The 72,089-nt window shown below is 44.3% G+C and overlaps 2 pseudogenes; one reads left to right on the top strand and one right to left on the bottom strand.

The window, feature by feature from the left end:
• The first annotated feature begins 35,412 nt into the window (after positions 1 to 35,412).
• Positions 35,413 to 39,067, top strand: LOC149338204 (uncharacterized; annotated as a pseudogene).
• A 26,585-nt stretch (positions 39,068 to 65,652) lies between these two features.
• LOC149338203 (uncharacterized) lies at positions 65,653 to 67,496 on the bottom strand (annotated as a pseudogene).
• Between the last annotated feature and the right edge of the window lie 4,593 nt (positions 67,497 to 72,089).

Below are 72,089 nucleotides of genomic sequence, written 5' to 3'. Positions count from 1 at the left end.
TGTGTTGGTTTGTTGGCGAGATTAAATTTTTGTACATGTCCGCCTTCTTAACTACTTGAGTTTTGCTTGAATTTTAAGAGGCAGATTTCTTTTTATCATTGCTTTTTTTGGGGCGTATTAACATTGCTCTGTTGCTCTTGTGGTCAGCAATGAAAGGTCAATATGTATGGCTGTATATGTTGACATTCACTGTTTACAATTACATTATATTAATGAGAGGTGTCATTTCAATTTTGAACTATTAGCGGAAGAAATGCCTGCTTGAAAACAGATAGAGGGGTGCACATAATATTAAACTAGCATGGACGCAGAGATGTGCGTGACCACGAGCGTGGATGCGAGTGAGTGGTTTTGAGTGTGAGGGATATGAGTGCGAGTAGAGATGAGTGGTGAGCTGACATGAGTGATGAGTGGATGTGATTCGGTGTGAGTGGCTGTGAGTAGCCGGTGGAGGCGGCAGAGAAGTTTTTCACTTGTGTTTCGCTTCGAGGATGTCCGCTTAGGTTTTTTTCATGTTGTTGAGAGTAGAGCCAAGCAACTATTCACTTGTTAGTACACTCGAGACAGCATAACACATCATGACATGGTTCCGCTGGCGTGGGCAGGGAATAGCAATCTTATGTTACTGTTTGCTTACTCATGTTGAACATTCTTCGACAATATTTTTGAATGTTGAAAGATTGTAAGGAATTGTTTTAGAAATATTGCAGGCAATGGTCCTTCTGAATCTTCTGCTGTGTAGCAATATTTTTCTTTTAGAATATTTCCATCACTAGTGTAGAGCAGTTAAGACTACCGTAGAGAACCAATGGGGACGTTTGTGACGACAGCAAAACGTTAAAACAAAAATATTCAACCTGCCGACTTGAGATCTGCAGCTACATTTATTGCTATAGTGAAATCTTAGACTGTAAGAAAAAATTTTGTTCATAAACTGGTTCCCGTTCCAAAATACTTTTGTCAAGATTTCTTCGGTATAGACCCTTTGATAGAATTTTTCACTGTCACTAATAGAAAGGCAGAAGTCTCTTGTTACGCCTCCTATATCGGTTGAGACAATCTATGCAGAGCGGCAACTTGCTTCTGAAACCATGACTGCCCGCTTCTCCGCAATAAGTAGTGTATGGTGGGCCCTCGAGTGCTTCAGTGTATGGGCAGGTTTTTTCTGTGCCTGGGTGTGTGCATTGAAGAGCTCTGCTCTGGTACTAACCCAAGCAGCACAAATTGATTGGTCCAACAGTGGCAAAAGAGTGGCGGAAATTGGCATGAATATTGGTCCTACACTGGCATTTGAGCAATCCGAGACTTTTTCCAACAATGGCCCTTCATTCATGCCAAGATTGTGCCTATACTCAGCCAGTCTAGCTACCAGCATTGACCCAACATTCAGCCAGTCTATCCACAAATGGCCAACGTTCGTGCCAAGACTATGCCCATGTTCAGCCAATCTATTAATTATGGCCCGACATTCGTGCCAATACTATGCCCATATTCAGCCAATCTCACGCCAATAGTATGCCCACATTCAGTCGATCTGTCAATAATGGCCCGAAATTCGCGCCAATAGTATGCCCACATTCCGCCAGTATCAATAATAGCCCCAGGTTCGCTCCGACTTGTGCCCACTTTTCCACCCTTGATCTAACTTTCATAGGTTGCATATCAATTGCAAGGCCAGTGGGAAATTGTATGCGATCGGGGGTCCCACCTAGTTTTGTACCACATCTCTTGCTGGCCAGCAACAATGCAGACATATACCGCTTGTTTTCCACCAGCCGGAGCTTGTATGTGTAACATTTTACATATAAGCAGTCAGCAGACATACAAAAAAGAAAGAACGGATTCAAAGAACGAAATTTATTGCATCTACGGTGCCAGTACATCGTGAAATGCACTTTGCCGGAGCCGCTGAATCGATGAGTCATATCGGCACTAATCGTTGCACTCCTCTTGTAAGAGAACTTTTGCAGTGCCTTGAAACAAATTCCTCGCCAAGCTCTTGCACGATGACCTGGCTGTACATCGCAGCTGCAAAGAGGTGCATTATGTGATCATGAGTGTAAGTACAACCATCGCAGAAAAAAGACAAGAAATAAAATAACACATTGATCTTAGTGGCGCGCAGTGTGCGAGAAGGTACTCGCAACATATGTTGAAAGTATAATTTCTAAATGACTCTTAATATAAATCCCCACACTAACAGCAAAATGTTGAATTGAATTTAACAATTTTTTCCCACCGTATTGCTAATTTCTAATCCCAATTTGCCGTGTCACACCCTCAAATATATATTAAAATTCACAAAAAGAGATAAATATAGTGTTTAATACAAATCAATGTATTTTCATATTTCCTATCAAAATTATATGTCTATTGAGAGCTGGTTGTTTGCCTTTTTGTTCCAGCAAAGTATGGCACAAATTTTTTTTTTCGCTATGAAATATAATATTCCATGCAAAGACGGCTTGCACAGTTTTGCGAAATGCGCTGAACGCAAGAGACCGAATACACTTTTTTTTTAAGTAAGCAGATTATCGATGCCGCTTGGCGTGCATGTAACGGGGCAGACGGAAATCTTACTTGAAAACCACACGAAATCACTCTTCCGATAGTCCATGGGTGATTAATTCCAAGACAACATGGATGAAGTTCGCTGGGACCAGGAATTCCGCTTTTTCTGGTACGCCTGCAACTGGCCAAGACAAAGGCACCCGGCACGGGAATATTACACGCGGCCAGAAAACTGCTGCAGTGGAAGAATAAGCGCTTCTGGTACTCATCTTGCACAAACGATAGACGACCAATGTCGTAATGAATGCAACATGATCGGGCCACACAACACTCCGCCACGGTGATTGAAGAGACAGTCAACGCTCGGTAAATCCATTTTATCAAAGCTGAAAAATAATGTTCTCACCATTCTGTGCATGCCTTTGCGCTAGACATTTCGCTGTGAAAGATGGCATTCAGAAGTTGGCGCCAGTGCTTTGTCGATTTCTCTTTTCCTGCCGGAGAAAAAAAGGTCGGCGCTGATTCAAAGCGGCAATTACGCCAAGAACCATATTCATTTCCGAACACATTTCAATATAAAAGTATGGTGGTACTCACAAATAGAATCTTGCAGGCCAGGCTACTGAATTCCGTCATAATTGTCAAATCGTAACGGGTGTGGATTCTCGACAACGAACGGCGTCAGCTTGAGCGCGCATGCTTCGTCGGCACGCTGGTTCTGTGGCTTTTCGCCGCCTTGCTAGCTACAGGCGATACTCGTTGGGAGAGTGTTCGGGAAAGGAGGAGACGACGATGGGACAGGTTTCTTATATTTTTCGGAGAATTTGCTGCAGCAAGAGAAACGGCAGCTGGAAAAGGGGTAGAAGAAAATCTAGGGAGGGTGGATGAGCGGCGTTGCGCTTAGTTGGGCGCGAGGGGAAAACAGGTTAGAGAAGGTCAGTGTACCTAAAATCACAAAGAAAAAATAACTCCTAGCATGGGGAGGGCCAGCGCTCTTCCAACAAAGAGGCTCGGCCCGGCAAAAGGCGGCTGTATGGGACTTCAAAAAGGGGGTGGAGAGGGGAGGGGTGAAATGAGTGAAAGAATTCTGGAATGTCCGGAGGATGCGCCATAGGCAGTTGAGCACGTGAAAAGCGGCAAGGAAACGACAATGCGGAGATGCTGGAAGTGGAAACGTGGAGCTTGGGCATGAATTTCGTCAAAACGGCTCCAAACATTAGCGTAATCTCTGCGGCCGTGTGCCTCTTTGGTTGAAGCTGAGATAAATGTGTTACTATGATAATTCCGGAAATATAAAGCAATGAATAAAATTAGCGGGAACAATGCGTATCTTTGAGCGTTTCATATATGATACTTGTGGCGGACAAAGTAGGATGACATACGTCCAAGCAACACCATTCATCAATATAATCCAATGATTCGCTTCTAGAGCGACCAATACCCTACATTTTATACACACCAGTGTAGGCAGGTCGGTCTAAGCCATAGTCATGCGGCCCACCTGTGCGTGTCTGCGCTAGCTCGAAATGACGCGGCGCGATACTCAGCAATGCACCTGTTATGGCTCATTGGTATTAAGGATACGCGCAAAGAAATGGAAAAAAAGAACTAGTGGAAATGCGACCGCGAAAAAGTTCCGATCTTTAATTTGATAAACGTGATAATTTAAAGCAAAAACGTATGCTAGAGCCGTCGTTATAGAATACCCAAAGAGCACAGCAAAATAACAAAACAATTTGCGACATTAAAAAAACCTAGCCACCTTAGCTTCGCGGCTTCAGGAAGCAGAGCCGTTTGTTTGCTTATTTTTTTTTTTTAATTTAACATACATCTACATTTTCTTTCCCGTCTGCTGCTTCTTCACGCAGTAAATGTGCAGCAAGTTGTTCACTTCAACTGTTTATTTGCGATAAAACTAAAATCCCGTTTTACTCAGATTGTTTCTTCTCTCCAAATGCGCCACGCAATAATTTGTGACCTGGTGGAAAAAGCGATTTATTTGTTTTTGCTAGGGTGAGCATCCTGTGGGTGAGGCATTGTGTTCCGGATTGTGTCATACGATTCAGCGTTTCGTGCAGCGTAAACTTATTAGTTAAGTTGAGCCTATATCTTGAGACACGAATTTGAACCGGCAACCTATAATCGGGGGCTGTGGTATGCGAGGTATGCGAGAGATATGCGCGAGGCAGTACGTTAATTAGCGGTTATTATACCATTCCTCGAATCGAAATTTCATTTTCTTGATTGTGGCACCTCTTTCTCTCTTTCTTTTTTTCTTTGCATACCATAATTACAAAAGACGCCGCTTTTCAATATTCGTATACCTTCGTCAATGAATCTGACCTCTGCTCACTTTCGCGCGATCAATTACGCTTTTTATTGTAATTTCGCGTCAGAGCTCGGCGCTAGCGCTGTTGTTGGTCATAAAAAATAAATAAATAAACAAGTCCGAATATTGAAAAAAAACGGATTGAGAGAAATAACCGCAGATAATCACAGGGACATCCTTTGGTGTGTCGTGGAGCGGCACTGCCAATACAGGGAAAACAGCGGACAAGTAGGGCCATCGTTGCGGGTATAATGAGGCGGCACTGCCAATATGGGGACGACAGCGGACATTTAGGGCCATCGTTGGAGGTGTAACTAAGTGGCATTGCCAATATGGGGAAAACATCGGACAAGTAGGGCCATCGTTGGAGGTGTAACTAAGCGGCATTGCCAATATGGGGAAAACATCGGACAAGTAGGGCCAATGTTGAAAATGGCACATTGTGGCAGTGCCAATATGGGGACAATGAAGGCAACATTGGCCCTGTATAGGGCCACACATAGCCAACAGACTCCCAATATTGGGCCAACGGTTTGTGCTGCCTGGGAATCTTTTTATTAAATGGTGTCCGCACTTATCATCTAAGCGGCACGGGCCCAAGCACACGTGCGTGACATTGATTCGGGGACGTTGCGTGGTAAGTGACCACTGCCTTCAAGCACCGAAATTGTGAAAATTGGTCAGTGTGACCGAAAGAACTCTGAGCGGGTTACCAACTAATCTGTGCGACCCAGGCTATGCTAGGAAGGAGTAGACATCAGCGTAAGAGAATTGTTGTGGGTGTCAGTGGACGTGAGTGTGAGTGAGAGGTTGTGAGTGCAAGTGAGTGGTTCTGAGGATAAATGGTCATAAGTGTGAGTGAGTGGTTGAGAGTGTGAGTGACGCGAGTGCGAGTGGGAATGAGTTATGAGTGCGAGTGGACATAAGTGCAAATGTGAGTGAGTGGTAGTGAGTGCAAGCTGTCGTGTGGGTGCGTGTGAGTGAGTAGTTGCTAGGGGGAGTGGGCATAATTGCGAGTTTTAGTGAGGCAACGTGACTGCAAGTGGCCGTGAGTGAGTGTGATAGAGACTCCTCTCATGACGCCGAGGTATGGAGAGGGCACTTATTAAAAAAGTTGGAGGGCATAACCACATTAGGCAATATTACGCAATATTTTATGCAGTATTCTGCATACCGCTACTAATCCATGTAATTGACTATCCTCTTTTTAGCTCGGAGTATTGCCTTCGTAGCCAGCTTATAGACCAAGCTGATGTATGAAAATTTTTATATGTGGTAAGTGTTCTTGTGATTACTAGCAGTTATTTTTTCTGGCAGATGTGCCTTGCCTACAGCACGAAACAAATTGGGTGCACTTCATCGTGCCTGCTTCTGGGCGATAAAGAATGTTTGTTCTGTACTGCCCAGCTTTCCATATGTGTGTGGTGTTAGAACTCCTAAGCTCACCCATTGCAAGCTTGGGATTCTCAAAGGTGATAGCTGCCCTACACGGCTGGCGAGAGGATCCCTTTGGCTGTATGCTTCTCATAAAGCCAGTTCTTTTATCAATGTAAGAAAGGAATTTTAGGAGCCAGGGGCATACTTGTGGGCAATGGAAGGATTGCAGGACAGCGTATATGTCCTGTATGAATCTAGAGTGCACACACATGACGTTAGAAGTTGTTTGCACTGTGCCTTGTTTAGCTTTATTTTTAGTGAAATGAGGGCGGAGTATGATTCTTCAGCAGAAAATTTTTATTAAGGAATATTTGGCAGGCATCCTCCTCTAACTTCGCATAGCATATTGCCTTCATTTCATGCATCGGGACCGCTTTTGTGGCTTTATATGTGCCCATGGCCTTCCCTAATGCAGGCAATTTGAAATAACTTGCAGGCCCGCATGACATTCTGTAAGGGGGGCGACAAATTTTGAGTACTAAAAGAACAGGTTTGGTTTATGGGGCTTAACGTCCCAAAGCAACTCAGGCTATGAGAGATGCCATAGTGAAGGGTCTGGGTTTCTAAGTGGACACAGGCCACCAACCACCGCGGGTTCGAGCTTCGCGCGAGCCAAGGGCCCCGATCAGCCGTCACCACACACCACTGGGACACCGCTGCGGCGCACTCATCAACCTCCGCAGGGAGGAGAGCGATTCGCCGCAAAGAAATAAGCCTCCAAGTTCACCAAGGAGACGTTTATTCACGTCGTCCTTCAGCAGTACACACACACTCATTCGTCACCCCGTCCCGGGGGTGCGCGAGGAGCAAGGCTCCGCTGCGCGCACGAAGCGACTCGAGCAATGCGCGCCGCTAGCACGCCGCTGCAGGAGAATGTCCCCGCGGCAGTGCGGTGATGTCTCTCTCGTGTCGACCGTTGGGCCGGTTGCGAGAGAGAGTGGGCAATCAACGCAAGGTACGCCTGTCGGAGGTCGCTGGACCCCGCTGGACAGGCTCGAGCCGCAGCAGGTCAGAGGACACGTGCGGGCGAGCTCGAGTATACACACTGGTCCGAACGGCAAAGGCCGGCACGGACAAACAGTAGCGTACGCACCTTACGCTGTCTCGGAGGGATCTCTCTCTCTCTGGGCCCCGCTCGGACGGTCGCGCGGCGCGCGGCCGCCCAAAGCGGGTCCCGAATTCCCGCTAAAAGGCGCCAATGGCAAAGGCCCTTGGGGAGCCGGGGCGGAGCTGTGGCTAAATGACAGTGATTAGTCACCCAGCCGCCTCTCCACCGCCTGAGGCGGGAGCAAGGGAAAGAGGAGAAACAACGCGGGAGGCCGGCACAGCCGCGCAAAGGCGACGGCGGAAAGCCAGGATTCCCACAAGGGCTCGGGAAATTTCGACCACCTCGGCTTCTCTAAGATGCACTGACACCGCACAGTAGACAGACCTCTAGAATTTAGCCTCCATCTAAATTCAACCGCCATGGCCGGGTTCGAAATCGCGTCTTTTGTGTCAGCAGCCGAGCACCACAACCACTGAGTCCCCGCGACGCCTACTAGGCCGAAGGATATTAAAATAAAAATGTAGTACATACCAAAATTACAGGAACACTTAAAAAAACAGTAGTAAACGTAACAACCGGGAAATAAGGAAAACAGATACGCAATGAATGTTAGAGGTCAACAACCAAATTGTTTTAAAGGCTTCTAGCTCATTTTATCAGCGCGTAATGAAACAACGTGATAGAGTACAATGCGAGGTATGCTCACAAAAATATGAGAATGCTTTTATTTGAAGTATTCGTTTTCATATATACTTTTTTATTAATTTTGCATTGGATCATGCTTTTCTTACTACTAAAGACGTTTTGCTCCTGACTGGCAATCTGTTGAAGACAAGGGCATATTATGCTTATATATTTAACTGCTACAGTTTTCCCAACAAGTCTTTGTTGAGTGTGGAATGTAAGAATAATTTATTTCAATATTATTTGCGGAAGCCTTTCTTTCTCGTGGTGGCATACTTTGACTGATAATAATGATGGTAAAAAAAGGGAAAAAATCATTCATCTTTTGTACTTCCCCTGTTTGTTTTTTGGCACTGAGCATTGTTTAGGTTATATGCCGCATTGTGATTATTCTGGGTGTTTTTGCTTTTTATTCAACCTGCAAAACTATCTCCTGGAAAAAGAACTGCCTTCGAGCAGCTACCTAAACAATCGCGACATGTAAGGCATCTTTCTGCTTGTGCTAATAAAACACGTCATAAGTTTGTCTGGAATGCACCAAGCACAGCCGAATTCTGGACCGGTTGGTGAGGCATTATAGTCGAAGCGCGCAAATTTAGAGGATATAGAAACGACTATTTCTTAGTAACTGATATTTTATGAACCAGGCCCCAAGTACCCCGACCAGCAGATTTAGTAGCAGGAGAGATCATATGGTGCGCTTCCCAGGAAACTAAAAACCATACACATTCAGAATAACAAATGCCCTCTATATGAAGGGAGGTTGGAAAGCACACTTTTGAACAATCACTGTGCCACAGTATTCCTGGCAAGTGGTTTGTTCTCAAGCAGGGCGGTTCAATTCAGGGTATCATTGACGTCTCAAGAATTTTGCTAGTGAGAATTTTTTAGGATATTTCATTGACGGCAATGTTGCTTTACCTTGACATCTGCTATACATTTTGCAGTATATTGAAAGGTGTGCTACTTTTTGCGACAAATGATTTGCCCGTAGTAGAAAGTTCTAAAGCTAAGAGCACTGTTATAAATGTGGTCACTGTGCAACCAACAAACCTGGAAACATGTTTTGCAATATCGGCACACTTGTTGACATCATCTAGAAAGAGAGTGCCTAGGTAGAGTAACTTGTAGGGAGCTGCAAATACCACACTTGTAGCTCTTTATACCCCTCTGATTTTGCATAAGGCTAATGGACACAGCGCAACAGCGTCTTTTTTTTCTTTCCTCGTGGCAGTTAAAATCAATGGGCACACTCTATCATGTGAAATTTCAAGTTATCAGCACCTGCTGCGAGTGCGAGTACAATTCAGTATGAATGCAATTTCAGTGCAGGTTTAGAAGTCAGACCAAATTCATGTTTTATTTCTAGATTCCGCCAAATCTTTTAGCAAAGTGCCGCATAACGAGCTTCCTTTAAAACTTAAACTCATTGCTGTACCACCGCCGCTCATTGCTTGGATTGCAGCTTTTCTACAAAACAGAACGCAATTTGTGGAGATTGGCGGTAGTTCTTCTTCCTCGCTCCCTGTAACCTCTGGGGTCTCTCAGGGAAGTGTGCTCGGTCCCCAACTTTTTTTAATCTATGTAAAGGAACTACTTTCAAATGTTAAACCGGTTGTCAGGATTGCTCTGCTTGCGAATGACTGCATGATATATACTCCCGTATCTTCCGTTTCTCACCAGGAACATTTAGATAATGCTCTGCTTACTGTCGTTTCCTGGAGGGAAAAATTTGGCATGGAAATCAATACTCAAAGGACGGCGCTCTTGTGGATAACAAGGAAGAAACATCCGTGTTTCTTCAACTATCGCATTAATGGCGTTTCAGTTAAAGAAGTGCCAAGTTATAAATATCTTGGTATTGTATTGAACTCGCAACTAAAATAGGATGACCATACAGACCACATTAAATCATCAGCTTTACGTAAACATGGTTTTCTTCACCATGAAATTAAGGACGCACCTAGCAACTGGAAACTATTAGCCTACAATGCGCTTATAAGACCAAAACTCGAATATGCAACCATCGTTTTGGACCCCCATACAAAAAAAGACATAAGAGAATTAGAAAAAATACGAAGGCTCGCAGTACGTTTTGTATTTAACAAGTACAATAGAATTGAATTTTCATCCTCGTTAATGGCAGCAAATGATATTAAACCACTCCACGTCAAACACAAGACATCCCGCCTATCCTTCCTTCGCCAACTAATTCATGCAAACTAGGCATCTCCAGCCCTCTATGTGCAGTTTTCAGAAACGCTTAGAACTCGTCGTCATCATTATCACACTTGACCACCATACTTCGCGCATACTAACACTTTTCAATTTTCTTTTTTTCCCCCGAGAACTACAGACGAATGGAACGCCCTGCCCCTACAGGTGATATCGGCTGTTGATTTTGACAACGCCATTTGTGAGCTATTTTGGATTGTATATGTGCTACAGTAGACCATTTTATTATTGCGTGTTTTACGATGCAGCTGTATTGAGTGAATGTATTTTTCTGCCCTCCCTGCCCGGACACAAAAAAGGGCCTGCAGTATTGTGAAAATAAATAAATAAATAAATAAATAAATAAATAAATAAATAAATAAATAAATAAATAAATAAATAAATAAATAAATAAATAAATAAATAAATAAATAAATAAATAAATAAATAAATAAATAAATAAATAAAAGATGCTTTCTAAGCATCAATCTTTTTCATAACAGAGCCACCATGGTGTCTCATTACTATGGTGCTTGGCTCGTGACCCGAAAGACGTGGGTTCGATCCTCGCCATGACGCTCAAATTTAAAAAGAAACGAAATGCCAGAGGCCCGTGTACTGCGCGATCTCACTGCACGTTAAATAATCCCAGGTGGCCAAAATTTCCAGTCGCCTTCACTACAGCATCCTTCATAGATTGAGACGCTTTGGGACGTTCAACAGCCATAAAACGAACTCTTTGTGGTTAAAAGCTCTGAACATGTACTTGATTTTATTATGTGCCATCGCTAAAAGAGCCTTCAACCTTTCTCGATAGATGTCAGAAACTTGTATTATTCACTCCCGCATGTTCAGGACAGCATAGGCCGCTTCAATGTCGTGGCCCTCCAATACGAAGACGGAGTTTCTTGCACCGGATTCCTAGAACTGCTGCAATTTTACTTCAAAACAGCTTCATTGTCTGGAATGATGAGCCCTTCCTACAAAAAGAAGGAGGGTGCATTCGCTCCTATTTAGCACTTTTTCTAAGAAAAGCGCATTTCTATGTTAGTTTCCTGCTTTGTCCTTGTCCTTCCTGTGCTTTAGAATGTCATTCCAACGCATAATTTGCTCTTAACAACCTTTAGCGTCATTTCCTTATAGAGCCTGATAATGTGTTTTTTGTTGCTGATCTTTTGCTTAATTATTAGCTTTGATAGCTCTGCCAGTTTTATTTATGGAGTTAAAGGCGTTCATGCTTTCTGCTTCTTAACCAGGTGGTCGAAATTTCCGGAGCCCTTCACTACGGCGTCCCTCATACCCCGAGTTGTTCGGGACGTTAAACCCCAATAAACCAATCTTAATGAGGTCTTTTGTGTCGTGAAGGAACTACAGTGATATTTGTGAGATTATCAATCATTTCGATACGAGATCCTTGGATCAATATTAGTCCTTGGTTAAAGTGGAATAACAACTTTCTAGCAGGAACTTGAATTCATCAGTTTAAGACGCACCAGCTTTCTCCACTACATAGTTCTGGTGCCGGTTTGCTGTTTGCAGAAGGTATTCACGGCTCGTAGGCTATTTTATTCGGTAGTTCTACTCATAGCTCGCAGGTGTTGTTCTTGGAATCTATGCCATATTCCCTGGCAGTCTGTTTGCCTAGCTTTGCATTGAATGACCCGTCAGTACAGTACGCAGCATTTCTTACTGTACTCAGTGCTAAATCCATGTCATTAAAACTTTTCGGTTATCTTGTTATCATGACTCGATATAAGTGCATAGCCTATTGTGCCTTATATCTTGCCCATTAGTAGAAAATGTAGAGTGTACTGTAGCAAAAAAGCGGAGCATACATTCATCCGCCTTCGGCCATCGCAGCGCTCTTGGTGAGCTCTATTATAAAAGCGGATATACCGTACAATTGTTCCGTTGTGAATCTTCCTTCAAGTCAGAATAGACACGCTGACAACAATAACCTCAATTTACCTACAACACACAATGTATACGGACTTAGAAGCATAGCATTTGTCAGGGCTAAAGTTCGGAACGTCATTCCATTCAACATTAAGTCCATCTCGAGCACTGCACCTGCTGTAAAAAAGTACATGCTATAAGAGCAATACACCTCCCCTTACTGTTGAATTAATTATTTTTTGCATTATATTATTTATATGTTTTGTATGTTCAGCCTTGTTCAACTGCCTAGATTTCGAGCATGTTTGTAATGGATCCGAAACTAGCCACTGGCTAAGGTCCAGATCCATCATTCACCGTGAACTTTGTACATTTTTTCTGTGTAATAAACTCTTACTTACTTACTTACTTACTTACTTACTTACATTAAGCAGCTTTTTTAATCAAGTGTAGAATCACATTTGAGGGTTTCGGTATACTAGTGGTGTGTGCCACAACCATATACCGCTGTCATCAGCATTGAGCAGCATATGCTCAGATGGTTCCCAGACACTCGGTTAAACCTCAACCGGCCCCTCGGCGGCTAACCGGAGCGGTCTGCGATGGCAATACATGATGAAACTATGCTTAAACAGCAAGTGGCCAGTGGGAAGTTGAAAGTGCAGGAAAAGATACGAGATGTCGGCACCACACAGGACGTTGTTCATTTTATGAAATGCAATGGCACGATAGCTGTCTCGCTGCTCAAAGCACACCTGAACCTCACTCTGAGGAAAGGAGATGAAAGAAGGAATAGAGAAAGATGCTGTAGTGGAGGACTTCGGACCACATTTTGTCCACCTGGAGATTTTTAACGTTCACTGACACAGCACAGCACACCGACGCCTTTTGTGTTTTGCCTTCATCAAAGAGAACCAGGACTGCACACATGTCGCGCGGTTCTGTAGCTGTGTGCCTAACTAAACATCAAATGCTTGCAACTAAGTTTATTTGAAGCCTTTTCGGTCAGGTGTTCTCCTGCAGAGCTGCAGTCAGCATCAACTTGCGCAGTGTGATTATCAATGAGGGAAGAATGTAAGGAAAACAAAGCAAGCTTCCAATTAAAAGGAGGTGGTTACTTATGCTGGGTGATGTTTTGTAATGCTTACAGATTTTTATTTTATTAACTAAGAGACGTGGGTGTGCTTTGTGCAAGTGGATTGCACAGAAGGCCTGCATTATGTGTTGAAGTACAGAGCTCAAGACTTATACACTAAGCTAAAATTAACAAGTTGACTTTTTCTTTTTAATGGGGCAAGAATATATTGTGAAATCGAAGGCCTCAACATCGAAGGTGAGCCCAGTTGTTAAATTTTCTTAATTTGCAATGTGGTTTGAGGCACTGAACTTCTGAAGTGCACACTAAACACTCGTTCAGTTCGCTTTTCTACGTTGCGCATTTATAAAACGGAGTTGCTTGCATTTGTAATCCTGAAAGAAATACACATGCAGGTTGTTCATTTTGTGATGTAGAAGCAGTCGACCTGATTTCGTAAATACTATGCGCGGCAGCACGATCCTGCAATGGCTGCATTTTGCGAAAATACTTGCGCTTTCGAAAGCATGCAGGCAAAGCAGCCCTTCCGGTGCACGTAACTAGTCGCAAACGCGAAATTTGGTCGAACAACCGCGCAAAGGGTAATTGTGTTTAAGAAGTTCTAAAAACTATTATGGCTATTGCCAACAACAGGCTACAAACCTCAAATTGCAACTAGGCGCCTAAATCTGTTAGCTAAAATAAAAATAAAAAGTCAGTTAAAGTATACATCAGTTAACCAGCTTTCTACTTAAGACGATCCACCTGTCCTCTGGTGTCCGCCAACGGTGATAATACTGTGCCGTAAAAGCCTTTTTTTTTAACTAACTACTTTTGAAAATTCTTGATTCTTCGCTGAAACACTCGGTACGTGTTCATGAATTGATTCGGTTCTCTTTTAACTGAAGCCCGTTTTCGTTAACATATAGATTAGGAAATGATGGAGAGAGGAATAGCAGAAATTTCGTACGACAAGGTTAATAGCATCGCCGTTTCCCCTGTTGTAGGCTATGTGTTTGCGCGATTTACTGCGTCGGCATGACATCATCTTTAGAGTGAAACAAAGTAGCTTAGGATCGCTAATACACTCTGTGAGGGAGACCAAGCTTACATTGCCGAGAGCCACTTTGAGAACAAAGTAAATTATGCTAGGCTATGTATAGGTTGATAAACTTCTTGAGTTTGTCTATGGGTAGTTCACAATTAACCGAGTCCGGTCCTGATACAGTTAAGGTACTCTAGTTGTTATTCCGGTAAAATCACCGAATAAATTAATATGGCCCTATGGACAGTTACTTCTGATATCTTAGAGGTTGACATGCAGATTTGTTGTGAAAGTTTTTGAAAAAGGGGTTGTTCGCTGACATATTTCCACAGCAGCCGGGGCGCTCTCACGCTGTCGAACATTCCTGTCTACGCAGATAAAGATATTGGTACCACTACAGGTACCAATAAGCATAAAATTCTTACACTGCAAAAAAGGATCATGCGATACATCGGAAATCACCCATACCTCTTGCACACTGGTCACTTGTTCGCAACCAATAAAATAATCCCCGTGACGTCTTTGTACGACTTCAGAATTTTTGCGCACGTTTTGTTCTTCAAAGGGCCCATCTCAAGACTTTGCAAATGCAACCGCATCACTGTAGCGCCACGAACATATTCTTTCTACCAGAAGCATTGACAACTGGTGCATTCTTCGCTTTCGAACTAATTATAAACATCAGTCAATAAAACATAATCTCCCTTCCGTTCTAAACACGTACATATTTCCTACTAAGCCTATGATAAACCTGCTGAGGCGCCAATTTCTTAACACATTATGACGAAGTTTTAAACACTGCCTTGAATGTTTCTCACTTCAAAAATGTTGGTTTGTTATGTCGAATGTAGTTGTTGCTTTTGAAATTAAAGATGTGTAAGCCGGTTTTTCTTTTTTTATTATTTCCACTTATACATCCAGTATGTTTTCCTTTATGTGCCACGTTAGAAAATGTCTCACTTCTTATTAAAATTGGTACAATATTGAACTTACAAATGTTGTCTCTCCTGCATCTAGAATGTACACTAAACATCGAATGTAATACGCTCATTGATGACTGACTGCACTACTGCAATACTAACTGCTTGTCTATCTACTTGATGTGTATGGCGTGTCCTCATGTGTGAACATGTCAGCTTCAATTTTATATTTGTTTTTCTCCCTTGGTGTTTGTATCGCCACGCTGGCCTGCCTTGTTGCGGTCTCTTGTCCCCAGTCAAGCTGCCTCGAGCAGCTTTTTGCCCAAGAGTTCCTACCATATATATGGTGAAATAAACGAATTGACATAAACGAAACCAACGAGTATTCCAGGAAGGCGTTTCAAAGATGAAGGCCCAATGCCAGCCTGTATAGGCAATGCCACTCCAGTTCGCCTCTAACAAAGGACCTACTTGCCCGATGGTGTCCCCATTTTTGGAAGGCCACTTCACTACACCTTCAACGGTGGCCTTACTCCGCTGTTTTTTCTATATTGGGAAAGCAACTTTCTACACCGTCGAAAATCACTCCACTTGTCCACTGTTGCGCGTGTGTTGGCACCGCCGCTTCATTACACTTCTACACCTCTGGTCGTCTATTTTTCCTCATATTGAGAATATAAGGCCATATACCTTCAACAATGGCCCTGCTGGTCCTTGCTTATATTAGCATATCATGTCATGCCATGTCATGTCCTGTCATATTATATCGAACGATGGCCCTGCGATTTACGACGTCGAATTTTGTAAAAAAATGCAGCTTTGATATTGCGCTTGTGTTTGTCTTTGTAATAAGCTGTCCTCTTTCATATTGAATAGAGATAGAAGAAATTAACAAATATTGCAACGTAAGCACATCAAGTGATCGAGAAGGAAGCATAATTGAGCACTCATGAAGGCAAAAATATTTTAAATGCGTTTATTTTTTACATTTCCTGCAGGAACGTTGTTTCCGTGCGTGTGCAAAGCCTCGGAGCTTGAGCGCAACATTCGTTCAGTTGCTGGTGTCGCACCAGTGTGAAATTCGGTATATGGCTGTGCTTATATACAGAGTGGAGCTACTCGGTTTTTACTGCGGTTGATATTTAGAACCAGGACTTAAGTTTATTTATTACGGTGCTTGCATCAGAAGCGTATTTAAACAGTAATGATCTGTTTTATTTCAGGAACATTGTACAAGGTTTATCTTTCGGACTGCATAAAAGGTATCAGAGTTAGAAAAATTTAGAATATAGTTAGAAAATTTTTCAATGCTTTCATAGTTCTTTTGCGAAAATAAATCAGCGTAAAAAATGCCCTTCAATTTCTATGAAACGCCAACAAAAGCTTGAGCCAAGCAAGAAGGTATATAAGGTCAAATAATAAAAAACAACAGGCAGACTTCTCTTAATTCTAAAATTGTAAGTCAGAATTAACATAAATTGGAACGGACCAGAATATGGGTCTACCGCGCTCGTGTTCTCGTAAATAATTGCTTTCTGGTGTATAGTGGTGCTCGATTATTAATAGTCTTAGACACAAGAGAAGCTTCTAGCTCCAATTCTCGCCAAATTTCAATTTCTAGAACAAATAAAATTTCTGCAATGGAAGCTAGCTTTCAGCTGACACCGCAACATACCAGACGAAAATCGTTTCCTGGCGCCAAAGATAACACAGTCATATCTGAAATGGCACGGAGAGTTTATGCTGTCGCTATTTCTATAAAGGATTCTATAAACGACGTGTGATTGATGCTAGTATGCTGTGTTACATAAAATTAGCACAGGCACAAAAATATCCACTGCCTGATGCGTGTTTGATGCGGGAAGGAGCCAGTGGTCACCCTGCCCCCGCACAGAGATTAGTTTTTTAGAAGGAAAATGGTAGCTTGGATAATAAAAGCCCTGTTAAACGTTTTCTAGGCGCGGAGCTACGGTGGCAAGATTTTTTGGAAAAGAGTTGCTTGAGGACATTTAGTACTTCTCTATATTAAAGAACAGAATTAAGTTGGCGAAAATGAATGCACACAAGCATGGACCACCATTATCTGAGCCGCCCTAGAAGCTCTGTGCTTTTCCTGCAGTTCATTTCATTCATATACCCACTAATATTTACAACACAGTAGGATTCTGGATCTTCAAGCACATCCCGTAAAAAAAACGCGATTAATTTCAAACTGATTATATTTTTCAACTCCATCGCCTGGGCTAGTGGGATAGGCGAAACAAAATGGCTGTCAAATGACACAGCGGTTACTGCATAGTCTCGTCCGCTGCTCATTCTTAAACTCGCAGTATTTGAAATCATGTTAAAACTTCAGCCAGTCGTAATGCCCTGAAACCTTTTTTTAAAAATGGTGTCGCACACCACGCCATAGCTTACGAGTCCATTTTATGTTAGACTATTCGTGGGCGGTGTGTTCGAGCCCACTTACGTATTCATAGGCAGAAAAGGTACGAAATATTCTTTTAGCTCCGAACGTCGGCAAACTCATGACGAAGATCGCCGCAAAACAATGACTCGCCAACCGAATCCTCCTCTTTAAAATAAGAAATAAATACGCCATTTGTATGTACCGCTAAATTCAAATATGCCACAAATATATGAGAGGCACATATGGGTTAAACAGATCATGCGATTAATGATGTATTTAGGTTTTATTTCAAATATACAACATAGTTGAGTTGAGTTGAGATGCTGTAACCTAGAGGTAAGGTAAGACTTGCGGTATATGCCGGCAATTGCCCCACCGTAGTGACCCGTACAGTAAATAAATCACATAATCCTGCATCGAAGTTACAAATACAAATAATAATCACTCATGTTGTCACCATGTGGAGACTAGATCCGTGTCGAGTAAGCACTTTAAAAGAAGACGTGAAGCCTCCTTTCTACAGAACAGGTTTCCACGCGGGAAAACAATGCACTGAAGGTAGCTTTGATGCAGTCGTGCCTTCTTGAGAGAACCAAACGACACGCACTTTTCCACGTTGTAAACAGTACAGCACATTAAATAATGTTCTATATCACCGCACCCACCACACGTTGAACATGAAGCAGACGACACCAGGTCTGTCTTTTACATCTGCGCAGCAGTACAAGCAGAGCCTGTGCACGTGCGGTACAGTAAAGTTTTTTGGGATCTTTGGAAACCCTTGATCACACATAGCTTGTTGGGTGAGCCCTTCAAAAAAGTGAAGTGATTCAGCACTGTCTATCTGAAGAGTCTCTTGGCATCTTGAGCAACGTTTCTCGAAGGATTCCCAGACAGCGCTCTATGCGCGAGGTTTTCCGCCGTCTCGTGGACTATGGCACCTATATGCGAGGGTACCCATTGCAAGCGTATAGAGAAGCCTGTGTTGCTCAGAGCAACAAATACCGAACAACAAAACAGACACTTTGGGGGAATTTTTAACACTCTTCAGAAAGCACCGCAAATCTTAGATTTCGCACATGAAGTTGATACTGACATCCGGTTACAGTTTTTAGATTGACAAATCGTTATCATAGAAGACCAGATATGACAATTGCAGTCCCCGAGAGAGGAAAAAACTGCTTCTAAAAGAGTAAAACATTTTAAAACAGTTAAACGAGCGACAATTTTGTTGTGCCTGCATTCACGCCTCAGTTGCTACTAATAGCACTTGGTGAAAACTAGATTTGAGATATACATTAAAAAACTGAAATCGGCTGGGTTTTCTGCTTCTGTTGTCTTCGGTTGCTGAAACAATACTGCAAAAAGCATGAGCAGGAAGAAGGGTAGAAAGCATTTATTCTGCACAAAGGATAATACCTGTTCTGGTTCGACACATGCCCCTTGTCGCACATAAAATGAAGGAGGTAGCCACAAAATAAAAAGGTTGAAGCTCCATTCAAGTTTAGGAGCTTGTGTTAGAAACCGTCTTAGGAATAGAAACAAAATTCTGGGCCCAAAAAAAAATCATGCTAAGTGTTGTGCAGTCTTCACAGAAGGAGTTGTCTATAGCATCACATGCGCTTGCGGGAACGTATAGCGGTCAAAGAGGCAGATGGAATAAGGATAGGCTCCGGGAGCAGAAGAGTTCGTTAATAACAGACATCCTTTATAGTTGCAGAAAACGTGGTACGGAAGTTGCCAGGCCCGACTGTTTGACAAAACTACTTTGAAAAAATGCGAAGATGTGATCGGGAGAGTGCTGATAGAATCCTATCACACAGAAACAGCTTGGCCAGGATGTGTGGGTTCAGTTTCATTGATGTTACACATAAAGGAGAGTACCTTTCTTGAGAAATATGGAAGACTCCAGCACTTGACAAGGAATCAATCTTCACCTGTAGCGTATATTCTGTGCATTTTCTGGCAATAATGTTGAAAGTGCAGCGCTTTCCTGTGCATCCTCTCTCTGTGTCGCCCTTTTGCGCTGTCAAGCCCTGTGAACAAAAATGAACCAACAAGTCCAGCTTTAAGTTTTGCTAACGGATTGACCTTGGCCGATGATCACCGTTCATCATGCCCGACACCACAGCCACCTCCAAATTTTCACCGGAGCATGTCCATTAATTTGTCCCAGCTCAACCTCAAATTTGATCTTGGCGGATTTGAACCAAAATCACCATTGAATAATGATTGACATGACAGGTAATATGGCGGCCTCTCAATTCGGCTCAGGTAATTTCGAAAAATGTTTCCCGCTTGGCCGAGCGATGTCCGAGCGATGTCAAGTTTTCCACTGGCTATTGCCAAAACTTTACCGAGACGATTTGGGAATGCCATCGCACTATATTATGTTTAATCAAGTTTAAACCGCCGCCGCGGTGGCTCAGTTGCTATGGTGCTCGGCTGCTGGCCCGAAAGACGCGGGCTCGATCCCGGTCGCGGCGGCTGCATTTCTTTGGAGGAGAAATTCGAGGCCCGTGTACTGTGCGATGTCAGTGCACGTTAAAGAACCCCAGCTGGTCGAAATTTCCGGAGCCCTCCACTACGGCGTCTCTCATAGCCTTAGTCGCTTTGGGACGTTATACCCCATAAACCAACCAACCAACCAAATTTAAACCCTGTGGTGTGCCATGTCTACCAACGATACACCATAGTGCGTCATGTCGATTATGAGGACCTTGACATTTGGTATTTACCTTAAATATATTTCGTCGAGGTGGGGCTACTGCCAGGTTACATGACGTGACGCCGAAGTATGTTGCATCTATAAACGCGTCGTAGACATGCTTGCCTCATTAGCCATGGAAGGAGAGGAATCGGGACCGTGTGTGTAGCCATGCCAGAACTGTCGGTCGAACTATTGGTATGAACATGGTTAAACCCTGCCTAACTTTTTTGTAATTTTGCCTACTCCCCTTCTCCAGCCTATGTTCCCATCGCAGCATCCAGCTATGCACGGTGTGGCTGATCCACATTCTCTGGATTTTACTGCGGCGATTTTTCAGCTGCTCTTTCTTTGCTCCTGCAAAAGCTCCAAAAAAGACAGCCAGTCCAACCCGTCGTCGCCTCCTCGTCTCCCACATACTCGCTCTTGCGCATCGCGATGCACTCTCGTGCCGCAGCTTGGACTCTCAACGAGTGTGGCCTGTGGCTGCAGGGCTGGCCGCGAATAGCCGCACAACCGACGCGTCTGCATAGCATGCACGCTCGAGGTGACGCCGTTCGTACGCTGTGCAAGCAAAAAACCAAAGCTTATGCGCTACGCTAGCTCTAGCTGATATGAGTAGCCTGGCCTGCAAGATCCCCTATGTGAGTGCTAGCTTCTTTTTGACAGCCTTCGGAAATGGATACGGATCCGCCTGTGTTTGCTACTTTCACTCCGCGCTGAAATATTGCTCTCTGGCAAGAAAAGAAAAAGAGACCAATAGCAGAGATGACTTCTGTTTGCCAACTCTCATTGCGAAATGTCGGACTTGACATCATGCCCAAAGGCAACCTGCCAGGATGTTGAGAACATTGCTCTTGTCTGTTGATCAATGACGTCCCCCAATGTTGACCACCTTTTCAATCAGTGGGGTTGAATGCTATGTGGCCCGGCATAGGTTACCCTCATGGAGACCTTCCTAGTCTGGCGTTTGTGCAATGCGGTAACGAGAAATGCCTGCTCTGGAACTGGAATTACAAACTACAGAACATTTTGATAACGTTTCTCTTTAGCTTGCTGACTTCCTGGTTAAGGAAATTTTGGCCCCAGTTGTCACCAGCCTAAGAAGTCATGGACTGTGAAAGCAGTGTTTTACACGACAGCGTATACCGCTGGAAAAGCCTACGGCCTAGTCGGCAACTTGTGTCGGAAGGTACCGGGGGCTGCGTAAAAAAAAAACATATCATGCCAAATGTTCGCGCAGAATGTTCGGGTTGGTGTCGTAGGGTCCAGCGTTTCGTGCAGAATAAACTTATTAGCTAATATAGAAACTAGCTGCCGGCAGGGATTCTAACCGGTGCCTATAATCGGTGACTGCGTAAAAAAATCGTATCATATTGTGGTTCCAGTGATTATGATTGGTTGGTGTGTGATAGGCTATGAGAGGTTAATAAAATCTTTAGAATAAATTGATTAGTTTAATATGAAAAATAGAGAACAAGGATATAAAAGTGTCGAAATGCTCAACATGAAACGCCACAGCTTGATGGTACTAATTCCGAACGTTTCGATTGTGTAATTTATTGAGTAATGAATTGAAACAATTAAAAAATTTTAAACGCGTTCAAAAGTGTCAGACTGCTCAGATCGGAAAGCTTAACTAACTGCTCTATTTTGTCATACCCTTGTTACCGAGCTTAACTGTACTCTCCAATTTTCTCGTTTTTTTATTTAGTTTTTGGTCTCCCACGTGAGATGCATGTGAACCAATGTAGATGAACTCTTTGCGTTTTTTAAAACAAAGCTTCCCTCAATCTGCTGCGATCAGCGTAATTAGGAAAACTGAGCAAGCCTCCTTTGAGAGGAATAATTTATTTCATAGAGAAAAAATTTCGTTGAAAGTCGTGGCTTTTTGGCGTCGATGGCAATGAGATGCAATCGCCTATCACAACTTTGCTGAAATAAAAAGGCAGCAAAGATAACTTGTAAATTAGAGACGGGCATATAATATATCGTGCAGTAAAATGCAGCGATTAGTAAAAATACATGACGATATTTCGTTTTGCGACTTTAATGTGTGGATTTCTGGGGGGTTACACGGCTCATTAAGATTACAAATCGGCGAATCGCCGGAAAACACATTTGAAAAATTCGGTTACACATTTTGCAATTCTTCTGATGGTAGTTCTTAAGCATCATTTACAAATTACTCTGTAAAGTTTTTGCGAGCATTGTCCTCCACCGGCTGCGTCGGAAAAATCAGTGTTATTTAATAATTTTGGCCTTTTTCCTGCGATTGTGATGCTTATGCTGATGATCCTATCATGAATCTTTCTGCAGCCTCGACTTATTGCATGGTCATCGTGTAAAAACTGGGTGAGAATTTGTTCCCAGACAGTGCAACACTTCTCTTCCAATAGAAGTCTCATAAGTGGTTCCGATATGACTCATCAATGGACAGGAGCAATTGTCGAAGAAGCACTTTATGAATTACTTAGTCTTGCCACATCAGCTTGCCAAGCTGCGTTGCCCATTCTGAATCATCAGAACAGCAGTACACTTGAGAGTAAATGTGTTTGAATAAACTACGTGGAAAAAGACTATTTAAATCGCCTAATTGTTCGCAAGTGAAAATGAGTTTGACAAAAAACTGCTTGCAACTTTTCTCTAAAGATTCATGAGAGTTCAAACAAATTACACATTTTGCTTCAATAGGTCCCACGGTATACTAAACACAAATGACACCTATAGTTCTCCACCTGTGTTGTGAGAAAAGAAAATAGCTTGCCATGTTCTAAGTACCTTTACGCAGCCATGCTATGGTAATAACTGACAAGACACTATAGCGCATATTGGACCATGCGTTGGCAATTGTTCTATCGTGGCCGAGAGAAGACACGACGCACGAACGAGGGCAGGAACGAATGTGTTTTATTCCACGACGCCTCTGCTTTTATACCATGTGCCGAGACGGTCCTACGCCATAGGCACGTGCTTGAACTGATAACATATCACATTCTTCCCTTAGTGAAACAAAAGTCATTTTAATTACTACTATCTCTTCTTCCTGAAGTCTTCTGTAGTGTATCTCTCGGGAGGGTTTCGCGCACGGGTGCTTCGTCGCAATGCTACTGCTGATGACTGGTTTCCTGTAGGGGTAGGCTCCTCATGTGCTGTGCCGTTAGATCTGGTCTCGCCGCGCTCTGGACGCCCACCTCCTGCCACTGCTTGTGGGTCCTGTGGTGGTCTTGGTAGCAGGGCCCGAGGGGTCTGTTGGTCGGCGGACACCGTTGGCTCTGAAAAGGTCACCCGAGCTGGATCTCTTCTTGGAGAAGGTTGGCTCTGCACTTCGATTGTCCGATCCGGGGACCTGGAAAAGACTTCTTGAGAAGACAAATCTTCGGAAACCCATCGCGGCTCTTCTGAACCTCCTAGACCATTCGCCCCATCTTTCTCCTGACCGGTTAGTGCTGTCGTATGATTGGCGTCTTCAGTCCATACGCTGGTCTTTCTGGTCCGCAGGTGATCAACGTGAGTGAACTGTAGTCGGCCTTGAACCCTAATCATGTACGTGACTGGGCTGACAACTTGTTCAACAGTACCTTCAAGCCACGATACAGGCTCACCACGTGTAGTTTTCACGTAGACTGCATCGCCCACGGAGAAGGATTCAGCGCATCCTCTTCTGTCGTTACGTTGTTCCGTGTCTCGTCTCTGACGCTCCGCCATGTCCCCTGCAAAACTTGGTTTGAGAAGAGACAAAGTAATTCGGGGCAGACGCTTGAGGAAAACTTCAGCAGGCGTCCGCAAAGTCATCGAATGTGGGGTGTTTCGATAACAAAAAAGAAATTTATTCAGGCGGTCTTGTACTGTATTCTTTACTCTCTCATTTTTATCGTGCAGAACCTGTTTTAGGAGCGCTTCCTTCGTGGTTCTTACGAGTCTCTCTGCGGCTCCATTTGAAGCTGCATGATACGGAGGTGTCCTCGTGTGTTTGATACCTCTGTGCCTCATGAACTCTTCAAATTCATCCGAACTGAATTGCGGGCCGTTGTCGGTAACTACTTCTTCGGGGTAGCTGTAGGCCGCGAAGAGTGTGTCCAGTTTTTCCAATGTTCTAGCGGTAGTTGCCGGTGTCATGCCGAACACTTCAATCCATTTAGAATATGCGTCGACCACTACTAGCAGATTGACGCCGTCTTTTACAGCGTAGTCAGAGTGAATCCTTTCCCAAACTTTTGTTGGATACCTCCATGGTTGCAGAGGCCCGGCCGACTTTGCTGGCCGAGTGCTTTGACAAACTTGGCAATTCCGAACGGTTTCTTCTGTGTCTTCGTCGAGGAAAGGCCACCACACGTATGCCCGTGCCAACATCTTCATACGTGTGATCCCTGGATGTCCTTCGTGCAGCAGAGAGAGCACATGTTCCTGCAGGGTTTTCGGCACAATCACTCGATTGCTCCAAGTTACGCATCCTTGTTCAGCAGACAGTTCATCTTTTCGTGTGAAAAACGGTCGCAGCTCTTCAGAGTAATGCTCTGGCCATCCGAAAAGAACGTAGCTTAAAACGCGTGTTAGAAGGGGGTCTCGCTTCGTTTCTCGAGCGACTTCTTTAGCTGTCAGCGGGGTTGCGTCAAAAACAGCCAAACACTCCGGCTCGTCGTTGCCTGAGGCTGTCGGCAGCGGTAACCGTGACAGTATATCAGCGACTTCCATTTTCTTGCCGTTCCTGAACTTGAGATCGTACTGATATGCTGTTAGCGTCGGTGCCCATCTCTGCATCTGTGCAGCTGCTAAAGATGGCAGTGGTTTATCACGCCCAAGAAGTCCGATAAGCGGCTGATGGTCGGTGTATAGGTTGAACTTGCGCCCATACAGATAACGATGAAACCGTCGCAAGCCGAATATGAGCGCGAGGGCTTCTTTCTCCCCTTGAGCATAGTTCCGTTCGCTGCTTGTTGAAGTACGAGACGCGAATGCGATAGGCCGTTCCGTTCCGTCTGGCATTTCATGAAAAATCACAGCTCCCAAGCCGTAAGCGGAAGAATCGCAACTAAGTCCGAGTGGCTTTGTGACGTCATAGAAGGCTAACACTTCACTGTTCAAAATCATTCCCTTAGTTGCTTCGAATGCCTTCTTGCACTGTTTCGTCCATTTCCACTTGTGGTTTTTTTGAAGAAGCTGATAAAGAGGAGCTACCACAGTTGCCAAATTCGGCAAAAACTTGCCATAAAAGTTTAGAAGACCCAAGTAGGCCCTGAGTTCTGTGATGTTGTTGGGCTCCGGGGCGTCTCGTACTGCTTTTATCTTTTCAGCGGTGGGATAGATGCCCTCCTTCGAAACCTTGTGCCCTAGGTAGACAACTGAATCACGAAAAAACTTGCATTTTTCCCCTTTGAGCGTTATGTTGTGTTCGCTAAGTCTTTTCAGAACTTTTGTGGCAGTTGTGTAGCAATCTTCTGTTCTGTTGCCGGTGATGATGACGTCGTCTATATAGCACCCGACGTTAGGAATTCCTTCTAGTACTTTATCCATCATGGCCTGAAATAAAGCTGGTGCGCTCGCAATTCCAAATGGGAGCCTTTGGAATTCGTACAACCCCTGATGTGTGTTTATCGTGAGCAGTGGCTTGGAGTCTTCACTGAGAGGCACTTGCTGGTACGCAGAGGACAAGTCCAGCACACAAAATACCTTACCACCGGCTAGCATTGAGTACAAATCCTCAGGAAGCGGAAGCGGGTAACAATCAGTCTTGAGTACTGGATTGATTGTGACTTTGTAGTCTCCGCAAATTCTGATTCCACCTCCACGCTTCGGAACCGGTACGATGGGCGTAGCCCACTTGCTGCTGGCGACCTTTCTTAAAATGCCTTGACTTTCCAGCTTACCAAGTTCTTCGCTGACTGCCTCTTTAGTAGCGAACGGCATAGACCGAGATTTGCAGAACACAGGCGTACAATTCTGGTCTGTGGCTATTTTGGCTTCGAAATTGCGGACTATTCCTGGTGTTGTACGGAAAACTTCTGGAAATGTCTTTCGCAGAGAATCGACATCAGTGTTCTCTGTGACAGCACTGACGGTTTTCCAGTCAAGTTGCAACTTTTCAAGCCGATCCCGGCCCAGAAGTGTAGGCATAGCCTTGCCCTGGTCCTCTACTATATGCAGTGGAAGTTCAGCCTTGCATCCGTTATGCTCAACGGTCATGGTCGCCTTTCCTCGCAGCTTTACAGGCTCACATGTATACGTTTTTAAAACTGCTTTGGTTGGCTTGCATTTAATCTGCGGAAACCATTGCTTGAAAACTCTTTCAGGCATCAACGTGACAGCTGCGCCCGTATCCAAAAGCATAGGAATGGTCTTCCCTTCAATCTGCACGGAAACCTTGTAGCCTCGCTTCTTATCATTCGTGGATAGCACGACGTGAAATGCTTGAGAATCATCAGATTCTTCGTCCGTCGCTTCAGCGTAGTTCACCGGACGACATTTTCTCTGTTGGCACATTGTTTGTAGGTGCCCGTCTTTGCACATGTGCGGCACTTCGCGTTGCGATACCAGCACTTGTCTGAATCGTGCCATTTCCCACAGCGATAACAAACTATCCGATTTTGCACCTTTTCTTTTCCTCTTCTTGACAGCCTGGCTTTCGTTTCCACTTTTCCTCGAACCACATTTACGTCGGCCGAGCATTCTGCCTGGCAATGCAGCTCCTTTGTTTGCTTCGCAGCAAGTTCTTTTTCGAGCGCAATCTTGCAAGTTTTTTCAAAGGTTAAGTCTTCCGTTGCGAACAATATCCTCTGAGTCTCTTGGTCGCGCAATCCTGCCACCAGGCGATACCTCAAAGCATCATTCAGAAACGCCTTGAACTCACAATAACGTGCCAGATGTTTAAGCTCCGTCATGAATTCCTTGACGCATTCTCCTTCCTGCTGCGTGCGTTTGTTGAACTTGCAACGTTCGGCTATTACTGAGTACTCGGAACTGAAGTGTTGTTCAAGTATGTACCTTCTTTATGTCTGCGAAGGTCTTGTCAGTAGCACTGTCAGGGACTAGAATTTTCTTGAGCTCCCCGTACACTGTACTGCCTACTACGTTCAAGAACAAGCTCAACTTCTTTGTTTCCGGAACGTCGTTAAGTGCCACAAAATTCTCAAACCTCTCGAAATACGACTTGATATCGTCGTTTCTTGGGTTAAACTCTGGCATGCTTCCGAAACGTTGCGAAGCTACAGGGAGTGCCATTTTGAAACGCTTGCCTTCTTATCGTGGGCCGGCCGTCCGTTCCGCTGCAGCGCTGCGCCGGTGCTTGCTTCAGAATCGTGGCATCATCCCGTCCTCGTCGCCAGTTGTTCTATCGTGGCCGAGAGAAGACACGACGCACGAACGAGGGCAGGAACGAATATGTTTTATTCCACGACGCCTCTGCTTTTATAGCATGTGCCGAGACGGTCCTACGTCATAGGCACGTGCTTGAACTGATAACATATCACAGCAATGACGTTGTGGCTATGGTTGGCATTGAGACTGGCTGTTCTTCTGTCCAATCCTCACCTTAACGGCGAGAAATGATTGAAAAAAGAGTGAATTCGCCGAATTGACCGACATAGGACCGACATAAAGGAGCACTAATGTTGGTGCCAATTGAGGCCTAATTTATGCCAGCGCAGATCCATAATTGGCGCACTTATTGGGATTATATCTGTGTGCAGCCGTGTTTTTCTGGAAGTTTGGCTGTCGAAGTTACTATCTTGTAGAGAGCAGTGGAGTGCGGGGTGCTTAGGAAAAATGCTATATATATATTAGTGAGTGGTATGGAAAGCATTAACCCTCGGCCCTCAGTCCCCAGCGGCTGCGGAGCAACTGACCAAGGCGGCGGTCAGATCTGTGACGCAGCGGAGGGTGCTAAGAATCTCTGGCTCCGGACAGGCCACCATTGGAAACTGAACCTGGCAACGTTTAACGCAAGAACCTTATCACGTGAAGCTAGCTTAGCAGTGCTGTTGGAGGAATTAGCAGGTATTAAATGGGATGTCATAGGGCTTAGTGAGGTTAGGAGGACAGATGACGCGTATACAGTACTAAAGTGTGGGCATGTACTGTGCTATCGTGGATTAGGAGATAGGCGAGAACTAGGTGTGGGATTCTTCATAAATCAGGAGATAGCTGGCAATATCGAGGAGTTTTACAGTATTAACGAGAGAGTGGCAGCTATCGTAATTAGGCTTAATAAGAGGTACAAGCTGAAGGTGGTGCAGGCCTACGCGCCTACATCAAGCCATGTGACCAAATAGTTGAAAGCTTCTTTGAGGATGTGGAATCGGCAATGACCAAAGTAAAATCACAGTATACTGCACTGATGGGCGACTCTAATGCAAAGGTAGGTAAAAAGCAGGCTGGAGACAAGGCGGTAGGTGGCTATGGCATAGGTTCTAGGAACCGTAGGGGAGAGTTATTAGTAGAGTTCGCAGCTAGAAATAATTTAGGATTATGAATACCTTCTTCTGCAAACGAGAAAACAAGAAGTGGACTTGGAAGAGCCCCAATAGTGAGACTAAAAATGAAATAGACTTCATACTGTGTGCTCAACCTGGCATTGTAGAGGATGTGGAGGTCCTCGGTCAGGTCGGTTGTAGCGACCAAAGAATGGTAAGGTCTCATATTAGCTTAGATTAGACGACGGAACGGAGGAAACTGGTGAAGCGAAAGGCTATTAACGAGTTAGCATTAAGAGGGAAGGTAAAGGAATTCAGAATGCCGCTGTAGAACAGATTTTCCGCTTTAACTGAAGAAGACGACTATAGTGTTGAAACAATGAATGATAATCTTACAGCTATCGTTACAGAGTGCGCCGCAGAAGTAGGTGGTAGGATGGTTCGACAGGATACCAGCAAGCTATCTCAGGAGACTAAAGATAAGTAAGAAACGCCAAACCATGAGGACGTCTAACTCCACAGACAAGATAAAATGAGCAGAGCTATCCAAGTTAATAAATAAGCGCAAGGTAGCCGACATAAGAAAGTTTAACATGGAGAAAATCTAGCACGCTTCAAGGAACGGAGGTAGCCTAAAATCAGTGAGGAGAAAACTGGGCATAGGTAAAAACCAGATGTATGCGCTAAAAGAGAAACAGGGCAATATCAAGCAATATGGATAAGATGGTTGAATTAGCCGAAGAGTTCTACACAAATCTATAGAGTAGCGAATCTAATCACCAAATTACCGAGGGAGACAGTCGAGCACAGCAATGGGACACCCCGCCATTAACGAAGGAGGAAGTCAAGAAAGCCTTAGGAGCAACGCAAAGACATAAAGCAGCTGGTGAGGATCGGGTAACAGCATATTTGTTGAAGGACGGAGGCGGGATTGTACTACAGAAACTAGCCACCCTGTATGCGCAATGCCTTGTGACCTCGAGAGTACGAGAAGTTGGGAAGAACGCTAACATTATCTTAATTCATAAGAAAGGAGACGTCAAGGTCTAGAACAATTGCAGACCGATCAGCTTATTGTCCGTTGCCTACAAGGTATTTACTAAGGTAATCGCTAATAGAGTCAGGACAACCTTGGACTTCAGTTAACGAAATGATCAGGCACGCTAAAGGATACTCGACAATAGACCTGATTCACACTATCAATCAGGTGTTAGAGAAATGCGCAGAATATAACCAACCACTATATACGAGGCCTGTTAGAAAAGTATCCGACTTTATTTTTTTTTGCGAACACATGATGGATATGAAACAAGCCCGCTTGCATAAGCCGACCTTGAACCTTCGTGCGCATGCGCGAATATTCGCTTGCGAATATTCGCGCATGCGCACCGTGTCTGAATTTCCACTCTGGTGTTAACACCACATACGGCCTGGTGGAATTTTCTATTGGGGTTTGCGGCACCTGTGGTGTTTGCTCCAGGGCCTCAGCGTTATGTGGTGCTAATAACAAGCTATTGCTTGTTGTTATTTCACATTTTTGCAAATAACATTTTTTAACTTTACAAAGTGGTTGAGCTTGCCCAAAATTTCCTTCTGTGCTCATTAAAACTTCTTGTATCGAAACTGCAGTGCTAAACTACTCTACTAATAGCGGAAAAAAATGCATGCATTTCAATGAAAGCAAGAAACAAACAAAAACGTTCATTCCAAACAGGTTTGTGGAGAAAAGAACATATGTGCTCTTTGAAGAAGTGTGGATGTTAGCCGACCATTTTCTCGACGGCATGCCTGCAGATCCTCCCGAAGGCGTTTGATTTCCTTAACTTTTTTTTATAGAATCTTTGAGGTGCTGTACAGTTGTCAGTTCCTATAAATTGAAAAAAAAACACAAATCATTTACTAAAACAAAATGTTATACACTCCAAAATTTTTACATCAATGGGTCAGTGTGTGCACATTTGTATATGCAAAATAAGGCACACACACTTCCAAACTTCATTCTTACCTTCATGCTCTCTAATTATCTCTTCGTGAAGGGTAGTGGAAGCCATTGCTTTCTTTTTCTTCACGTCTTTTGGTAGTGGCAAGCACTGCAAATTCAGGGAAGGTAGCATTATTCATTAGTAATCAAATAGAAATAACTCCTTCAAAGAATTTCTGGTTTTTATTAATATGACGAGCTGTTTAATAAAGAAAGACCACAAGCCTAGGCGCACAACGCCATATTGTGCAAGTGACATCAACAGCCGGGGGTTAGCTATCATTGGTTTCCCACGCCAAATTCTTTCAGATGTCACGCAACTACCATGGCCGTGGCCACTCAGCGCGTGCCGGCAGCCGACAGAGGTACGAGAGGGTCCGAGTGGGTAGGGCCGGTGAAGGAGCACCGACGGAAAGGTGCAAAGAAGTGGACCTTCAAATTTTTACGGCACATGTATATGTATATGTTATATGCATCACAGTTGTCCTTAAACGCATGAAAAAAAAAATTTCTGGAGGATATTTGTGAAGCAGTGTCCTTTAATATCCCAGACACGACACAATTTTCTTCCGACCTCCATATATTATTTATTCTTTTTCGATAGAAAATAACGGCTTGTGGAAGGGTTAATGCACTGCAGTAATGTGGAATTGCGGCTGCCTTCATATTCATGCACACTTTTGATTGCGCTTTCATTTGCACAAAGAATAGAATTAACAGCTTTATTTATTTTATTTTATTTATTTCAACTTTTGCTGCTACTGCATGTCGAGTGTGCAAGAGGCCTATGCCATCACGCTAGCCCGAACAGAGGAAACGGTACTTCTGTAACTCCCAACTGCACATCCTCACAGGCTATGAGGTGCAGGCATGTGATACTCACAGGTTCTCCCCCCCCCCCTTTTTTTTTTGAGGGATCCAAAGCTTGTTGCACCCAAAGAGCAGTATATGTTGCTGGTGAAGCAAACTCAATAGCCAGGCACAAATGTTTCAAGCTTTGTGCGCTTTTGACTACTGTCAGACAGATGTCTTACTATAGGTTGTTACGACAGCACATGCTCCAGCTTGGGTTATCTAGGTCAATTGGCATCCGCTCATAAAATGTAAAATATTACCTGACCCTCTGAAAAGCACCGTTAGTGCCAACTACATTTCACTCTAATTGCCTGCTCGGAGTTCATTATCGGTGTTTCCCTAGTACTTGAAGTTTTGCTTTATTGTCCCTTTACTTCTACATAGCTATTGTACTTCATTAAGAGATATGGATTCACGCTGATGCTAGCCAATGGGTGTACAATGCAATGTGGCTCAAAAGCGACAGCGTTGAGAGGTGACGTGTTTCCTTGTAATGTGCAGTGCACTTTGCGAGAAAAAGCGCTCTGGTGTAATTTCAAACCGAGAGAAATGTTTTGCATTCATAGCTGGAACTAAAACTTATGGGTTTCCTGGGAAAAGGGACATGTAGAGAATACTTGCCATTTTTTTGGATGGTCCAGCTTGGCAGTCCTCTACGTTAATTAGGCGAGAGAAGGGCTCCCTCAGGGTTTTTGCTTTCTGTCGCAGCCCCTCTACTTCATCTGAAATGAATGAAAAGCCTTTAACAGCTCTGTGCAGGTGTGTGCCTGTGCAGAAATGCCGACGGATTCCGGTCTGAATGCAGGCAACACGGTGCATTCTGCTAAACGATGGCCTTATGTAGGCATAGAGCCATAATAAAAATAAACGTGGTCATTTCAGGGCAACCTTACTCTACTCGGAAAAGCGCCTTGCTGCAATGCACTCTGGCAGGGTTACCAAAATAAATTGATCTAATTAGTTGGCTTCAGCCTTGTATCTCGCTGCCACTTTTGTGGGTCAGTGAGAGCGCGTCGTCAGAAAAAATAATTACTGGTTTGGTCGGCCAGCCGGATCGAGAGCGATCAGCTTCAATATTTCAATGTTTACTTTGTCGCAGACAAAACTGCTTTTGTGTTAGCACTGCCGCGAGCACAAAACAGGGAGACGAATAGGGCCATGCTGCTCAATGCCATGTGATGCTGCTTTTTCGTTTCGGCGTTTGATATCAGAAGCTACATTTGAAGTAGTGACCAGAGTAACATTGGCAAGGCGCTAACACGCCACGCGCTAGCACTCAAATGACTGATATGTGTTCACACGACCATGTAGACAAGAATGCACTCTTACGAGATCAGATTCAAGTGCTCACGAGTTCTAAATAACCACAGTAAAACCACATGCGCAAAAAACATAGCGATCACTACAGGCTGCACTGGAGAAATGCGACAGCATATGCTCCTCATAATCTTTTTTGAAAGTCACTGCGTCATATGACATTCACGACGTCATCAACTTTACTTTATAATGACATATTACACCACTCACTAATTTCTTACTCAATAACATTGCACTCATATACCCACTGAAGCTCGGTGCGCGACATCACAAATGGTACCACCTACGATGAACACATTTTGCCTACAGACGACCTTGAACTGGGCTATATAATGCTTACGCATTAATAAATACGGTAACACAACCTGTACGAAAAAAGACGTACGTACCTGCGAGAGCAATGACGAAGGCCGGATAGTAACCCTCGACCTCTCCATCTTCGTTGCGCCAAAACGCCGGCAGCTTTTGGCCGGGGTTGAAGTCCTCCTCGTGTTTGGGCAAAATCCCCTTATAAGTTTTGCAGGCAAAATTGCCTTGAACTTGTCAAGGTATTTAACATACGCGAACATGACGCACGACGAAAAGCGGAATCGGCATTGGCGGTAGCGCTGTAGCAACAAGTCGGCGGTTAGGCCAGTTTTGCTACACCTTTGCCTGTAAACGACTACTAATGCTCGTTTTTTTCACTGGTGATGATAGTGGTTTTGTTATTGTTTCTGAACGGGCGGTGATGTATCCAAGTAGGGAGTTGCGTTGACGAAAAGTAATATATATATATATATATATATATAGAAGCTGGCCCTTTAACCGTCTTTAGTCAGTAAGGACCTGTATCACATTCTCATTGCCTTGCTGCAGTCGAGCCTGCGGGGACACGGCGTTGGCGCCCTGCGCGGAGCGCGGAAATGAAGCCAATTAAGCGCCCGTGGGAAGGCGCAGGCACGCATTCTCCAGTGGGTGGCTCTTTCCGCGCTTTCTCTTCGCCGAGCAGCGAAGAAAGCTCTCACGTTACAAAATACACCATTATTACTGCATTACACTGAAGCTTTAAGATGTAAAGAAATCGCGTTATGTGCAAATGAGAAGTATTTCATGGTAAAATGCGCGTTGGTCATATCAGCTCTACCAGGTGGCGATACTTTGCAATTATGGAACAGACGTAATTTGCATGCTCACAGGGTAATCATCAAACTGCCTTTGTTACGAATGCCGGTATCGATGGCCTGGCCTGCTCCAGACTAACCTCGCTTACAAGCACAACGAAATCATGCAATGAATTAAGGCAATAAGCGAGGTAAGAACAATAACCCCGGCAGTTTATCGGGGGTCTGCTATCACGTTCAGCCCCCATGGACATACTAGCCCCTTTCAGTATAGCTATCACATGTACATATATACGATTCTCGGGGCATCGAACGTGATAGAGCGGCTATCATAGAAGAATTGCTTAAATAGCACAAAGAAAGACCTCTATAGCTACACTCAGTGGTTTACTGTGCTCGCTGAAGAAGCGATCTGTCCATGATCCTCGACGTCCGAATCCAAAACAATTCAACGCGAGTCGAGCAAGCGCAGTAGCAGACGACTCCGTCGGATGCCGCGCGCACTCCTCGGTTGCTGCGGAGGCGCGGCTGCGGACGTCTGTCACATCGCGAGACGCGAGGCATTTACTTCTGCACGTGAAAATGAGATGAGGCGCGATCTTTGGACAGAATCACGCTTTTCATCGAGGCCAATTATTCGGTCTCAGCAAAAGTTAGTATATGCCGACCGGCCGGCATGAAAAAGTGACAATTTTTCTTCTTTTTCAAGATGTGTAGCACCAGCGATCTCTGAGAAAAAAAAAGGAGTAGTTCTCGGCCGACTCTAGCAAAGAAACTTGAGCAGAAGATAGGAAACGAGATCGCTTGGCTTCAAGGGCACTAAAAACGCGAATTTTCGATTATTTGTACATCCCGCGCTTCAAAAGTGTTCTTTTCTTCGCATGTGTCTCTTAGAACTCTGTATACAGATTTTACTAGTATATCATCAAAGCAGCAATAATATTAGCGCAAACAGGGGAGATTAGACATGCTGATCCTGCATGCATCATACGTGATCAATTAGCGCGAGCAGCTTCCGTTATTTCAGAGCCTTAATTTAAAACCAGACCGAACAGCGAGGTTTTTGCGCATCGAAAATCCTGAGTAATTGCGTATATTGCTTGCGTTTCTGAGGTACGGTCTACAGTAGACAATGCCTGGACCGGCTTCAAGAAAACGGCGCAAGAAGTATTTGGAGCATGGTGAAGCCTTCGACGCACCGGCCTCGACATTTTGCAATCGCCAAAAGGACCACGATACCGCCATCGCCTGTCCTTCGAGAGCCGGCGCCCTAAGACCCCAGCAAAGTGTGAGTAGGTTTCAGCCGGGCGCTTCGTCTGTAGCATGCACCCGCCCACTCTACAATGACGCAACTGCCAACGAGGCGATCTAAAGCAACCGTAGTCATGGTGGTGCGGCGCCCGACACAACGACCGACGAGGAGCCTTCAAGCGACCGCACTGATCATCATATTGATAGAGCGGGGTCCGAGTATGACATATTCAGCGATTCAGCAGGAATCAGCGACAGCTGCTTTCACGACGACATTCCGAGTGCCGACGAACGTGACACATCTGGGAGCGAAGATTACACGCCCTCCTTCATCTCAGTTCAGTAACGGAACGTTGCCACACTCTCAGGTTACGAAGGCTGGCGCTATAGCAGCAGTCATGTCATTTGCCATTTCTTATGGGCTAACATGGGCTATATTGGGAGATTTAACAAAAATGATAAATGTCCTTTTCGGAGAGATGTCCTGCCTCCAAGCGCATACACTTTCCGGAAGTTGTGGCGCAAGGAAACCCAGGTTGTGGTGCACTACCACTATGTTTGCGAAACATGCATTGGTGAAACGAAAGTACAAGGAAAATCAGCTGGCTGCCCCAACTGCAAACATACAGAACCCCTTAAAGCTCTCAAAGACAGGGGGTCATTTTTTGTTCTTTTTTATTTACAAAAGAAGCTGCAGTTTCTTATTGAAAACACTAAGGAGGAAATGCACAACTTGCTCAAGCTTCAAGGGCCTGCACTGCACATTTCAGATGTAACCAGTGCTGAATGCCATGCAAGAATGCAGAAGGCTAGAAGTCTTGGCAGGGACGACCTCGCTCTTTCGGTGAACACGGACGGAAGTCCAGTGTGGCAGTCTTCAAAGACGTCCGTGTAGCCTCTGCAGTTTATCGTTAATGAACTGCCGCCACACCTGCGTTTCGAGCATCCGACTCTCTCTGGACTACGGTTCGGCAAAGCCATCCGAATATGCAACTTTTTCTTTCAAAATTTGTGCATGAACTTAACTGCACCAATCAAATCAGGTGGCAGTACCAGACTAGCACACACCTACCCAGACCAGTTGTGTTGTGCTGGTCGGTTGATGCGCCCGCAAGAGCGGCTGCGCAGAACATGGTTACCTTCAATGGTTACTTTGGATGCCCATGGTGCTTCATCCGAGGCGGGCGTATAGAAGGTGAGCATTTTTTTGGCTTTTAGAGAACGAGCAGTGATTTGAAGGTCGTGAGAAAAGAAAGCATTACAGAAGCAGCGTCTCTTCAAGTGCATAAATTTGCATACTTATGTCCCTTACAGACTCTTCTCCTAGGGAGCACGCGATATATCGCACAAGAGCAGCCAGAGGCTTGGACAACGAAGATGGTTGAGCTCGACATGAAATTAGCTAAAAAGCACGATTAAAATATCAATGGCTTCAAAGGGCCATCCGCACTGATGATCCTGAAAGGTAAGCTGTTTTTACCTACACGTCCTCTCCAGTCTTTGAGTGCTTTGCATTACTTTAGCTGCTACTGGTAGACTTGGATATAATAGTGATTATCACAGCTGACTGCAGGTCAGTATTGTAGCACAACACATTTCTTAATCAAGCTTATGTCCATTTCACAGCTAGTGCCATGAACATTTACTTATGTTCTCATGATACAGACCAACAAAGTACTACTTCTAAGTGGAGAGCAGAGAATTGGTAGTGACTTATTACTGGTCGCTGCCACCACTGAGCTGTCAGACTGGTTCGCATATTGTGCACTATTGCTTCCAAGCTGTATTACGGACTGCAAAGCTGTGCCTTTTTCATGCTCACCTGATACGTAACATGTTTAATGGGTGAAAAATTTGAGATGAAGCTGTGTAGCCCTACATCATTATGTTGCTTGGTACTTCATATGTTTTGTCATACAGAAGCACTGAAAGGGTGTTGATGTTATTGAATAGTAGCAGACACACAGCTCAATAAATATATGTGCAGGACGTTTGCTGTCTTGTCAAAGATCAATGCCACTGAAGCTTCCAAACAGCTACATTTAGAACCATGCCTTGTCAACCATACCTCTTCGTTCCGAGCATTAACAGTGCCAGAGTTGTGACCAGATGCCTATGCACCTCTACATTCCACTGCACATTTTGCACTGATGGAACTTCTTGATTCAAAGTCTTAAAATCGCCGTTGGTGTTACGTTACTCGGGTTCCCACTGTATGTGTGCCTTTGCAGCATTATCCGCTAGTTGTGTTCAACTGGGTTTAGGTAAATGTATTGTGCAATTTCATCCTATCAGGGCCCCTTCTGCAGTAGCAGAATTAGAAGCGCGACTCTTGATCATGAAGCCTCCGCACTGTGTCACACGGTTGCCACGACCACTCAGAGAGCGAGGCCACTGGAAGGCATCTGAATGGAGGCAGTGGCTGCTATTCTATGCCCTCCCCTGTCTTGATGGCATCCTTCCTGATGACTACTGGAAACACCTATTAAAACTGTCAGAAGGTGTTCACATACTTTTACAACAGGAGCTCACCCCATCTGCAATTGACAAAGCTGGTAATGCATTACTTCAGTTATTGCAGTGCACTTCATACATATCAAGTCTGTCAACAATAATGTAACCTGCAGGTTTCGAGCAGTTTGTACAGCTGTGAGTTTGTGGAAAGTATATATGAATACAAAATTAACAACTGTAATGAAAAAACTTTTGTGAAAGTCATTTTCATGAAGTGACCTTAATTAAAGTGTGTGAAGCGTACGAACTCGCAACCATACAGATATTGTGAAAGTAAAACCCTTCATTTTCTACACTTCTTTCACTCTTCTTCACGTGCTTGTTCATATTTTATTTTACCTTTATAGTACAAACTTATTTTGTCATTTTGCTCCTTTAATATGCTCTTTTAATAACGTGCAATTTCTCTACAGTACTAAAAATTTCACTCTAAGTGAGTGAAAAAGTGCTTCATATAGGGAAGTTAAAATCGGTTTTCAACAAAGGAATTGCAGAAAAAGTCAAAGGAACTGCCTTGATGGAGTTGCGTTTTGGCTTGGTATTTCACCTAACCAACATTATTGTTTTTATTTTCGCAGTTGCTTCTAGAAAGCTTTGTTGTGCAGAGAAGGAGCCCGTATGGTGTTGCCTTCCTGACGTTTAACGTGCAAGCCGTACTTAACCTGGCTAATTGCGCCCGTGCCCTAGGACCACTTTGGGCACACTCAGCCTTCGTTTTTGAAGGAGACAATGGAAAGATCGTTCGCCAGGTTTGAGCGGCAAATGGTATTCCCAAGCAAATTGTAGAAAGGATGGTTATGAACCAGCAACTACAAAAATTGATTGAGAGCAGCCAGCTCCCTGCACATAAAAAACAGCTGTGTAGAAAAATGGTTGGCAGAATGCAGAATGTGCAGAATGCTAGGCACGTAGAGAACTTGTGCCTCTTGGGAAGGGGCAGGAGCGTTGCTTTGAGCTCAGAGGAGCAAGATGCTCTGTACCGTCCCTGCGTAATCACAGCATCAGAAGCTGTTGAGTATGAGCGCTTCATTCAGGCAAGGCAGGTGTTCCATAACACAGCATACAACAGGCCATCACGGTCTGACACCACCTTCATTAGGACACTCAGCGCGAGCTACAAACTCGTTGAAAGAATTCTTTTCTTGAACGTAGCTAACACTTGCATTCTCTTATGCAGGCCAATAATAATGGCCGATGTGGTTGCAGAACCACCCCACATAAAAGAGTGCTTTATATCTTTTGAGAGAGCACTTCATGTGGTGCTTCCAGCAGAAGTGGCTGACTGCTGCTTGTTCATAGAGTTTCCTGAGGAGGAAAAAAACCTTTATTTGTGATCTTCTTAACACAATTGAGAGGGACTGAATCAAATGAGCATGGTCTATGTCCTACTAAAGATACCCAAACTGGTTTGAACATCTAAAGCTGCATTAAGTTGATTGGCTTATGGGGTTTAACATCCCAAAGCAACTCACACTATGAGGAACACTTTAGACGAATTTGAGAATTTTGCACCACTTGTATTTAATTAACGTGCAATGGCTTCACACACTAGCCGAGCCTCTAGCATTTTGCGTTCATCGAAATGCAACCACTATGGCCAGGGTCAACCCATGCCGTTCAGGTCAGGAGCCGAGCATCATAACCATTGAGCCACGGCAGTGGCACAGCTACTTTAAGCAGCGGTAAAATAGGTTATTCTATGTACACAAAGTCAAGGCTCCCAGCGTATCTAGCTGCCGCTGCCTATGCTACACAAGAGGAGACTAGACTGTTGAGCTTTGTTTTTTTTTCTTTGAGTTTGTATTCAGGCAGGATTTCAGGATTACGCATTATGATTGCAAATGCTGAAAGGGAGCAGCAGCTCTTACTGGGAGTTTAAAAAGCATGGAAGAAAATTCATGCTGGAAATATTTGTACAAGTGAACTGTATTGCATTGACATCCCAACATGGGGCCATTCTTTGGAGCACAATGAAAGTAGCACCGCTGTGGAAACTAGATTGCAAGGGACACTTAGGAAATGTTAGTTCCCCATTTCTGCATCCTTCATTTATACCATGCTGCACTTGTATTTGTATCTGTGAGAGAAACTGAAAATATAGTGTGCAAGCTAAATGTACAAAGGTCCTTTTCTTCATAGGATTGCTGAATGTCTGTATTGCTGAAATCAGTGTCACAAACTGCATTTTTTGTGTGTACTGAGTAAATTTGAATCCAAGTCTTCATATTTAAGCATGCAGAAAACTACAATGAGATGAGTGATCAGGGCACTGCTTTTTGACATCTACAACCAGGTGCATCAAAGTCTGAGTACTATTCTTTCATGCCTCGAGCCATAGTTCTTTTAGATGAACAGCTTAAACATCTGATCTGAACAAGAGGATCGTGAAAGAGTCATGTTTAATAGGTGTACGTTCAAATGCAAAAAAAAACATAATCCATCAGTGTTATGAAAATAACGGTGTCGCCGAGCCGCGCATAGTGTGGCCCAGAGCTGTGTGTACATCCTTGCGCCAGCGATCGCCGCACGGACGCCAACTCGCAGCTGATGCCGCGGCCGTACAAGGGCGCGCTTAAGCGCCGAGTTTTAAAATCTTGCAATACATGCCGGGCGCAAGTCTGGGAGCTAGTTATAGGTTCGTACTTCCCACTTTTCATGGCTACGTGCTCGTTTTCTCGTCGCGGCACTACCATCATTTGATAACATGACCGCGCAGGCCTATCGCTAATCGCTCGAATGCCGCTTTGGAGTGCAATGCCATGTCTATGTAGTTCTTGAAAACGTAACGAAAATCTCGCAGACGCGGCTAGTCTGCCGTTATATCTGTAATTATTACAGCTAATGCCCATGCTGTACATATTTACAACAAATGCATACCGCCAATGTCGCCATTAATAACGCTGAACAGAAATATAATTCAGCAGAGTAATAATTTGGGCCTGTTGGTAGTTCATGATCAGGAAGTTAGAGCGCAAAAAAACACAAAGACAAAGTGGAGACGTGGACGGGACAAGCGCTAACTTTCTACAACTGCTTTATTGAAGTCCGTGAAGGGAACCTGCGCTAAACCTCTTGTGTCCCAAAGCAGTTGTTGAAAGTTAGCGCTTGTCCCGTCCACGTCTCCACTTTGTCTTTGTTTTTTTGCGCTCTAACTTCCTCATCAGCTGAACAGAAACGTCGCCAGTTATATACTTCAAAGTATTCACAATTGTCTACCATAGTTCGAACGTCAATTCTGTCGAAATTGTGCCATATCAGAGCTTAATCAATGTTCCTGCAACAGCATGATGACCTATCCAAGAGCAGAACACCATGCACCAGCTTACATTACACCATAAGTTCTCTCTTCGTCAATATGCGTGCCACTACGCACCGTAACACTCCGACTGCCACTTTGGGTTCCACCTAGGAGACAATGTTTTGCACCTTTGCGACCGTGCTTTACACCATGTGCTGCACCATTATCCACCTTTGCCACCATATTTTCCACTGTTGCGACCATATTTTCCACCTTGGCCACCATATTTTGTACTATCTCCGCCAACTTTCGAAAATCCCACAAATGGTGGTATTTTCGATAGGGACTTCCAGCCTCTCGCTGCCAGTTGTGAACTGCTGTTTCTTTGCGAGACTTTTGAACATTACTTTGGTTTTCTGCATGTTAATTCATAGACCCATCATTCTTTCCTTCCTTTCTAACTCAATGATCATGCTTTGCATTTCACCTTCTGAGTTGCTTGGCAAGGTAATGTCACAAGATAATCGCAGATTACTAAGGTTACTCTTATACTACACTGTTATCTCTTATCCTACACTTATCCTAGACTGAGATTACTCTCATCCTACACTGTTCCCAAATCAGGCCTCGAAATTCCTTCTGTAAGCAGCCGGTGGATACGAGTGGTGCACGTTTAAACACATGCAGTTTGTCTTTCATGCAGATTTTGCTTTCCGAAAATGCCTGGCCAGGAAAAAGCTGGAAGAGTTTGCATAGTCGGACGGCGGATGGATCGTTTAGACTTTGAGTTGATAAACTGTGCACGAGCGATAGCATATGCATGAGACGCTGCTTTTGGCACTCTCAGACAGCGCACCCTGTCGGAGAAACGTAGAGCGATAGTACAAAAAGCATGTAAATCATCCCGACCCTTCCTAAGGAGGCACTGCTCAACCTATGCTTTCCTTCATCATCATCATCAGCCTGACTACACCCACTGCAGGGCAAAGGCCTCTCCCATGTCTCTCCAATTAACCCTGTCCTTTGTCAGCTGCCGCCACTGTATCTCCGCAAACTTCTTAATCTCATCTGTCCAACTAACTTTCTGCCGTCCCCTGCTACGTTTGCTTTCTCTTGGAATCCACTCCGTTACCCTTAAGGACCAGCGATTATCCTGCCTTCGCATTACATGCCCTGCCCAAGCCCATTTTTTCCTCTTGATTTCAACTAAGATGTCATTAACCCGAGTTTGTTCCCTCACCCACTCCGCCCTCTCCGGATCTCTTAACGTTACATCTCATATTTTCCTTTCCATAGCTCGCTGCGTTGTTCTTAACTTAAGCTGAACCCTCTTTGTTAGCCTCCACGTTTCTGCCCCATAGGTGAGTACCGGTAGGATACAGCTGTTGTATACTTTTCTCTTCAGCGATATTGGTAAGCTGCCATTCATGATCTGAGAGAACCTGCCATATGCGCTCTACCCCATTCTTATTCTTCTAGTTATTTCCCTCTCATGATCCGGATCTGCGGTCACTACCTGCCCTAAGTAGACATATTCTCTTACTACTTCCAGCACCTCGCTATCAATTGCGAACTGCTGTTCCCTTGCTAGGCTGTCGAACATTTCTTTGGTTTTCTGCATGTGAATTCTATTGATCATGCTTTGCAGTTCTTGTCCTGAGTGGCTTAGCAAGGCAATGTCATCAGCGAATCGCAAATTACTAAGGTATTTTTCATTAACTCTTATCCCCAACTGTTCCCATTCCAGCCCCCGAAATTCCTCCTGCAAGCAGTCAGTGAAGAGCATTGATGAGATCATGTCCCCTTCCTGGCACCTTTCCGTATTGGAATTTTATTGCTGACTTTATTGAGAACTATAATAGCTGTGCAATCGTTACAAATATCTTCCAGTATTTTCACATAACACTCTTCGACACCCTGATTCCGCGATGCCTGCATGACAGCTGAGGTTGCCACTGAGTCGAACGCTTTCTCATAATCAGTGAAGGCTATACGAGGTCTGTTATAAAAGTATCCGACGTTTGGCCGAAGAAAACAAACTGGCATAACTGGAGCGTTGGAAACCTAATCACCTTCAAAGTAGTTAGAAAAGTATCCGACCTTTGGCCGAAGAAAAAAAACTGGCATAACTGGAGCGTTGGAACCTAATCACCTTCAAAGTAGTCTATTTAGAACCCAACGTACTTCTCCCAGCTGTGCTGCGATTGTTGGAAGTATTCAGAAAAGGCCCTTTTCAGAATAGAGTTTAGCTCGGCTGTCGTTGCAGCCATAATGTGATCTCTTGTCTGAAATCGCGCTCCTTTCAATGGTCTCTCTCTTGATTTTGGGAAACACGAGAAGCCGCAGGGGGCCATATCAGGAGAGCAAGGAGTCTGTTGAACTACAGGGGTCCTGTTTTTCGCGAAAAAGCCCAAATCAAGTGCGAGGAACGTGCAGGAGCAATGTCGTTATGAATACGCCATTGTCCTGTTGACCTCAACTCCGGTCTCTTGCACCACACAGCACAATGTAGGCGACGAAGGACATCCCTGTAGTACTCTTTGGTCATTGTTTCACCCTGTAGAGTGCGTACTCGTGGTGTGCCACACAGAAGCAGTCAAAGAAAGCAGTCAACATCACTTTGACATTGCTGCGGTCTTGGCGGGCCTTCTTTGGTCTTGGCGACGTGGAATGCTTCCACTACGACGACTGGGATTTGGTTTCCGGGTCGTACCCGTACACCCAAGGCGCGTCACCAGTGAATATGGTGCTGATGAAGTCGGGGTCACTGTTTGTGGAATTCAGCATGTTCTGTGAGACTTCAACACGAAGCTGCTTAAGCTGCTCTTGGTCCACCGTGAGCAGCTTCGGCATGAATTTCACCGCAACTCTCTCCATGGCGAAATCTTCGGTGATAATGGAATGTGCAGAAAAATTGCTGATGTCCATCTCTTCCGCAATTTCTCGGATAGTCACACGATGGTCCCGCATCACCACAGAGTTCATTTCGGCAATGACCTGGTCATTTCGGCATGTTGATGGCCGGCCGGAGCGAGGCTCGCTCTCCACCGATGTGCGGCCGTCTTTAAACCAATTGTACCACTGCTTAATCTGTGTGCTGCTCTTAGCATCTTCACTGACAATTCCGAACGGTTTCCACTTGGCTCTCGTCCAGTTTCTGGCAAAATTTGATGCAGTAACGCTGCTCCAGTCGTTCCGCCATTTTCTTTGGAATAAAAAACCGACGAGAGCACTGCGCACTGCCTCACTCAAACGCTGCGTCCAAGCGACTATTCGCGCATGCGAATAGTCGCTTGGACGCTTGCACGGTGAAGCACAGTACACGGTGGCCTCTAGAATTTCGCATTCATGTCAAGTTTTCAAGAAACAATGCAGAATCGACACTTCCTACCTAGTATGGCGTGAGAACCTCTGTCACATTTGGCAGCTTTCTCGGCTACAGAGGTCTTCACAGTTTAATATTCAATACATGTATCTAGGACATGGTCATCAACTGAGCTGTAACCAAGAGCAGTGAAGTATAAATTTTATGCTTCCGAACTAGTCCCAAGTGATACACCCCCCCCCCCCCCAAAAAAAAAAAAAGCAACGGGTTCACCCTGGGAAGACCAGCCACTCATCACTTGTACATAAGACAGTTCATTACTACAACTGAAGAATGCCTGGAGGGGCGCCAGTGAGAAAAAAAACGTATTCACGGGGCCCAGTTGATGGAGGTGCCGGGGTAATTTCAGCTGGGCGTCTCTACCATCTACCGGACACTGCCAGATTAATTTCGTTACATCCATCAACATGCAACATGCTGCAAACAGGACGGAATTCGCAAACCTGCAAGTTGAACGCGAGAACTGCACAACAGCGGTGAGCGTTACGAAAGGCAGAAAAGCTCAAGAACACATTTCTATAGCCCTGACAAGCAAATTCGAGTGCTGTACCGCCGTCAGCACGCTTAACAAAGCAACCACAGCTATCCATCGGCCGGCCGTTGGCCTTCCGTTTCGGATGTTCCGGACGAACATCGATTTCGGACGTCCGTTCCCGGATCTTTCTCGGATGTTTGCATATATGGCACATGCATACTTTCTTCGTGTCCGCGGGGCAATAAAATGAAAAAGCAACTGAAAGTACAGCGAGAATATTTTATTGTGACTGTACATCAGCACAGGACTGAGTTACTGTGAAGTGTGTAACTCCTCAATAAGACGTAAAACTTCGAGCGCACATCCGTCTTCCTACTTCCATGATGAAGCAGAAGCGAACAGCTTTCTGGAAAAAATGAAAAGAAAAAGGTTAGTAATCAAGTACACGCCAAATCTCAGTAGACCATGATAAATTCAAAAATGCTCAACCCATTCTCAACAAGTCTCAACCCAACCGTAGCCCACACCACAGTATAGCCATAACATAACTCCAACTCTCCCGCGAGAGAATGTTACAGATCCTGCTCCACTGTCATAAAAGTAATTCCCAAGCAGTGTACTGCACTTACCTCCGTAGGACATGCCGTAGGCAATCACACTAGGCCTTCTTTCATCCGAAGTCGGTGTAGCACGATATTCCAGCGTTCCAGGAGGGCTTCAGGCACTTGCCGCATCCTTCGAATTGTTCAAGTTACACACCACTTTCGTCCGCAGACTAAAAAAAGCCACACATTCTAGTAACAGAGCTCAAAAGGGGCACCACACTTCGCACCAAGCCAGCAACGCCGCCATTACGCCGCTGCACTCTGTGGCTGATGGATTGGATTGGGCTGACTACAAGCTGCATTTATGATGATGATAGCGGAGTTAAACGGGAGTTTTGAATTTACAAGTGGTTTCAATCGCGTTTTACCACGGCTAGGGTGGCTACCACGGTGGACACGATGTCGCTACTGATTTTTAGATGTTTTCTAGATGTAAATTAGTAATTGATTTACTGTAAATTTGTGTAGCACTCGCTCCTACCCTTAAATAAATTTAGTTCAGCAGTGGCCCTTGCACTGCAAGTATATGACTAGGAAAATGCGCGAATTTACAAAAGTCCTCAAGTCAAACCGTGTAGCTCATGGAAATAATTTCTCCAAAGCAGATATGCAGATATTAACGCAATTTCTCGCACACTAGCCAATAAAACTGACAATATTTCCTTCGCAAATAAAATTTTCTAGGTTAAAAAAGCGAACTCTACAGTATACATACTCGAACGGCGCGACTTTTCTGTGTGAACAATTATAAAAAACTCTATACTCATACCCGGAGAATATACTCCACCGTACATCCCTCGGACGTACACCTTGTCTCTAATGCGGATAGACAAAAGCGGATACTGTCTGTACGTCCGGCGGATGTATGAATACGGATATCCGAAATCGGATTGTGCTCGTACGTCCGATGGACGTCCGATCTCGGCAAAGGACGTTCGGATCTAGCTCGTACGTCCGACGGATATCTGTGGTTGCTTGGAGGAACGCTCGCTTGCGCGTCCTGCACTGATATTACAGCCTCTGAGCGCTGGGCGCAGAGTCCAAGGCCATACTGCACGGTATGTTTGCGGACGTTGGAGACAGCTCGTGCCCTGTTTCCACTTTAATTTTGTCTCAGACGCAGCGGCCGACGCCCAGCGGCACTAACGTCAGTGAAAGACAATCGCTCGAGCGTCTGTGTTAAGCGTGCTCACAGCGGTACATACATAGAGGCTGAATGAAGTTTCAATATCAATCAACGCCCTGTACATTAAAGGCACTGGAAATACACGGGTAGCTACAGCAGCCGCAAAGTAGAAATTACAAAAGTACTCAGACAGTAATAAAAGTGTTCTTACCTGTTATCTGTAGGATTTCCGCGTCGTAGTATCCGCCCTTTGTTTTGTCGTCCCCCTCCCAATAGACCTGATAGATATTTCCCGCCGCAAAATCTTCCGTGCTCTTTGGGTGGAAATTTTCCACAAGAACCGATGAAGTGACTCTTTTCACGTTGTCAAGCAGAAACTTAACGTATATGTAAAACACCATTTCACTGATGCACACTCGGGAGCAAGTCGCCAATGTCGCGCAGTATAGAACAAAAAGGATGTTGGAACGGTTGGAACAAACTATCTACATGATGTTTGGACAACGTAATGGTGTGTGTGGCGCTGCAGTCTTGTCAAACAAAAAATTGCATGCTGATCAGACTGCTTTAGCGCGTTGCTCTGAAACAGATTGAGTTATCTGTATATGTTGCAAATGTAGTAGTTAACTTTGTAAGCGCCACTTTCTTTTTGGCTAGATTGTAGCATTTGCCTTGCTGGGAGAGGCGGGCACGCATTGAAGCTATAAAAAAAAAGGTAAGGAGAGGCGGGCGCGCGGAATTTCCCGCGCAGTCTGTAGTCGCCTCCTTGGTTGTACGTTCCATCTGTCTTCAGTGTCGTTCTTGCACCTTATACAAGCCAACGCCTCATCTACTTGTACAAGCCTGTTACAAGCGTGCAAAGCAGGTGCTCCAACATGCCTCCCAAAAAACGCTACCGCGCCTATTTGGAGCCAAATGCGCTATCACTGAAAATTCCGCGGCAGACGACATGGAGCCGGCTGCAAAAGGAGACCGCTGCAACGTCTCAAGCACCGCAGGTAATTCACCGACTTGTTTACGTCATATGCTAGGGCCCATTCACTTTCTGCGGCGAAAAGTTTTACATTCCATGAACTCATAAAGAATCCGCAAGTGTTTATTTTTTTTTTCCGAGCTGTGCAATGTTGCAAAAGCGATCTTTGCCATTAGGCTTGCGAGCCGTGAGGAGAAGCCCGCTTTTCAGTGAATTTTTGAAGCAAAACGCGGGGCGAGCAAGTGCATATTTGTGGGTGTGGATGCGGAAAAGAGGTACGGGTCGCTGCGAAATGAAAGGCACTGCAGAAGTTGAGTGAAGTAGGGACAGCAAAGAAGGGCAAACGGGTGCTGGAGCTGGACAGCTCGAAACGCCGAGCACCGGCGGCACGGATCATGACGGCGCGGCTGCTGCTGTGCGTTGTGCATGCATTACCGTAATGGAGATTTGCTTCGCTAGACTGTGCCGCGCTCCTTTGAAGCGTTGCCTTTTGAATAACTTGGACCTATTCGTTTATTCTGTATTTCAACTTGCCCCCCCCCCCCCCCCCACCACACACACTTTTTTTCTTTGTGAAAGGGGGGGGGGGAGAAAGCTAAAGTCAGAATTTTTTTTTTGCGGAATCGCGAGAACCTAGCGTCCTTACACCCACCGCAGGCAGTGGTCATGCTCTTGACTGCGCGGTAAGCATCTAAAGAGAGTTCCTGAAAAGGCGGAGCTTACATTGCTTACATGGCCTATCAACGTCCAAAATATTGTCTGTGATGGATGCAGACGGCTGATAGCAGAACGCAGCATGCAGAAATGAGAAACAGGGCTAGGAAACGGAAATGATGAATGTGATGAATGAAACCATGGCAAAAAGTTTGTCGCATGAAAGATTGTGGCATAAGAGCAAGGCAGCGCGGGTGTACAATGATCAGGAAAAAAGGCACTCCGCACATCGAATTAAGAGGAACAAGAAACAGAAGCAGAAGGAGACTGGTGAGGTGAAATGTGGATCGAAATATTGCGTTGTGAGGGCCTTTTGTAACATAGCCAGGCTGAAATACAGCCAAATACCAGCCAAATTGGATGTAGCCGCCATCATTTGGGGACTTGAGCACAGGCGCCAATGAAAAATGCTGCGTATAGAAGAGTTCATCAACATAAATGCAGTCAAACATGAACTCCAACTGAACACTATAAATGTGTGAGAGGTGTCGACTACATCGGCATACTATATGTAGATGTGGCAAACATGAGTTTACGTGTCGTACATTAGCCACCACCTGTCATTTCTCACCATCCTAGGCGATGGCATAAAAGACATCCGAGGAAATAAAGCTCTGATTACTGACAACACTTGGTTAAGTATGCAGCAAATGCCGAGAAGTATGCATGCAATTCTGCTCTGACATCATCTGTGAGCAGCACGGATTGCACTGATACTTTTTAAAGCCCGTAGTAATTTTTATGGAAAATTCCTGTGCATACCAGTAAGAATGACAAAAAGTAAAAACACTGAGCCCTCAACATAGCGGATCTCTCAGGTCTCTCTCTTTGTCCAGCAGAACACCGGTTCAGACAAATCTTCTCATGTCAGTGTGTGGAGCTCACTTTATAGCACTGTGAGACCTGGAGCCGGTCACTTGGTCAGCATCTTATCACAGCGAATGGCAAAGTTGTGTGCAGTGGACGCAATTACAACTGCTGCCCTCTCACATCCATTCCCATTTCGTCAGCTGGAATAGTCTCAAATGCTCAATCTGGGTAAAGAACAAGCGGTGTGAGGATGGAGCAACAATTCAGCATTAATTGGGCTCACATCATGCCATGATTAGATGCTGACCCACTAATCGGCCAGATTTCTCAAAGCATGCCACTCGGGCTTTCGTCACTGTCTGATGTAGCTAATACATTCCTCTTTTGTTTATTATTTGCAGTTAGCTGCAGTAAATGAGATACCAAGAGGGGACGCTGAGGTTACAGACGAACAAACTGAGAGTGGAGAATGTCTGCTGCCACTACCTCAGCTCTCTGAACAAGCAGGAAGTGCTGCCTCTTTTAACCAGAATGCTGAGCAGGGAGACCCTGATGTGTATGCGGAAGCTGACGACCCAGATGATGATCTTTCTGATTTCACCGCAGCCAACTCAAAGACGACTCTTCCTGGCCAGTCCACAACTCGACTGCAAGCCATGCTCCTGATATCATTTGTTGTGGCAGCTAAGCTACCATGGACACAAGTTGACAGCTTGCTCAAGCTTCTGAACGGCCTCTTTGCTGAAGAGGTTTTTCCTTCAACCAAATATGGTTTCGAAAACTGTGGAGGCTTCAGCAGTCAAAAATGGTGAGCATTCATGCCTTCTGCCCGACTTGCCAGTTCTTAATTGATGGCAATGGTACCAGCCACTGGCGTTGCCGAATTTGTTCAGAAGTTGCAAGCCTAGGAGAGGTTTTGAAGGGGAGCTTTTTCATCACTCTTAACTTGAAGCGAGTAACTGCAACAGCTCCTGAAACGCATGGGCAAAATAGTTGGAAGCAACCTGCTTCAGCTTGCTTCATCATGCCCAGAGGCTTTCACCGATATCACAGATGGCCTGCTCTACAAGAAAGTTCGCAGCGACCACAAAATGAAGTGGAGTGACCTAACTTTGACGATGAATACTGATGGTGCACCGGTATTTAAGTCAAGCAAAGGTTCTGTGTGGCCAATACAAGTTGCCCTCAATGAGCTTCCCGTTCCTCTGCGATGGAAGAATATTTTGGTTGGAGCAGTGTGGTTCGGCAAGGAGCATCCACCTGCACATCTCTTCATGAAAACCTTTGTGGAAAGGTTCCAAGAGGTTGGCAGCCTGATGTGGACCTTTGCTGATCAAGTTGTGGAGTCTGCAGTCAGAATTGTATGCTGCTGTGTGGACTCACCGGCCAGAGCTGCTTTGCGCAATGCAAAGCAGTACAACGGGTACTACGGCTGCACTTGGTGTCTTAACAAGGGAACTTTAGTTGACGGTGAGACTCCTGCTTTCATTCAGTCTTGTGAAGGACACAGATATACAGCATATGTTTTACATGGCAGATTGGTTGCCAGCGGTAAAAGTAAGGAATAACAGCCTACTTGGCTAGTTGGATGTTTTATACTTTGCCGGTGTTATATTCATGTTTTTAATTATTTTCATTTGTTCTTTACTACTGCTTTGATCTGTGCGGCATGAAGTGAGTTTTGATTTTAATGATTTGTTGTGTTTTTGTTGTAGGCACAGTAAAGTACACGTTTGAAGGCGGTGCCATGGTTGAAAGGTCCCACGACACTGTGCTGTCAGCCATGTCCCTTGCAGTTACACGAAAGTGCTCTGTCGATGGAGTGAAGGGGCCATCTCCAGTTACGAAGCTAGGAACATTGGACTTGGTCTGGGGCTTCCCTCCCGATTATATGCATTGTGTCCTGGAGGGTGTGACTGCACAAATGACAGAACTTTGGCTGTCTGCAACTGGGAAGCCTTGGTATGTAGGAAATAGAATTGCCGAGCTAAATCAGCGTATATTGAAAGCACGGCCGCCAATAAGCTTCTCGAGACTGCCAAGGCCAATTTCAGAGAGGGCATTCTGGAAAGCCACAGAATGGAAGTATTGGTTGCTATACTACAGTGTGCCATGCCTTCAACACATTCTGCCAGATAGATATATTAGGCATTTTTCATTGCTGGTAGAAGGCATTTTTATGCTGCTGAGAGAAAGTGTTGAATGCAGTGACACTTTTATTGCAGAAAGGTTGCTGAAACAGTTTGTGGAGGAAGTGAAAATATTTTATGATGAAAGTGCGCAAACATTCAATGTTCATCAACTTCTACATCTGGCGAAATCTGTTAGGATGACAGGTCCACTGTGGGCCACGTCAACCTTCCCATTTGAAGGGGGCAACGGGGACATCTTGAAGCTTGTGTCTGCTGCGAAAGGGGTTCCTCGGCAAATATCAGAAAGATTAATTATGAATGGAGTTCTAAATTCTTTGAAACGTCTGGTACCTCTTCCTCCATTTTTGAAAAAGCAGCAGGAGCTAATTTCAGGTAAAATTTCTAAACAGCACAAATCTAGTGTCTTAGGTGCAGTTTTGCCACCTTGTGTCTATGAAGAACCCATCCAAATACTGTTGAGGCAAAACATTGGTTCCGAGGCATGCGTAAGTGAGTACCTTAGAGCTCGTGCCAAGGGGTTCACTGTACACAGCGCCCATTATCAACAAGCAGAAAGAACATGTTCATGCTACCTGGAAGCAAGTAACGGCAAACTTGTTAAAATTCTCAAGGTGTTTGCTGCTGACAGTAAAATCTTGCTGTTGTGTCAAGAATTGCTTACTGAAGTGTTTGAGCTGCCCTTTTTGTTCAGAATCGAGCACCCTCCATTTGGCATCGCTCTCTGCATGCTTTGCGAAGCAAGCGTTGTTTCATCTTGTGTGCTTGTGGAACAAAAGAGCGCATTCTTAGTGAAGATGCCTAATCTTCATGAAAGTGATTAGTCATTTTCAGTACCATGAGGGAACAACATGAAAATATTCTTGAGTAAGACACTTGTATCCCACTTGCTTCAAATGCTGTCAAATTGGAAAATGCTGCCCCTGTGCACCATATTTTTGCATGCTGGATACTACCGAGCTATGAAACAAACCATTCAGCATATTTTTAACTTTTAGGCCTCCTTGGTGTTATGTTTTTACAAGCACGGGTGTACAGTTCGACACGGCCCACTTTTGCAGGGAAACAAAAATTTAAACTTCTTCAGCTTTTGAGCTTTTTTCATCGGTGAACTGCATCATAATACTTCTTGAAGCAAGTTTCAGTGTACATGCAAGTCGTCTTATACATCCAAAAGACTGCGGCATGGATATTTACCATATTTGAGGTCTTTTTATGAAGTGATTGCTACAGCTCTGTTCCTCTTTTTTTCTACAAAACCAGTGGTCAAAAGTGCTTCAAAGCGATATCATTCTGAGCACAGTTTTACGATATGTATGCAGCATGTGAGACACGAATACAGCTTTGTGAAAAATGCAAAAAATGATGATGCTGATCTTTTCGACAAAGACAAAATACCCTTTGCCCAGTCTGTTGCACATCTTCCTCATTGCAGTTTCACTCATCCACTTTTTCACTGATCTCCATTTATGATTGTGGCCAACTTGCTATTGCGTTTTACAAAATTCAAAATGTCATGAAACTTGGCAGCACATTGCAAGGTACCTAGTTAGTGTTGTTTGAGGTTGCAGCGTGTTGCATTATCATTAACACACTGTCTTGTTTATTGTGCATGTTCACTGTCACATGGCAGTGGCATCCAGTACACTGTCTTGTGCATGTTCAGCAAGAAAATGTTTCGATAGGCATGTTTTTCTTTGCATTTGCCAACACGTCAACACATACATGCTTCAATGGCAGCTTAGTACAAAATTCACATACGTACTTGCCAACTGTCTCCATCAAGGGAACACGTAGCCTTAAATATTGAGCCCGCTGGACAGACCAACCAAAGCATGAATGCTCCTGCAGTGCCGTGTTTCACATGAGGTTCGGAACTTAGTATTCGGAGAAGCCTTTGCCCCACAGTATATGCAGTTTAGCTGATGATTTCTCTACAAGATATATCCCTATATATATGACTTAGCAACCCGAATGAGCCAGCTTTTTTGTAAGTGTTCATTTCTGTTAAATGAACACACTTATCAGGGACTGTTATCTCTGTGTTTTCAATCTGTTCCCAGTTCATGAACAGTTCTTTGAAGCAGTTCTCATGCATTCGTTTATATCCAGTGAAAACTGCACCCATTTATTTTTATTCTCTGCTTACTTCAGCTGGATAACCTGACTGACATTGTATCCTGTGATATGAGCCCTTTTTTATATAATATTGTGTCTTATTAAGTAATGTCAAGTTGCGGTGTACTGTCTTGTGCATTATTTGTTGCTCTGCTGCTGAGCACGAGTTTTTTATTCTTGCCCTTCATGCTTCGAAGTAGGCATTGTCGTGAAAAACAGCAACTCATGCTGAAGATGTTCTCTACAGTGTATTTGCACTTCCTTTGCACCTTTCCATAGCCTTCAGTGGTAATGTACAGCGGGGAATTTTTTCAGTGCATGTAACTTTGGAAGGGCATTGTTTTCCAAGACCCTTTATATAATGATATGTAAAATGTCTTTTGCTTGTTTTTTTTTTACCTACATGTGCTGACCTTGAGACCTTGTTTGGCTGGTGATGAAAAAGTTGTCTGGGGCATCTCACCTAGCGGGTGTTAAAACAAGTAAACTACAGTAGCAAAATGCTCCTTTTAGCAGCTATGCAATTGGTGGTGTTTGGTCAGTGCACGAAATAATCCTTGGCCATTTAAACTTGATAGTTCACATTCTCTTCTTCATCTCTTAACAATGTACAGCTCTCATGTCAGTCAGAAAATTAAGCTCTTACAGGCAGAATATATAGCACAGGGGGATCTTAGGATGTTTTCGGCTGTTTTGCCGTGTAGCACTTTTCACTGTTGCCAACTCAGCCATGCCTGTTCCTGTCTTGCTGTTCCTTATGGTTTCTGGCATTGCGTCGATGAGCAAATGCACAGTGCTGTGTGAAGTTGTCTTCAAATGCCCTTGCAAAATTTGTTATCAACTGAGCTGGCATTTGCTGTTGTGCTTAATGCAGCTGGCAGCACTTCAGTACTTTCCCACCTGGCCGTCAAGTATTGCGTCTGCACAAAAGCCCACCTCCTTATCACCATTCTGATTCCAGTAATTTCATTGCCTTGATCACTGTGAAAGGCACTGGTAAGCACTGTGGAAGCTGCCTGGCTGTATGAAAGGCCCCACATTGCTACAATTCAGGGGAATGAATTGATGGTGTTCTTTTGCGATGCTTTCAGGGGCACTTTCCCAAATGCCCATTTCGCGAAGGCACTACTGCAACTCTGAAACGAAGGAGTTCTATGCTGAATTTTGAGAATAAACGTGTTTTAATTTCTTTGAAGCTTTAGTTCAGCCTGCTGTCATGCCTTTATGTTTTCATAGTCACACCAGATACAAATTTTTTATTGTCCTGGCTGATATGAGCATTTAACTATACCTGGAAGCTAAAAAAGTGTGCCTTTTTTGTCCACATAATAAACAGACTGCCATTCATCCTTAGTGTAATAGTAATAAATACTAAATTATATGCTGTATGATATGAAAATGCACCTCACAATTTACCTTGGACTTTTTTACGGTTTGACTGTGGTGTGAAGACATGAACACCCATAGTTGCAACAATGGACTATGCAATTAAGCAGGACAGAAATCTTTACAAAACCAACCTACATGTTGGTCAGTGCATGAAATAATCCTTGGCCACATGTCTGGCATGTGCCTGAGATTGTATCTGGTACATCATGCAAACTAGAATGAACCGAACAGATCTTTTTGGTGGCGCGGCTCCCGCACATGTATACAGCAACAGGTCTGGTGTGCTTGAGCTGGATCATCTACGCCAGATGACTCGAAACCAGTCTAGTGTACGTGCACACCAGACGACATGAAACCAGTCTATTGTGCACACCAGACGACATGAAACCAGTCTGGTGTGCACATCAGACAACACCACACCGGTCTGGTGTGCACATCAGACAACACCACACCGGTCTGGTGTGCACACCAGACACCACCACACTGGTCTGGTGTGCACACCAGGCTGGCTTGGTGCCCACACCAGCCACACCAGGAAATCCTGGTGTTAACACCAGAACACACCAAAACATTCTGGTGGATTTTTCAACTGGGACGGCACAGTTTATCCTCGTATATATGTTTTTTTTCTGATCCTGTCTCCGGCAGATGAAATAGCTGCCAGAATCAAGAAAAGCCCACAGCCAGCTGGCACCGTCACTGCCGAGCATGTAATGCCGGCCTCTTCGGATTCAGGTAGTGTTGTGCCCTGTACAAGGATTGTACCATACTGACTTACACCTTTGTGTCTCCTGCTCTGCATGGTGTGCCGTATTGTTCATTGCACCTGTCATCAGTAGTAGGGGCTGTGTTCGACAAGCAGATGGCAGCATCAATTGGAGGTTTTCATTTTCTGGTTGCTAGCACAGTTGATTCTTGTGCATGTCAGTAGCTCAGCAAGAAGCATAGAAACTGAACAGCAAGGGCAGTGCTGGATGGGAGTTTTGAGAGGGATGTTTTCAGAGGATGTTAGCTTTGTGGAGATTCACTGGCAACTTCTGACAGTGTGTAGTGGGCTGGCAGCGTCCTTTAATACTGTCTACTGCTTGTAACGGATGTGTGATACCGCGCTGTATCCGAAGTGAAAAAAAAAGCGGAAATCACTATGGCACTTCCATCTTATCATCCCACATTAGTTTAAACTGTAATGTGATCTTACGTAATCCTTACATACACACGCCTTTCACCAGAAAGCGTCACCTCAGAAATTGGAAGTGCGCCAGGTATGTAGGAGAATTATAGTTGCCGCCATTGAGTCCTAGTTTTGTCAGAACAAGCAAATAAAAGTAAACACCAATCAAACTCGGCCGAAAAAAATGTGCAATGCATTCGTGCCATTCCATAGTGCAAACTACAGGCACAGGCTTTCCACCTCAAATGATGGTGTTGGAGCGTGGAGATGTGCCAGGTATGTACATGAATGGTAGTTACTGCCATCGCATCCCAGCTTTGCCAGGGCTAGCAATTACGGTGTAAAAACCGTTCAAACACAGCCAAAAAATTGAAATTTAGTCTGATGCTGCCCTCGTTATCATCCCACTGTGCAAACTGTAATCTAGTCTCGTGCTTACATCCACAGGCCTGCCACCAGAAATGGTCACCTGAGGTATGTGCGAGGTATGTAGGTAAATGGTAGTTATTGTCATTGCATCCTTGTTTTACCATAGCAAGTAAATATGGGGCTGAAACCAATTGAACATAGCGAAAAAAAGTGATATTCACTGTAGTGCTGCTGTTCTGTTATCCGTTAGTGCAGACTGCAATCTAGTCATGTTTACGTGCACAAACCTCCTTCCAGAAAGGACCTCCTTAGAGCTTGGGACTGTTTCAGGTATGTCGGTGAAAGGTAGTTACTGCCGTTGTATCCAGCTTGTTGTGGAAAGGCCTATTTGTGGCACGGTTTCGACATCGACTAAAATGAAGATCCAGTGGGAACATGTAAAATGAAGTCTCTTTTTTCCGCTTACTCTTGGTGGGGATAAAGTAGAGACAAGTGCAGCTGTGTCATCAGCGCAAAGGTCTTGCTGGTTGGTTGGTTTGTGGATTTTAACGTCCCTAAGCAACTCAGGCTATGAGAGACGCCGTAGTGGAGGGCTCCGGAAATTCCGACCACCTGGGGTTCTTTAACGTGCACTGACATCGCACAGTACACGGGCCTCTATAATTTTGAAAGGTCTTGCATGGCTGCCGATGTACGAGTGGCGGCCTTTGCCGATCATCCCATCGTGGCACGTTGCCGTTGTCAGAATGCCACATTCCTGTGCTGTGACATCACGAGTGGCCACTAAAGGAATTCCAACGTTTGCTCTTTATTAATTGTTGCGTTTGCAGTGGGTCTTCATTATGAAAAACAGCATTTACAGATTTTTTAGAGTGCAATTAAAATATTTTTTCAATATTTGATCTGTCTAGTACATAGCTGTGAGTAAACTTTCGTGCAATGGAGGCAATAAGTTTTTATAGCCTCAAAATTAGGTGTCTCAACCACCTTAAATTTTGATAACTCTGGTACTGTTCAACGTGCAGATCATGCATGAGCACTGCAGTATGCTTTTATTTATTCTGATCTTGTAGTGTTTACAGATCGTTTCAGTGGAGCAGCAGCAGAAACGTATCAAGGTGCAGCTGCTGTCCTGCCATCACAAGCGCATGCCGGGTCAATGGCTGCTGTTGCAGGGAACTTCGACGTTGGTGGGCTGGTAAGCGTGAGATGAAAGCAATTTGACATGTCGATGCCAACTGCTGTTGAACTGTCAATGGCAATTAGTTGTGCTGAAGTCATTCTTCCTATTGAATTGCTCAGTTGAGACGTCGGCTGAAGGACCTTTTTCTTGAGCACCAGGAAGAGAACAGTGTACTGCAATACATGCAGCAGGATGACAAACAGTACTGACATAGCACTAAGTGCTAAAGATTTCTATCCGCGAGGTCGTGAATGAGTACACGGACAGCGTGGCAAAGATTCAGAACACATGTGCCGAAAGCAAAAAAAAAATGAACACTGAAGATATGAGCGAGACAGTGTTTTTAGCTTCCGTCAGATGTGGCAGCTCCTTGTGCACTATACCTGTGATATTGAAGAAATGACAAAGTTAGCCAAAAAGAACACGCGCAAAGACGAGAGTATGGAATTTATGTGCATCCTCTTTCCTGTCTTATGTGCGTTCTTTTGGCAAAATTTTGTCATATCTTACGAATTATGCCAACAAGCCTGACAACATATTCCATATATTCCTGCTTTTAGGCTTTTATTAATCTTGAAAAATGCTTGAGACCAATTTTAATTGCTGCAGGTTCAACTGGGGCCAGGATTATCCCCCCCAGAAGAAAAGTGAGTGTTTTTACTGCGGAACTCACCTGACAAGAAATTCACTCTGGAGGCAGCCAGGATGCTGTGGAATCACGAAGAGGCTGCTGCTGTCCGTAGCCTAACTGGCCAAGCCTACCGCAGCGTGCCTGGCTCCTCAACCAAGGTGCCCGCTACTCCGGAGAAGGGGGACATATTGAAAAGTAAGTGAATTTTAATACTAGCAATAATGTTCTGTAGCAGATACAACTCAAGGATGAAGCAGCAATGCAGCTTAAAGGAGGCCCGCAAGCCAGTAGAATCGACACGTTTTCATAATGCAACGGTTAATGCAATTAAGCCATTGTTATTCCCCTTTCATTTGCCACACATTGCGATTTCATGCTTGCAGGTCCAAAGGGATCGGTCAAGGGGGAGATCAGGGGAGATCAGACGCCATTGGTTGGAGGGGCTCCTTTGAGGGGCAGTTGCCGGTTGGCTCTTGAGTTGTGTCCTATTATGGTATACTGATTACAGTTCCAGTGATTGAAATTAATGTAATCTCAAATTAAATTGGCGACTAAGCAGACTTTAGTCAGGAGTACCCATTTCACCAGGAAAAATACTTTTCCAGATGACTTTCCAGCTCGAATGATGTCTTCCAGCTGGGAGTCTAAGAAAATCTAGCTGCAACTACTCCACCAGGAAAATTTTAGAGCTGGAGTAACAGGAAGTGCGAATTTTCCAGCTGGAAGTGATTTTCGGTTTAATGTCATCCCAGCTGGAATGAAAGGTTGCCAGCTGTAAAGGCACAGATTTTTGCTAGGAAAGTATGGCAACGAGTTCAGTGATCCAGCGGGAAATGTGTGCTTTTTTTCCGCCTGGGATTGGCTTCAGCTTTCATGGCATCACTACAAAATAGCCAAACTTCGGCGTAGTGTACATCAGTGTAATAAAGTATTTTAGTTTTCATAACTTTGTGTCCATAGATCATCATGTTCTTCCACTCAAAGGCACTTCTTTCTTCCGGATTTTTGCATGCAGTCTCCTTTATTTTCACATGCTCAAGAATGGCTCCTCTTAAAGTTAAGATTTCGCATTATAATTGTAATAATTTTTTTTCTTTTTCTTCCGGCTGCAAAGCCCCTTTTCATCTGCTGCTCTGCACTTGCAGACCAAAGCGTGTCAGAAATGAAATGACGTGGGCACGCATAGGTGGCGTAGCCACGAAGCGCTGCCACATACTGAAATAAAACTGGCCAGCTGTGTGCACCTTCTAATATGGGTTTCTTTTTTTTTGTTTCGAACATTAAGGCTGTCTTTTTTTCTGACCTTCTTATGTTTAAAAAATGCACTAGCAGTTACGAAACAAACCTTATAATTCAGTATTCAGATGTGTAATCTTCAAGCGCATTTTTCAACCGCACAGTTTCGTGGCTTTGGAATGTTTTCATCATCACACTTTGGCTTTCGAGTTTGACCTGTGATGGCGATAGCTGTTTTATTGGTTTCTCTTTTTTCCCTGATTACAGCCTTGTTTTCAGTAAGGGAAGTCTTTTTGTGAAGAGGAGCCAGTATTCTATAGATACAAGCAAACTTAAAAGTACATTGAAGAGAAATTGAAGTTGGCATGTATAGATAGAATACCGCTGCCTGATCACAGAAAGACCACTCATACTGAAAACAAGGCTCATGTAAGGTGGACAAGAGCACAAACTAAACCAAATGTATTGCTGCCACAGACCAGTCTCGCATGTACAAGTGTCCATGCGTGATGGCAAAATAGGCTGAAAGGTGCCACAGCCACAAATCTGAGGCCGAAACACATGCGTGAAGGTTACATGCCTCTTGAGTATTGAAAAGTAGAGGTCTTGTTTTGAAACCACTAGTGCACTTTTGTCACATGAGGAAGAGCGAAGAAAAGACAAAGACAGCCTGAATGTTAGAAGCCAAAGAAACGCTGTACTGGGTAGCGCAGCAGGTGACCACCTGAGTTTTGGTATGTTTTCTGGTGCCTTGTGGCTATGTGCTTTCCACTGCAACCTCAAAGTGTCTAAGTGCTCGTCGGAAGAAGTTCATGCAATGGCATGCACTTGCAATGAGGAAAACAGCTGTAGATAGCTAAGATCCATGCGCCTGCATGTTAGCACACGCACCACTCGGTGTGTTCGTTTCGTCAACATACCACAACCAGCTCTATGAAGACTGTTATAAGAGCTTTTAAATGTGGCCGCATGTACCGATCTCTGCACATCAGTCATGATGGTGTCTGGGCTGTGACTGCATTGGTGCGGTCTCCTCAGCGCTTGGATGATCTTGCCAGACCTGCCACCTCATGCCTCAAAATCATCGCACATTGTGCAGAGAAGAGGTCGCTGACGTGTGAGCTGCTGCTCTTTGTGAGAATTGTATTGTTAGAACTCAGTGCGGGATTGGTCGTAATATTGGTGCAAACGTAAATGAAGCAATGAAGACTGTTAGAGGCTTTAAGATCTTTCCGGTGGTAATTTTGATTTGGCTCCTGCTCGGCGGCATCACAGTGCTCGTGACCAGCGGTCACGTAGTCCGCACTTCTCCAAGGTTACATCATTTTTCTCTTATTTCGTCCTCACAGAGTCCCGAGTTTGAATCAGAGTGGCGGGAGAAAGGTTTGCAGCTTGGAATCCAAATCACTGGACAATAAATGCTCCTTTTGCTGCCGGACAAGTGGCAACAGTGCTACGAAATGCCGAACTACCAGATTTTACTGACGAAAAAACATTGGTAGCATTATCCTCAGTAAAATGCCGAACTGTCGGATTTTCTGGCAAAAGAAATTGGTAGCATTGTCCTCGGTGTCCCTTTAACATGCACAGTGCTGCACAAAAATGGAGGAGCTGTGTTTGTTTCCTGTGGTGTTACAGCTATATTTCTTTTCGTTGCTATGATACAGGAACTATTCATGAATTGCATCTACTCACAAAGCAGAGTAGAGGAGATATATGTGCTTTTTTTCTTTCAGACTGTTCGCAGAGGTACACTGATGCCCACCCCAAAGCGGATGCGCCAAAAGAAGTAAGGCTGGCCGCATTTCGTCAGAATTTGCGGCGTTTCTTCATTGAGGCTGGCCGCCACGGCAAACGCAAGAGTGCCACGGCAGAGGATGCCAGCAAAACTTCAGGGTCCACGCAGGTTGTTCGGGACCCTAAAAATCCTTAGACAGTGAGCATTCCTTTTTAAGGACCTTGAGAGTCCATGCATTTTTGTGGGTTCTAGAAAACCCTTGAATTTGTAGTTTTGTAGTGTATTAAAGGGCCTGTTATTTTTTTTCCCAGTGATAGATGTAACGTCAAAACAGAGAAAGAGAGGAGCAGAGGGTCAGGAAACAAATGCGAGTTCACATCTGAGCTGAACTCAGGGAGAAAATTTGGGCATGGACAGGTCTTCTAATAATGTGAAAAGAAGATAACCAATGGTTCCTCATGGTGACGGAATGGGTTCTAAGGAAAGGCAAGTGTCAGTTAGGCAGATGGAATCAAACGTTTGCAGCAGTAAATTGGCCGCACCTTCCTGAGGGCAGGGTTAATGTCAGCGACAAGGGGAAGGCCATTGTTGTGCATTCAAAATAGCTTGTCATATTCATTTGTTTACTTATGTATCTATTTACATATACTGCTGTCTCAGTGCGAGACATTGCAGGAGTGGTTACATAGAAAAACATCCCAATACATAAGTAGGCACTTGTTTAACAAAATGTTCAGTTGGTAGGCGTTGCAACGAGTCATCAAGTTCATTCTACATCTGAACTGTGTGCGGGAAAAAAGAAAATTTATGACAATCGAGAAAAGACGTGAATGGCGTAATGTTCATAGTATCGTTCCGGCGGGTCACACGTGCCGAACGACTAGTAAATGAGAGGGCTGGTGCTAAAGAAACTGACTTGTGCACAATTTTGTGTAGCATGACAAGCAGGTCACACTTTTGTCGATGCTCGGGCGAAGTTAGTGATAACACATGGCAGTGCGGTGAAGGAGAAAAGTTGTGATCATAGCGGCTAAAAATAAATCTTATTGCCTTTTTTTTTGCACCGACTCAACTTGATCGCGCTGAGAATGAGGTGACCACACAACTGACGTCTATTGTAGAAAAGGCCTGACCAGTGGTTTATAAGTTGTTAGTTTGCATTCCTTAGTCGCAACTTTTGAACTTCTTCTTAGGTAGCCTATTTTTAGCAGTGATTTCGCACGTATAGTATCAACCTGTGCCATTTTAGTTAAACGAAAACACTACGCCAAGGTACTTGATTTTGGGGACGCTGTCTCGTGTGTGTTCAGCAGTACCATACTTGAATTGCAATGGTTGTTTTTTAGTCGTAAAGGTCGTTGTGACCGTTTTCTTCAAGTTAACCTCCCTTTGCCAACTTCTACATGCGGAAGTTCATAAGACCATGTGTGTTGTCATCGTTCCTACTTTTTCGGTATGTAAAAATACGTTGGCAGAAGCGCGTAATTTTGCAATAAGTTTTGTGATATGTAAAATATTTGCTAAGCCACTCTATTCATCCTGAAAAATTATACTGGTGTCCTTGACAGTCCTTGAATTTCCATCCTCAGAACTAGTGTAAACCTTTTAAATATCACTACACAGCGACCAGTAATGCAGTGTGTTTGTCAGAGGGGTATTGACACCTAATACTTGGGTGCTTTCTCTTCCTTGTAATGATGCATAAAGAATTACTACACAGTTTACAGCGTGGTATTCTCTCATAACTCTAAATTATCTGTAATAAGATTTCTTGTTCTTGTTTAATTTGCAGCAGCTGAACGATACCTGTGATGTCGATGTGTGCTTATAGGCCACGTGAGACATAAAAAACTGATATAATTGCTTCTCTGTTATTTCAATGCACTGTATTGCTAAATCATGGTGACCTCAAAAAGCATAGTGGAAATGAATGTGGAATGAGCGATTATATTGTAGTTTGTAATGCCTTACGTTACATCTAAAGTGCACATTGGAGTCTTCGTCATCGGTCAGTTGTTGCAACTGAAGCCACGTGAGAAAGGAATTCGACTGTAAATCATTTAGCGGTCGCAGGAGAATGCCCCGTGGTGATTCATCTATAGTTGTCTTCGGCATCACTGCACAGAAGAAAGCATTAAACTAAAATTAAGTGTCCATACTCCTTTAACTACCCTTTTTTCTTTGTATCTGCATTCTGTTTAATTATCATCTGTATGTATTGTATTTATATATTTATTTCTCTGGTTTTATGGGGATTTACAATCGTCGCCACTCCTTTTGTAATGGGACCAACGCAATAAATAATCATGAAGATGCAATCCACCAAGGCCACTATTCTGCCATCTGCCCACGGGGCCACTATTTTACCATCCACCCAGCATTTTTCTCCACCATGTAAACTCCATGCCTCTGTTCCACCATATGACTGCTGTCTGCACACCATGCATGTGTTCCACCATGTTGGTGGAACCACCATAACCACTACAGTATTTATTTATTTTTATTTCTGATACCCTCATGGCCCACAGGGCATTATTAAGAGGAGTGTTACATAGATATAAAATAAAACTGTTACAAAAAGGCGGTTAACGCATACATAGGCTTGCCTACAAAAAATGATACGCATGATTGCAAAAAAAAATAGCTGCAAGAAAATACATGATTCAAAAAAGCGCAACAATACAATAATTAGGAATACCAACACCAAAACGAATAAATTCACAAAAACAGTCAAAAACATTTCATGTAAACACAAAGATATGAACTAGAACATCACCCTTCGTAGAAACATTGAACGGGTACAATGGCAGAAGGCTATTAACAGAACAAATTGCATGCGAAAAAAAAGGAACAGGGCTAAATACACAATATACAAAACGAAGCGAACCAGCTGAGGCTATGGTAAACCATATTGTAATGACAACAGTGCCCTAAACTCATCAATGTCCTTTGCAGCTACAATATGTGGTGGTAGGTGGTTCCACTCCGACGATGTTTTTGGAATAAAGGAATTTATGCAGGATGTTGTCCGGCAACGAGGAACGCCAACTTTCCGTGAGTGATCGATGCGGGATGAAACATATGTTGGTGTTGTGATCAATGCATCTTTAAGAGTAGAGTTCACGCTCTAAATTTTAAAAAACAGACACAGACGGGACACTTTTCTGCGCAGAGCAAGAGGGGTTAACGATAAACTATTTTTGATTTCTGTGACACTGGAAGCACAATCATAGTTGCGCACAATAAAACGCGCTGCTCTATTCTGCACAGCTTCTAGGGCGTCGATGAGTGTGTTAGTGAAAGGGTCCCAAACAGAGTTAGCGTATTCTAATTTTGAGCGCACAAGTGACTTATACAGAAGAAGCTTGACATGGTTTGGTGCTAAGTAAAAATCGCGCTTAAGGTATCCAAACATGCGGTTAGCGGAAGCTATGATAGAGCTGACGTGTGCTTTCCAAGTTAGATCAGATGTTAGAATGACGCCGAGATATTTATAACATTCCACGGGTCTTAGCAAGGAAGAAGAAATAGTGTAGGCAACGGGACTTGAATTTTCGCGACGGGAAAAGCGCATTACTTTGCATTTAGTCGTATTAAGAGTCACTTGCCATTTTGAACACCAGTTAGAGATAGTGGTTAGGTCTGCCTGAAGTAATTCAACGTCATTCGTATTTTTTATTTTGCGGTAAACGACACAATCGTCCGCAAAGAGTCCTACTGAAGATGTTACATTGTTAGGCAGGTCATTAATATAAACAAGGAACAGCAAAGGACCTATGACAGAACCTTGTGGGACGCCGGAGGTCACAGGAATGGATGACGAGTTAAAGCCGTTACCGTGTACATACTGCAATCGGTTAAACAAAAAGCACTCAATACACTCAAGCACTCAATACTCAATACACTCAAGTTGTGCGACACTGTGTCAAATGCTTTGCGAAAGTCTAAATAAATACTGTCAGCCTCATTGCCATGATCAAGTATGAAGTTAATATTGCTCGTAAGACTTATTGTGTTTCGCAAGAGAAGTATTTTCTAAAACCTTGTTGTGCACAGTTGAAGAACGAAGATGACTCAAGAAAGTTCGCTAGGTAAGACAGGATGACATGCCCCATTATCTTGCAAGGAATGCTGGTTAATGATATTGGTCGATAGTTAACTGAAAGGTGTTTGTCGCCTGATTTGTGGAGTGGAACCACCTTACCCAATTTCCAGTCATCTGGGAGTTCACCGTCTTGTAGGGATTCCTGAAATAATTTTGACAGTATTATGGCAGAATATACTTCAGTGTTTTTCAGAATTTTACTGCTGATATTATCTGGACCGCAAGAAGAGGATAGTTCCATGTGATCTATGATAGTTATGATGCCTTCAAAATCAAAATGAATATGATCTATTGGGAATGTGATGTGACCATTATAATCAGGTAGTGATGTGCTTGAGAAGAGATAAAATGCTTTAGCAAAAGTTTCATTAAGTTCCGTAGCACTGTCGCTAATAGGGATGGGATTTGATTGTGCATCGAGAAGAGATACTGATGGCTGGTCTGAACCGTTCACAACGTTCCAGAACTTTTTTGGATCAGTTAGTAAAAGTGATGGTAGAGTAACGTTAAAATATAGCTCCTTGGCTATTTTTAACGCATTTTTGTACTCCTCAACCACACCTCTGAGTGCTCTCCAATGTTCAGGTTTTCCCGATCACTTTGCCTTGGAATATAACCGTCTTTTTTTGTTACCAAGGCGTTTTAATGACCGGGTGAACATGGTGACCTGCCATTAGTAGTGATGATTCTTCGAGGAACATGCAATTCAGTTAGCTCATGCAGTTTGTTCTTAAATAAACACCAATTTTCATTAACAGACCTTTGATCAGATTTTATGAGAAAGTCATTCAAAAATAGCTTAAGGCCATCATTAATTGACGTAAAATTTGCCTTAGCATAGTCGTAAATGGTTTTAGTTTTATTTCGCGATTTGTTGGACGGTAATCTTAAGTCGATAAGGAGTAGGCAATGATCGCTTAAACCTGGCAAGTAGCTTACGTCGGAAACAAGGTCTGAAGAACTAGTTAGCAAAAGGTCTAATATGCTTCAGCTTGTAGATGTCACCCTTGTAGGTTGTGTGACTACCTGTGTTAATGAAAAGGTGGAGCAAAGTGCTGAAAAATTAGCTGATTCTGATGATCCATCGTTGCCTAAATGACTGTCTGACCAGTTAATGGCAGGAAAGTTAGTCACCAAAAAGAAAAATAGGCCGATTAGGAAACCTTATTTGAATTATGTTAAGAAAGTCATGGAAGTCATTACAGAAGCCAACGGTAGTAGATGGTGGACGGTAACATGCACAAAAGAGGAGAGCTTTGTTGTTAATTTCGATCTGGACACAAATGAACTCCAGAGTAGTATCAAGGTTAACTTCAAAGCATTCTATATCCTCAGATACAGCGATTAAACTGCCGCCGTCACGGCCAGAACGGCGGTCACAATGAAATATATGGTCTGTTCTGAAAGTAGTGCGACTAATTTTCTTAAGCAAAATTCATTCAAGAGAATAGTACAGTTTTCGTACGCCTCCAGGAAAGCCTCGACCAGAAAGCTGTTTAGCTCCCTCGTCACGGCCTGTGGAACCACCTCTACCGATACGTGATGTTTCCCCTCGAGCGTCGATTTTATTCTCGGGAATAGAAAAAAGTTTGGCGGGGCAAAGTCGAGGCTGTAGGTGGGCTGAGGCAGCGTTGCCGCCTTGTTCTGGGCAAAAAAGCGGGGTCCCCATTCATATGATGAAGATCCTACCGGTTGGCCTTTTCCTCCTCTGACTACACTCCCGGCACCAACTTCTCGGACGCTTTCCTATCGATAAGTTTTCTGTCACGATCTCAAAATCTTGGGTTTGAGGAATGCTCAAGTCATCAGCAATCATTCTGATACTCATTCTACGATCACTGTTAAGTAAATGTTTCCCTCGCTACACATTTTGTTAATATTGCTGGTCGAAGGGCGTCTGGAGCGGTCGTCTTCCTCCACTCTTTCCTTACCTTCTCAGAAAAACTTGTGCCACTCAAAAAACACCTGATCTACCCATGGAAGCGTCACCGTAGGCCTCCTTAGTCATGTTGTGAGTCTCTTTGCCCATTTTATCAAGACTTACTCAAAATTTGATCGCGTATCGCTGTTCCAGTAAACTCTCGACGATTCTGCGTGACGAGACGTTTCGACAGGGGTTCACAGTACAAGCGACCTCCTCTCTTCAACGGCTGAGAGCCGACTGCCGATTTTCCCCAGCATTCCCAATATACCCCTTCAACGATCCTGCACGCGCAAATTACCTCTTGTCCGCCCGTTCGCCCAGGAAAAAACCAGTCCTACTACTTTCAGAACAGACCCTGTATATGGTAACACTTTTGTGAGGAAAATATTTCGCTATTGAGCACGTATTCATTGAGCCAAGTCTCTGTTAGTACGATAATATCAGCCCCCATGGTATCGGCGGTGCAGGATAAGCTGTGACGATGACAAAAACACTGCGTATATTAGTGAAAAGGATAGAAATATTTCTAAGTGTTTGCGCAGGTCGATGCACATCCTTATCTAGTTATCTTGGAGAAGAATGGCTTGAAGGGCTTGAGTTGGTTACAACACGTGTTGAATTGTTTTCCCGGACACTATCAGTTATAGGGCAGTACACGTAACATCTTTTCTTAAGAATAAGCTTGTTGTAGCGGAGGCTAAATGATTCTTCGGTCTCAGTTTGCTTTGCGAATTGAACAAGTTTCTTCCGCGCATGCCTGGTGGCCTGAGAAAAATCTTCGCTAATCGAGACGTCTGAACCTTTCAGTTTGGTCTTTGCACCGAAAACTCTTTCTCTGATTTTGTGATGTGAAAATCTGACCAGTATTTCAGCTAAGGTTACAGACATTTCGTCTTCAATAATTTCCCGTACCTTTTTCTCAGATTCAGCCCATGATTCAGTCGATACGTCTGGAACATTGAAAAACACCACATTTTCCCTTCGAGACCTATCCTCTAAATCGCTTAAACGGATTTTAAGCTTCTCATTTTCGTCCAGTGCTCTTTCAGCATTTTCTTTCACCGTCGCCACATCTTCACGAACTTCATCTAGAAGCTCCAGTTTATCTTCAACAGAATTAAGGCGTATCGAAAGGTCTGCAATCTGTCCGCTCAATTCTTTCTGATTGGCTGAGAGGTCTTGCAAGGAACTAAATATACGCCCCTGTCCTTCCTCAATATTAGCAGAACGGTCCCTAAGGTCATGAAGCAATGCTAAAACCGCTTCACTTCCGCTGTCCGGAGCGTCTTGAACCGACTGGGCATTCTTCGCGGCACCAGTTTTGTTCGGCCCAGGATTCAGCTCGACATCCCCACACAGCAGCAATTTCATTACGCAGAAACAGTCATGCACATGATTCAAAAGCAGTTGTGGGCACGGGAACACAACAACGAATGCATTACTGGAGCGCTTAGAAGATGTGTAACTAACCTGGAACAGGCAGAAGCGGAACAAATTGGTCGGCTGCACTGTAGCGTTGTTCCCATGCCCACTAAACTGTTGCGGGCGTCGCCTGTTGCTTAAGTAGAGCGGGCTTGATGATGTCGATGCAGTTGCGGTCAACAGTCCGGGAAGAGCCGCGGTAACTGGCGCCGGCGTGGCATCCAGAAAATGGGCGGAACACACGACACTTCGAGCTGGCTTGTCTTGCTGCAGCACGTGTGGCAGAAAACCATCGCAACACCGATAAGGCGCCGCGTCGGTGCTAGTACTGGAGATGGTCACGATCTGGAACAGGCAGAAGCGGAACAAATTGGTCGGCTGCATTGTAGCGTTGTTTCCATAACCGCCATGGTGGTGGTTACACCATCTGTCCACCATGCCAGTGTTCCACCATCTGGCCACCATGCTGGTGCAACCACCATAACCAGTACAGTAATCCACCATGATGGTGGTTTCACTATAACCACCATCAGACAGATTTCTGACAGGGGTGGTAAAGAAAAGCGTGTCCTTAGAGCAGGCAGCGAGCGCTGATCGAGACCATGAGATAGAAATAACTAGAAGAATAAGAATGTGGTGCAGCGCATATACGAGGTTCTCTCAGATTATGAGTGGCAGCTTACGAATATCGCTCATCAGAAAAGTGCACGACAGTTGCACCTTATCAGTAACCTCTCATAGGAGAGAAGCTTGAAGGCTAACGATAAGGGTTAAGCTTAAGTTAACGACAATGCTTTGAGGTATGGAAATAAAAATTATAGGTGTGAGCCTAAGTGATTGGATGCGGGCAGAGTGGGTCAGAGAACAAACGCGGGTTAATGTCATCCTAGTTGAAATCAACAGGGCGAAGTGGGCTTGGCCAGGGCACTGAATGCGAAGGAAACATAACCGTTGCTTCTTAAGAGTAATGGAGTGGATTCCGGTAGTAGGCAAGCGTAGCAGAGGGCGGCAGAAAGATAAGTGGGCGGATTAGATAAAGAAGACTGCGGGGATACGGTGTCGGCCACTGGCAAACGCCAGGATTACTTGGAAAGACATGGGAGAGGTGTTTGCCGCCCAGTGGGTGTAGTCAGGCTGCTGCAGATGATGATATTTTTTCTTCAACATCGCGAACGTAAATATAATATCTATACGTTTATCTTATTTATATAGATCAACCCAATGGGATCTTTGAATTTCTGTTGATTCAAGCGAGGACTAAAGGTGTTCGGCATAAACCTCCAACTGCTTCGTTTCCGAGTTTTACCTTGTCTCGGGCTGGTTGTGACGACTACGACAAAAGAGAAGGTTCCAGTGGCGAAGTGCTTTTTCTGTGTCGTCATCTTGGGAAGTATTTAAGCTGCAATTTTTCAGTCATATATCCAAAACGTATTCAAGACAGTTCTTGAGAAGGCACAAAAGGTTTGATTACATTTCTTTCATGTCGACATCGTGTGTGCAAATTCTGGCAGATAGCTGTTTAAGCGCCACTTCCCCTGATGCCTGCTGTTGTTATAGAATTTTTACCGTCTGTTATCAAGTTATAGCAGAACGAGACGAACGAATATTTTGGAGCTATGGCAATATATTGCCCTACAGTGGTGATGCCACGAAACTTACTATGCAAGGCCGCCGCGGCACTGAATAAGATGAATAGGTGAATATCTTTCAACGGTGGGTGTACTACTAGAATTCTCTCGATTTTGTGTAGCCATCGTCTAGTGCGTCCTCTCCTCGTATACTTGCCTCTCTCGGACTCGCAGGGAGAAGATAATTGGCCCGCAGGGCGTACCAGAACAGATTCTGTGCATAAACAGGGTTTCCTCTGTTGCGACGACTGGCTGCCGCTGGTGTCTTGTTCCCGTGTGTGCCACCTGATTGCAATAACTTGGCGTGGGCATCATCGCGCTGTCTGGCAAGAAAGGAAATTCGGCATGAGTCCAAAGTACCGACAGGTTTCTTCTGTTGTGAGGACGCTTAGGCACAGCGGTGACAACGGCATGTTCCTCGCTTTACCTCATACCGGGCTTTCATGCTGCACCTTGCATACAACACGCGAATAGCAGGGGCATGTGAAGTGGTCTTATATGCCTGACATACCAGTTCGCTATGACCATATCTGCTTCCGAAAAGCAATTCAACATCTGGGACAAGTAAACTCAGAGCACTCAATGACAAACCCCTGGCTGCCTTGTTTGTAATTTACAATGCCGAATACATCATTTCGCATTGCTCCATATTTGCGTCAAACGCATCACCCCGTCTCACAGAATAACGAATGGCAGGAGTGGGAGTCATATGCTTTTGCACTTGGGTACCTCACCGCGTGCATGTGAAGTGCTCAACAGTAAGTAGGACCAGCGCATACGCGGCGGCGCCGCAGTGTGCGCCGCAGAGATATAAGCGCGAGCCGCTCGTTGCAAATAGAGAGATTGTGCATCCAAGTTGGAGATGGTAAATCATCCTCGCAAACATAATTAAGATTGGGTATACAAAGAACACGCTCAGTGCGCGGCGCAAACAAAATTTATACATTGCAACACATGAATTTCTGTGCGCGCATAGTTTTCAGACTGTCGATACTCATTTCAGCGCACCTATAACATGAATGACCACAATGCGCAACTTAGCGTTGCGGCGTGGTTGAATTAAGCATTGGATAATATTTTCCTGCAATGGATTCAACCTTGCCCTTGAGCCTCCTTGTGAGGGCATATTAGAAAACTAACATTTGTATCTATCATATTACTGGACGTGGTTATTTGATGACCTTCCCAAAACATGAAACATTCCATCATGGAATGGCTAGCTTTGGGTTTAAATTCTATCCTCTTTAACTTCTGCCAAGCGGCTGTTGGCACGTCAGACGAGGGGAACAAGGTTATTCCATCTACTATCACCTGCGGGCAATACATCGGGAACTTGAAACCTGTTGTGAAACCACAATTAGGAAAAAAAACGTACAACACTAGGTACGCCCATTTGCGATTCATTTCGAAGTCCATGACAATAGACCAACAGCTCTGCAGAGTGCTAACAAAGCAGTTTTGTCACCTCTGGCCACGAATTCACAGAAACTCTTTAGTGACAACTTTGGCATGCAAGCGGGCTTTTATGAGCGACGTGCGAGCATAGGCCTTCGTATGCGCCTGCCTATTCGAGCAAGCTGAATACCTCGTTTTGGCCATGTACGGAGAAACCTGATAGTAAAGTGTTTCATAGGTGCGGACCACTTGGTGACAGCGGAGCCCTCGGTGCGCACCGCGGCGGTGCTACCCAGAGTAACAAGGCAGTAAGGTGTCCTCCTCTCCACGCGCCTCCGACTTTAAGCAATATTCGCAGAAACTGTGTGAACCTGACCCCATTTTGCAAGGTATAGTCCTGTGGACGGGTATTAGTCTTGGAAACTATAATGAGGCTGCGTCGTCGTTTCCCCGTAACATGACAATGAACGCTGGCCATTATGTGCGGGGATTCTTCTCGCAGGCTTCGGAAAAAGAATGCGTCCATGCTCGTTCTTCGCGAGAAACGCAATACGAACACAGCCTCTAGTTTTGGCACACATCTTTAACCCCGGCTGAAG

This window comes from Amblyomma mixtum, chromosome 6 (assembly GCF_055824585.1).
Source record: "Amblyomma mixtum isolate Tamu chromosome 6, ASM5582458v1, whole genome shotgun sequence".
NCBI lineage: Eukaryota > Metazoa > Arthropoda > Arachnida > Ixodida > Ixodidae > Amblyomma > Amblyomma mixtum.
Note: the sequence above shows the minus strand (reverse complement) of the source record. Positions and strands in the feature narration are given on the sequence as shown.